This window comes from Xiphophorus maculatus, chromosome 16 (genome assembly GCF_002775205.1).
Source record: "Xiphophorus maculatus strain JP 163 A chromosome 16, X_maculatus-5.0-male, whole genome shotgun sequence".
NCBI lineage: Eukaryota > Metazoa > Chordata > Actinopteri > Cyprinodontiformes > Poeciliidae > Xiphophorus > Xiphophorus maculatus.
In genome coordinates, this window is record NC_036458.1 from 4,718,385 (window position 1) to 4,790,473 (window position 72,089).

The following is a 72,089-nucleotide window of genomic DNA, read 5'->3' on the forward strand; positions in this document are numbered from 1 at the left end:
AAGGACAATGTGAGGCCACTGTGAAGGCTTACAGGGTCTGGGTTTAAATGGAGGAGGGGATGGATGGCCATATGCCCTGCAAAGCAGAACAGAAATCTTAACAAAGTGGGTGGGATTTTTTTTCCCTTCTTCTTCTTCTTTTTGGGGGTGATAGGGGGTGGAGGAGTTTTGCTCTCCTTCAAGAAGACAGATGGATGTGACGCCCAATAGGCATTCAGAAATATTCTGCAGCTACCAACCAGATCCGCTTGAATTAGAAATAAAGTGCCACACGAGTTAGTCGCACAGGTTGTCATTCTGCAGAGAAGGAAACCACGAAATGTGAGGCGATCGCATCACTCATGAGATAATTCACACGGGATTAGACAGCGGATTTCACTCGGATTATATTTCTGTTTAAAGCAGAAACTCCTGCAGTTTGTGCGTCCAGCGACTCGGAGGGACTGATTGAAAAACGGAGCTACGACGGGAACTTTGCAGTCAGTAAAAGTGTGTTTTCATAAGCGGAGTGGGTGCGTGCGGGGCGGGAGGAGGGCAGGGTGGGCATGTCGGGTCGGAGCGGAGGAGCGCCCCGGGGATGCAGCAACCCCAGCCTGCAGCCCCTCCGAGCCACCGTCCCGTTCCAGCTCCAGAGAGGCTCCGCTCCCCTGTGCAGAGAGCCCAAAGCGGGTAAATACACGCAGCAGGCGGCGGTCACTTCCACGCACCGCAGAGACACTACAGCTAGTTTTCAGTTGCTTTATAAATGTTACATGTTTGCTTCGAAATTGCAAAATGAACCTTCATATGTTGCGTGATTAGGAAATATGTTTACGTTTCACGTAACTAAAGCAATAAATGACAACAAGCAGAGTTGAGTTAGTAGTTAAACAAAAGACAAGAATCGATGTAGTCGAAGAAACACCGATCATTTGTGATGTCATCAAGCACGTGTGCATAGAAGGAAGATATTATCTTAAATAAACAATGACTTTAAAACATTAAAGCAATTAGGAAAGGTGACCCTGATATGTTCTATATTAGACAAGTGGGGCTGAAACGATTAATTGATTATTGAAATAATTGTCAACTAACTTAGTAAAGACATGGAAATTAAAATGAAAACTTCCCGTCAAGAAAAATATGAAAATGCATATTAGAGAAAACTAATTTTCCACGACAAAATAAGTTGATAAATATCAGTGTTTACAAATTAGTTTTTTGTTTTAAATCCAAATAATTTATGAATCATCAGCGTAAACAAGCAAATAATCAATTACTGAAATAATTGGTAGTTGCAAGCTTTATCTACACTGCAAAAACACAAAATCTCACCACGAAACTTTGGTATAGTTAAGTGCAAATGTCTTAGTACACTTGAAATAAGACAAAACTAACTTATGAGTAACTTTACAGGAAGATGTAGCAACTTGTTTTAAGTAAATAATTCCTTAATATTGATGAAAAAGTACGAGCTCCATTGGCGAATTAAGACTTTTTTTTAATCAATATTAACAAATTATTGACTAAAAACAAGCTTTGCTGAAGAGTTTTTCTAAGTTAGTTTTGTCTTATTTCTAGTGTACAAAGATATTTGCATTAAAACGTGGTCCAGAATTACTTGGTAAAACTTTGTATTTTTGCAGTGATTGAATGACAGAAAGGCTTGTAGCTCTAAAGGGAAAAAATGTCCCATTCTTGTCATAATCCTAACAGAAGGAGCTTCAGTTTCAATTGGCTTGTTGGCCTAAAATTAGACTTTTAGGACATTCTGAGAAATCTATGTCAACAAAGGAGGTTACTGACCCTGAAACATAACTTTCCTCTCATGATGTTATTTGGACACTCGGATGCCCCTTTGCTCTGTGACCTGCTGGAGTTTTCAACGCTAACACAGCAGCAGCAGCAGCAGCAGCACTTTTAAAGGCCTCTTTGTTTCCCTCACAGTGCTTGTTACTTTAACTAGGTCCATGAAACTCACATCTGCATGTTATTTATACTTTCTGTCTCCCCAGTAAAAGACAGCATAATGTGGATTTGCTTACAGGTTGGTGGGAAATAAACCATCAGCTTGTGGTGAGAGTCATAAAACTACCAGAATAAAGTCGTAGTAAACACATCAGTGTCATATTATCAGTAGCAGGTCTGTTACTGATAATAATCTGATACTGATATTAGCAGTTAAGTACTTCCTTATTTGTGAAACTGATACCAAAGTATAACTTCATAAAATGCTCAACATTCCTCGGTTTGTCGCAGCTGTAAAACTGCTTTTTCATGTCGGAGCTCTGGTAATATCACAACTTTATTCTCATATTATTGCAACCTTAACCTTGCAATATTGTAGTTTTATTCTTGTAGTATTATGAGTTTATTCTTTCAATATAATATATTTTCACTTTTTCATCACCAAAGAACACTCAATCATTTTTATTGAACCAAATTCTGCAGCACATCTACATGTTAAGATTGTCAAAGTCAAGCTAATGTACAGTTGTGTTCGAAATAATAGCAGTGCCTTCAGAAAAATGAGTAAATGTCAAAATTCGTCAAAGAAATTGTACTTTAATGAACACAGATACATTGGGGACACAGTACATTCTATTCCAAAGCAAAACAATTGCGCAAAGTCATCAAAACTTAAATGATAATAATAATATTTCAAATAAAGTAAGAAATGGCATGTTCAAAAGAATAGCAGTGTTGCCATCTTTCCTTGGAAACTCAAAAATGTACTGTACAAACAAAGAAATTCTTGATAAGTGAACCTAGCTGAGTATCCTAAACTAATATTTTGTTGCAAAACCACGGTTTCCGATGACTGCTACACATCTGTGGTGCATGGAGTCAACCAACTTCTGGCATCGTTCCACAGGTATTGCAGCCCAGGATAATTGCACCGTATTCCACAATTCCTCAGCGTTTCTTGGTTTTGCCTCATGCACTGCACTTTTTATGTCAGCCCACAAGTTTTCGATGGGATTAAGGTCCGGGGATTGTGCTGGCCACTCCATCAGTTGAATCTTGTTCATCTGGAACCATGCTTTTGCTCGCTTGCTGGTGTGTTTGGGGTCATTATCCTGTTGAAAGGTCCACCTCAAAGGCATTTCCTCCTCAGCATATGGCAGCATGACCTCTTCCAGGATCCTGATGTACTGGAACTGATCCATGATCCCTTGTATGCGGTGAATCGGACCAACACCATAGTATGAAAAACATCCCCATATCATGATGCTTGCACCACCATGCTTAATGGTCTTCAGTGAGTACTGTGGCTTGAATTCTGTGTTTGCAGGGCGTCTGACATACTGCCTGTGACCCTTAGACCCAAAAAGAACAATCTTGCTTTCATCTGTCCACAAGATATTATGCCATTTCTTTTCAGGCCAGTCAATGTGCTCTTTGGCAAATTGTAAACGCTTCTGCACATGTCTTTTTCTCAGCAGTGGGACTTTGCGGGGGCTTCTTGCTGGAAGGTTAACCTCAGTAAGACGTCTTCTGATTGTCACAGTACTCACTGTCAACTGAAGGTCTTGCTTGATCCTCTTGGATCCCATCATTGGCTGAGTCTTCGCCAGTTTGGCTATTCTTCTGTCCATTCGAGGGGTTGTCTTTCTTTTTCTTCCTCGTTTTTCAGTTTTTTGCTCCCATTTCAGGGCATTTGAGATCATTTTAGCTGAACAGCCAATGATTTTCTGCACCTCTTTGTATGTTTTCCCTTCTTTAATCAATTTTTTTATTAGGAAACGCTCATCTTCAGAACAGTGTCTGGAACGACCCATTTTCATTGTTTTTTCAGGAGAAATGCACAGCCAGCATGCCAGTTGTCTTGATCCTTAAATACGGATCACCTGTTAACACCCTTTTTTCCCAGAATACCCTCCCTAATTGATGCCCTCTCTAATTGGACTCACCACTGCTGTTTTTTTGAACACACCCTTTTCAGTTAATCATTCAATTTCACAGAATCCACAGTATGCATGGCTGTCCTGTTGGGTTTGTTGGTTTTCTATACCTTTATTTTACCCCCCAGAAACTTATCTGGGGTATAGAGTTTGAAATGTTAATAAAACCAGTGATTTTCTTGCTGCTGTTGAGGCACTGCTATTATTTCGAACACAACTGTACCTGACCTACTTTCCTCTCCCTGGCAATTTTTAAAAAATTTAAACCTTTTCTTGACCTTGCCATCTAGTTGTTGCAGAGTTGATAATTAGTCGCAAATCACTCCGTCCCTTTTTCTTTTATATATCACTCATTCATTTAAGATTTAGCGAGCTATGTCAACAATTGACAGTAAAACCAGTGGTAGCAACTTTTTGGATTTTTGTTTTACCGCTGTATGTGCTGTACAATGGCTGCTGGAAAAGACAAGTATTTTGTTGTTGACTTACCACTTGCTACATTCTTGTTGGTTGTGTAGGAGGCACCACTTCTGCTTTTCAAAGATGTACGGCTGCACATCTTTGAAACATGCTTACATTACGTTTCTGTTTGTAGTCATTTTCATGTGCAAGTGTAAATATTGAGTTTGGGGGCGTGGCCAGCAGCAGATAATTTGGATTTAAAGTGACAAGACACCCTAAAACAGCTAACTTTCAAAATAGATAGAAATGAATGAACTAAAATTTCATCATTTAAGAAGGATTTACAAAAAATGTAATGAATATATTTTGCATAGACCATAAACTTATCCTAACTTGTTAAAAGAAGCCTTTAAAATACAATTAAACATGGACGCTTCTAACAAATAACAATAACAGGTATTTTTATTTTTTCATTTCAAAGTAAAACGGACTGAATACAGATGAAAATCTTCTTTTCACAATCATGCACCATTTCGTGTTCATCTGTCACCAACTTATACTTCATTACTCATTTATTGTTTATGTTTTTTTCTGTTTCTAAAGTTGATAAAACCGCCGCTCGCCCGCCGAGGCCCACGATCCGCCGAACTCTTTCTCTGGATACGATCGTCGGCCCGTATCTGCAGGGCCAGTGGCCCAGAGAGGCAGAGGCCGCCTGCGTCAACGACAAAGCCACTCAGGTAAACGTCATTTTATCCTGAAGCCCTCAGATTAGCAACTAAGTTTTAGCATAAGTGCTTAGGGATTAGGGCAAATTGAAATTTAGGGTATTTTAAGATTTAATCTTTGGAGAAACTGACATTTCTTTTCGCTAATGCTCCTCTGGGTTTCCATAGTTCAGAGTGTTGGCGGCCATCTTGTTTGACAAGCATGTTTTACGGTTTCTGTTTATTTGGACTTCAGGTCAACTCCTCAATGCAATATTAGGACCAAGCTAGGATTTTTTTTTATTTGATTGAAGTAATAATATTGAAGGAATAAAGTTGTAATATTACCAATAAGTTTATGAGAACTCCTTGTGACCAATTAGTGTCAAATTATTATCAGTAGCTGGATTTTAAAGTGATTGTGCAAACAACAGAGCCTGTTTTGAAGAAAGAATCACATGAACTGATCTTGATAACTCTAAAAGCTTTTTCTCAGAATTTTAATACTTTTTTGGTAAAATTGTGTCTTTTTTTCTTTAATATTATGACTATTTTATCATAATTAAACAAAATTTCTCATAAAATTTCTCAAACGTTGTAGTGAGACGTACAGAAAAGATGATTGAAATAAATGCCACTTTTTGAAAATATTTTCTGTAATTCTGTTTTTAGAATAGAAAGACACAGTAATAGGACCATAAAAATAATAAATTTAAAACTAAAATTATGAGAATAAAGTCATATAAATACAAGAATAATGTCATAATATTACTAGAATAAAGTCAGTAATATTGCAAAAATAAAGTCTCAACATACTGTATTCTCATAACATTCAGACTTTATTCTCATAATTTTATTTTTTTAAATTTCTTATAGTGGCCCTAATACTTTGCCGTAGATGAGAAAGCAACCAAAAACAAAGTAAATAAATCAATTAAAATCTGATTTGGTGAGAAAAAGGTAATTTTTTGTCCATATTGCTGGTTTACTGCCCAGGGCTGAACATGTTTGATCAGATGAAACCTGCTGCAGATGGGCTCATCCCCCAGAATGCCTCAGCTCCAGGCTGTGTTGGTAAAACCCAGAGATCTGCAGGTGTCTGGGCTTCCAGTTTGATGCAGCAGTTGAAAAGCAGCCAACTGGAAATATTCGTTTTTGTTCTTCCTCAAACTGCTGCTTCCCCTCCGCCGCCCCTCCACTGTATCTGGTGCACAAAGACTTAGCATCATCTTCATCCTGGCTGCTGACACAGTTTAAGGCCCGCATGAACCCGCTTTGCCTGCATTGTGAGGGAACGACCCCTCCTGACCTCGCCCCATCCCCCCTGAAGCTCCGCTGCTTTACGTCAGATGGCATTACAGCCCTGTGATTACACTAAACTAACCAGAAATATCACTAAAATGCTCTGATATGTGTTGAAACATTAAAAAAGAGTTGGAATTTCTGATTATTTCTGCAAATATTTGGCTAATTATTAGTGAAATTGTGAAAATGCAAAATAAACACATTTTTTTAAACCTATTTAGAGATACTTTATTTATGAATGTTGAAAGCCCTGCAGTCTATTTAGGTCATTGTAACCTTAGACGGACTATGCAAAACTCTTTACATGTGTTTCCCATTCGTTCATTCACACACACACACGCACGCACGCACGCACGCACGCACGCACGCACGCACGCACGCACGCACGCACGCACGCACGCACGCACGCACACACACACACACACACACACATACACCCACGCTGAAGGCAGAGTAAACTAGTTCAGATTTTGACATGTGGATGGAATTTCAACCGAAAAGTTAGTCATCAAAACTATAATCTTAACTAAATATTGCATCTTACTGCTTTGATTTTATAAAATAGCTATTTGTTATTGCAAATATCAAGATTTTTATCTGGTTTAATTTCATTCTGATTGTGCAAATATCTTAGTAGACTTAAAATAAGATCAAACTAAATTAGAAGTAACTTTTCAGCAAGAAATAGAACCTTGTTTTAAGTAGATAATTACTTAGTATTGATGGAAATGTTCTAGTTTCATAGGCAGATTATTTCCTTTATATTATGGAAAAAATTAATTGTTATAAATGAAATAATCTACCAATAGAACTAGAACTTTTTCATCAAGATTAAGGAATTATTGGCTCATATATCTTGCTGAAAAGTTACTTCTAAGTTAGTTTTGTTTTATTTCAAGTGTACTAAGATGTTTAAATGAGAAAAAGAAAATACTTGGTAAGATCTTGTGTTTTTGCTGCTCACATTGTTTTCTTGTCACCTTCACTGCAAAAACACAAAAACTTTTTTTGGTCTAATTTAGTTCAAATATCTGATTAAACTTGAAATAAGACAAAACTAACTAACAAGTAACTCCCCAGAAAGAAATATGAGCTTGTTTTAAGCCAATACTTTCTTAATATTGATGTAAAAGTTTGGCAGTTTTTCATCAAATTGATCCACAACACTGTAAAAACACAAAATCTTACTAAATATTTTTGGGCCAATCTGTCCGTCAAACCTTTCTCACGGGAGAGTAAAAGAGGACACATTACACATTTGCCAAGCTAGGTAAAATCGGTGGATAAGATTGGCTTCATATGTAAAAATTGGCCGATCTCCCAAAATTAAGGAAATCGGCACACAATCAAAATAAATCGGTACACTCCTAATTACTTGCCTTATAACAAGACATTTTTCCCATCTTATTAGTGAAATAATCTGACAATACTACTAGAACTTTTCCCAAAAATATTAAGGAACAAGCTCCGATATTTTGCTAAAAAGTTACTCATAAGTTAGTTTTGTCTTATTTCAGGTGTACTAATATATTTGCACAAAATTGGACCAAAAATCCTTGGTAACGTTTTTTGGAAGTGCTCTATCAAACCTGAAGTTGGAAAGCTGGTTATTTGCTGCCTATTTTAAGGCCTAGTAGTCATCAATTCCTCTTTATTTAGATTTAAATAATTTGAGAACCTAATAAAAATAATTTTGATCACAGAACTACAGATGTAAGTTGCTGCTCTGCTCCGTTTAGATGGAAACATTAGCCATGCAGGCCACATTCTCGTCTACGTTTTAGGTCTTTTTATAGGTTGGTGTCCCATGATGCCCAGCTCATGTTATGGGAAGGGTGGGATGTTAGGTCTGGATGATTACATGGAGGACGGGGGGCGGTTTGGAAGCTGTAACTTTATTCCAGTGTCACTGAATGACTCACGCATGCTGTATTCTGACCCATTTAGCCTGCTGGACATGAGATGCGTTTTTTCCTGCAGGAGGAAACTTTTCTGTAGCGTTTTGAAGCTGATACTTTGAGATGAGGTTGTATTTCTGAGGCAAAGGAAGTTAGCTGATGAATATAATGGAGCCCACAGAATGGGCCGGGCTGTTTGGGAAGCCAAAGCTTTAGCGTAGCCGGTCCAACCCAGAATCCGGTCGGGATGAACGTCCAGAACCAGCAGCTCAGAGGGATCGACCAGGCTGCAGCTGGCAGGCGATCAAAAGTGAATGTGAAGAAATCGGTATGGAGGGTGACAAAAAAAGAAGTGAAACTTTAATGTTTTTTTGTTTTTGGGGGGGAATAAGGTTAGCGTGTGAGTTTGAGTCCAACGAGGCGACGAGTTTGTGTTTGATTGTGAGGTTTGGATGAGGGAGTTTCACATCTGTGTGTCTTTGGTCTAGTTTCTGCTCAAAATATCTCAGTGCACTTGTCTTGAGTAAATTATTATATAATATTGATTTAAAAAATTACTAGTTCTAGCAGATTTTTCCCATATTATGAGTGAAATAATCTGCCAGTGGAACTTCTTCTATTTGAAGTGTACAAAAATGTTTGTAGATTATTTCACTGATAACATGGGGAAAATGGTGTAGTTATAAGTGAAGAAATTTGACAATGGAACTGGTAAATTTTTATCATATTAGGTAACTATTGACTTAAATTTATGTCATATTTCTTGCTGAAAAATTAGTAGTAAGTTAGTTTTGTCTTATTTCAAGTGTACTCAGATGTTTGCACTAGAAACTCAACAAAAATGCTTGATTTTGTGTTTTTGCAGCTCACAGTGGCTTTTTGTCAATTTCATTGGAAAAACGCAAAATCTTACCAAGCATTTTCTTAGTTTGTAGTGCAAATATCTCAGTACACTTGAATTAAGACAAAACTACATTAAAAGTAACTTTTCAAGAAGATTAAGATGCTTATTTTAAGTCAGTAAGTCCTTAATATTGTTTTTAAAAAGTAGTAGTTCCATTGGTAGATTATTTCACTATATAACAAAGAAATTTTTCCCTTGATATAAGTGAAATGTTCTGCCCTGGGTTGCTAGGTAACGGGCTGGGCTTGGCTCTGGTTGCTAGGTAACAACGCCAGTGGAACTTAATATTTTTCTTCAATATTAAGGACTTCTTGACTTAAAACAAGCTCTTGCAGCTTCCTATAAAGTTACTTGTAAGTTGGTTTTGTCTTACCAAAAACACTCGATAAGGTTTTGTGTTTTTTCAGTGCGTGTTTGCGAAAGCGGGGCTGGTTTTGCAGCTCACAGTGGTTTCTTGTCACCTTCCTCTGTACAGCTGTTGTGGGACAGGTGTGTGAGACAGGTGTGGGCCTCGGCGTCTCTCAAAGCCGTAGAGCTGGTGGCCGTTTGCTGGCTCAGCAGAAAACGTAGAGTTCCTCTCAAAGGTCAAACCTGCTGACCTCTGCTTTGATCCGCGTTATCCCCCCCTCAAGAGTGTGAGACACGAGACACTGGACTCCTTGTTCATCTGACTGTGTGTGTTTTTAAAGACTCCGTGTTGCTGGACAGAGGAGACCCGGGGAAGGAGGAGCGCGGGTGGGCACAAGCGCTCAGCGTCTTGGGGAAGTGCAGAGCACCTGAAGGAGGCAAGTACTTCACTAAAAAAGTTTAAAACAGCGCTTTTTCACGTCTTTAGCTTGAAATATTAACAGGACCCGGGGGAAAGTTCGTAACCCTTCCATTTCAGAGTCAGTCAAACTGGAACCTAAATCAGTTTTATCTCCTTTCCGCCCTCAGGTGGCCAAAGTGAGGCACCATCTGCAAAAACGCTCCAGGAACGCTCCTCCCTCTGCAGGGTATGAGCTCCCCCACGGCACGCTGCTGGCAGGACAGGCGGCAGGCGTCACTCAGGTACTTTATTATTACGAAATGTATGTTTGTTTATGTTTATGCACAAATTTATTCAGAATGAGCTGTTTTAGAGCCTTCTATCACTGTAAATCCAAATAACCTGCAGCTGGCCACGCCTCCAACTCATCATTTATGATTTGTAGTTATTTGAATGTGAAAATGACTTCAAACAGATGCCCAATTATAGAACAATACATCTTTGTAAAGCAAAAGTGGAGCCTCCTGCACAACCAACAAGAATGCAGTAAGTGGTTTCTGGATATTAAGCCAACAACAAACAAAATACAGCGGTAAAACCAGCTGAACAGACATGCTGGAGCTCCACTTGGGTTGCTAGGTAACAGACTGGGCTTCTGAATTGCGATGTTACATTCCAGAGGTTTTTCAGACTGGTAACATTCCACACACAAAAAACATGAACTTATTGCCAAAAAACTTTGACTTTACACAAAAACTGATTTAAAAAAATAATTTATCAATGAAGCTCTCGATTTACCGGTCGATCTACGTTCCCACCCTCATCTATGGTCATGAGCTTTGGGTCATGACCGAAAGATCGAGATCGCGGATACAAGCGGCCGAAATGGGTTTTCTCCGTAGGTTGTCTGGGCTCTCCCACAGAGATAGGGTGAGAAGCTCAGTCATCCAGGAGGGACTCAGAGTAGAGCCGCTGCTCCTTCACATCGAGAGGAGCCAGTTGAGGCTCGGGCATCTGGTCAGGATGCCTCCTGGACGCCTCCCTGGTGAGGCGTTCCGGGCACGTCCCACCGGGAGGAGGCCCCGGGGAAGACCCAGGACACGCTGGAGGGACTATGTCTCTCGGCTGGCCTGGGAACGCCTCGGGATTCCCCCGGAAGAGCTGGAAGAAGTGGCCGGGGAGAGGGAAGTCTGGTCCTCCCTTCTGAAGCTGCTACCCCCGCGACCCGAGCCCGGATAAAATGGATGATGAATGGATGGATGGAATTTATCAATGTTTTATTATATTGTTAGAGATCCAGGTGTCATTATCTATCAGAAACAAACTTCTTGGCTGAATGAAAATGATCTTAGATCTTAATCTACTTGATTACAAATAATTTTGGTCTTAACTATAAATAAATATAGTTCTGGTTAGAAGCTTACAGTCAGTCAGCATTGGCATGAATGTTGTCTATGTTAGTTTTGGAATTTATTTGCTGCAATTCGTTACACAAAATTCCCATTTTTCCCTTTTTCATACTTCTCTTTGGATGTCAACTGCTTCTAAAAACAATCCAAATGCTTAAAATAAAAAGCCAGCTAATTTGTGGCAATAAGTGAATGGTATTTTGGTGTCTGGAAATGAACCATTTCAAAAGCCTTCTGATTGGTAAGTCACATTATCACTGCGTTGTAACCTAGCAACCCTGGCGGAGTTCCACCCGTTACCTAGCAGCACAAATGGAACTCCAGCATGTTTGGTGAGCTAGTTTTACCGCTGTATTCGCTGTGCAATGGCTGCTGGAAGTGACAAGTGTTTGCAGCCATTCTCACTGTGAGTGTAAACGTGGAGCTGGGATGCGTGGTCAGCAGCAGTTTATTTAGATTTAAAGTAAGAAGACGCCCTACAGCAGGCCAAAGAAGTTATATAACAGGCCACATTTAACCGTTTTTCTGCAGACAGTTCCCATGATTCCTCTGAACAGGCTCGCACCGCGGCTGAGACGGAGCGTTGAGGGTCTCAGCTTGGAGCTGGAGGAAGTGTTTGTGTCTGAGAAACCAGACGATGAGCATGAGGTCGGCCCACTGAGTTGTGCTTTTGAGTTTTAAATATTAAATATATGAAATAGTTTTATAAAATGCTGCCAAACTGGTGCCGTGAATATTGTTTTTTACATTCAAGCAGTTACAAAGAGAAATTGTAAACTGCTGCTGGGCAAGTTACTCAACAGGTTGTTACTAGGTAACCAAAGGGCGAGTGAATGAGTTGCTAGGTAACCAAAGGGCAAGTGAGTGAGTTACTAGGTAACCAAAGGGCGAGTGAATGAGTTGCTAGGTAACCAAAGGGCGAGTGAATGAGTTGCTAGGTAACCAAAGGGCGAGTGAATGAGTTGCTAGGTAACCAAAGGGCGAGTGAGTGAGTTGATTCCACCAACATTTCTTAGCTAGCAGTGAGAACTGAGCAGTTAATATCTTTCCTCTGCCTAAATCTCCCAGCTTGCTGTGCGGTATATTGAATATTATGTCAGACATATTTTCTTTTTGATATTTATCGCGTGTCTATCGCGATATATATTACTGATTTATTGTCCAGGCCTAGTCTCAAAGCAACAATATTATTGTTCATAGGAGTAACTTCTTTGTCAGTTTATTGTCCAGTAAGATTTGTTACAGTGACAGCTTTACTCTTATGAATATGACTTATAATAATGTGAAACGGTTATTATAGTTAATTCAAAGTTAACTATAATAACCGAATATAGTAACTGAAGTTAATTCAGCTGAATATTCCAGATCTTGGATATCCCAGACGGCCACAGAGCTCCTGTCCCGGCTCAGAGATGCAGCAGCGGCTCTCAGAGCGAACCGTCCCCATCCCTCCCGTCTCCCTCCCTGTCTCCTTGTCCGCTTGACTCGTCACTCCCATCCGGTTCCCCATGCCACCTGGACGCATCACGATTGTCCCCCTCCCCGCCGCCGTACCCCATGTTGGACCCAGGTTGGACTCTGGACTGTTTTCAGAGCGTAACGCTGAATTATCAGCTTTCAGTTCCTGTGTTTAGTGGTGTGTGTGGGTCTGTGCAGAGCCTGCGGAGTGTGAAGGATTGTGCTCCTCTTCATCAGCGTCGCTTCCTTCGTTCGCACTGGAAGCTCCTCTTCAGCAGCCCTGCTCATCTTCGCCCCGTCCAAACAAAACCTACGCCTTCCAGCGCATCCCGCCAGAAGGCTGCGAGCGAATTCGAGTTTGTGAGGAAGCAATGTAAGTTTTAGTTGGTCTAGTAACTAATATATAAATATTGAAGGTTCACAAAAGCCTGTTGCAAACAGAGTTGAGTTGTAACTAGTTACTTTTACTCAGTTCAACTTGAAAAAACTTACTTTTTATAGTATTTTTACTATGCTTTACTTTTTACTTTTATTTGAGTAATTTTATTATGAAGTATCTCTGCTCTTACTTGATTAAAATTTCTTGGTTTTTCTATCCACTGAATGAAAAACAAACACGTTTTAACCTAATATTCACCAAAGACACACACCTGCAGTTTTTATTAAAGTTTCATAAGATTTTATTGAAAAAAACTGATTTGGAAAAATTTCCTTTTGTCTAATTTTGTTATTTTTTTGTTATATGAATTATTGTCATTTTTATCCTTTAAATATCACAATTTCTTCTTAACTTTACATTCTCTTCTAAATTGCGGAAAGATCGATCTCCTCCACCTGTTGCCTGAGTTATGGGTGACTGAAAAGATGCACTGCTCCCAAACAAAATCAACCAGTCAGAGCCAGGAGGAGGGTCTTGGCGCTGTCAGTTAACCTCATGTACTCGCTGCTAAATGTGCTTATGGCAGAGAAACAACTTAATGTTTATGTACCATCTTCGGTGTTAGCTAGATTTATCATTCACAACATGCTATGCTAGCAGAAGCACACCAGAGAGCAAGGAAGGTGATTGACAGCGCTAAGACCCGCCTCCTGGCTCTGATTGGTTGTTTCTAGTTAGCACGGTTTCTTCACAGATTATCAGATTATCATACCATACTGCCACATGTAGTGATAATTTCAACAAATGTGTCAAAATAAATTTTTTTTAATCAAAGTGACACACTGCAGCTGTAACCAAAGACGTTCATAACTTAATTTGAAGTGTTTAAAATTATTTTTGATGTACTTTAGCACTGATTCTATGTCCTCTTTGAATCTTTTTATTTCCAGGTCTGCCTGTCCAGATGAGCAGCTCCTCCAGCCCTCCTGCCCGGACCCTAATAAAGTCAACTTTTCCCCCCATGGAGGCTCGGCATTCTGCCCGGTCAGCCTCCTGAAGCCCCTGCTGCCCTCCATGGACCTCCTGTTTCGCAGCCTGTCCGTGTCGCCCGTCACTGGCTGCTCGGGTCAAGACTCCCCCACCAGGCACCTGGGCATGCAGTAGGTGGAAACCTAAACGCCGCCTCTCAGGACTACACAACAATGCACTGCGAGAACCTGGAACACTTGCTAATGTTTTGATGCAGACTGACAATTACTGTGGGCATCTTTACCATTACACTCTGTGCGACTGTAAGCATTCGTTGCTGCCACTCTTCAGGATAATGTGACCTAAAGTTCAGTCTGTTTGTTTGCTATTTCTACCTGAAGGATCTTTTTTTGTTTGTTTGTTTTTCAACTTGACAGAGATGATTTAAGTTAGGAATACATGTTTTTATATTGTCATTTACAGGTTTTTGTTTCATGTCTTTAATTTCCCAGGATTTTTTTCTTTTTCATGTCAAGTAAGTGGATTTACTTTCAGAAAGCCAGGCACTTACACCACATGTAAACAGCTGTTATAGGCATTAACTTGAAAACAGGAATGTGGTGAATTTATATGCTAAATGTGTTCATTAAAAATATATTTTAATACTTATCCCCTTCTTTTCTACAGATGCTAGGATAGACTATATTTATTTTCTTACTTTTTAAAGGATTGACTGTTATATATTTATGTCTGCGATTTTACTAGTAGGACTGGACGTTTTGATTTACTTGCCAAAAATTTACATAATTATAATACAGCTGATTTGTAGTGGATTTTTACATTCTCAATTACTCAAAAATAAGGTGTTGGTGGCTTAAGCCTTATTAACAAAAACAATTGATGTGATAGGAGAACCAAAACTGGAAACCATAACTACTGCTCATCCTTTAAAACAAGGTCAATATTGTTTTTTTGTTGTTGTTGTTGTTCATCTTTTACAAAGTGTAGCAGTAAATAGTGTGGAAAACACAGGTTTTTGTTTTCTTTTTGTCCACATCTATTAAAACTGAAATCAAATTTTATTCCATCTTTTCTAGACTATGTAAATTGGTATGGATTATTAAATGCAGTGTTGAATAAAAAGCAAAAATACTGTGCTGTGTGTATTATTTTTAGAATTTTTTTTTAAGTTGGTAAATATCAGTATAGTGTTTGTGTGTGGAATGTGTTAAATATTAAATGAACAACTACGGTACTTATTGAATGTTTTTTTTTAACTAGTTTTTTTTCGAACAAAGAACATGTTCAAAATGTCGTGATACTTGAAAAAAATTCTTGCGCATACAACACAATAAATAACATTAAACAACAAAATAATGAATAACATAAAATAAAACCACAAAAAATCAACTGTATTTGTGATACTCAAAGAGTCTCGCAATGTAGAAAGTATAGATGCCTTTAAAATAAATAAATAATATAATTATCTTTTTTAAATTTAGATAACTATCATTATTATTGTACTACTGTTTTCGAAACGTGGATTTGCGGTTTGTATTGTGATTGGCTCACAGTGGAGCTTTAATACTTACATGTACCAATGAAATCAATCCACATCACCACACGACAAAAAGGTACGCTACCAGTTCAAGAAGCCCTCCTTTTCAATCTTAGCTGTCCTCATTTGTTGCCTGTATGGAAATCCTAATCGCCGCTTACTGTTATCATTAATAATAATCCTTGAAATTGTTTTCACGCTTAGGTAGCCAATTTTGTCATACTTGAATAAATCTACAAGGTCTGACTACAATAAATATTTATTTCTTGAAAATGTAAGAACTCGGGCTAAAGTTGTAATGCTCCGGGGTCCTTTTGGATTTTTTTAATCATCTAAATAGAAGCTATTACTCAATGAAAACACTAACTGCGACTGCATTGATGGTTTAATATTGTAAATGGGAAAATATTCGGATTAATTAATGTGTAAACAAAAAAAATGTCGTGATATTTAGCCGATCTGCTGCACTTGACAGTCTGTGAAAACAGACTGATGCTTTGGTAATTATCAGCCACTGTGCGGCAGAAATCCCAGTAAAACTTTTATCCTCGGGATAAAACAGAAATTCAACACCGGCAGTTCCGGGGGGTTCTTCCCAGCGGGTATAGTGGAGCGGGACACCGGCGCGAAGGGAGCGGGGAGCGGAGCGGTGTCGGTGAACCTGCCGGGGCTAGTGGAGGACAGCATGGCTGCGGGAAAGGGAGCAGGGAAGCCCGTCCCGCTGTGGGACAATTTGCGGATACGCTTCATCGTTTGCTTCTTCGGAGTCTTCGTGTGTTATTTTTATTACGGAATACTGCAGGAGACAATGTAAGTAACTAACAGTTCATCTGAAATAATTGTTTAACCAACTGTGCCTAATGTTGTAAATTTAGCTAAAGAATGGGACAGTTATTCATGAGCTTTTTGTGATTTAAACTGAATTCAGGACGTTTCAAACCAAGAAAAACATTTTCTTTTACTGGTTGAATTTTATTTTTGCATAACTTTTCCTGCTTTGACTTAAATAGCATACATATTTGTTGGATTGTGTAATTAGGGATGTATCTAAAAGCTTATTTTACGCAATTTAAACATAATGTAGCACAATTTGTGAAATTTATGTATTTTGTGCCACTAATCAACTTCCGGAATATTTATCTTTATCAAATTCCTTGATTTTTAAACCATTTCATGTGAAATTTATGAAAGTGTTCCTTGAGTATGAAATATTTTTAACTGAATGCCTTTTTTTTTTGGCTCTACCAGGTTATGTGTCCTGACCAAATTCAATGTTTGATTCAACCTTTGAGTTGGAAAATTGGTATTAATTAAATCACATTACAGGCAGAAATTATTATAAGTTCAGACAGATTTTAGACCACAGATGTAATTTTTGCTTTCTAGTAGTGTATGCAAAATGGGAGTTTAAACTTTTAAGTATTTAGACAAGGATTAATCAACAAAAGCACCAGGGATTAAAGTAACGGATTAATTTTTCTAGTCATTTTCTCCAAGAACTGACCTCAGATCATATCTGGTTTCACATAATAATCAATGTTTGTAATAAATGTTAATATTATATATAGCTAATGTCACTATTTTTTAATTACCATGATTACAATCTCAAACCTGCAGCTGGGGAAATGTGTTTTTAATGAAAAATGGAGGAATAATCTGCGGTCTGTATGACTCTTGCAGCACTCGAGGTAATTATGGCGGGGAGAGATTTACTTTTGCACGGACACTGGTCTTTATCCAGTGCATCATCAACAGTGCTTTTGCAAAGATCTGTAAGTACCTGCATGAACTGCAACGTTTCACACAAGAAATCAGTAATTTAATCTTATTTTTCTCTCTCTCAAACAGTGATCCAGTGTTTTGAAAGCTCCAAAGTGGATCACACCAAGAGCTGGCTCTATGGCCTATGTTCCCTCTCCTATCTGGGAGCAATGGTTTCCAGTAACTCCGCCCTCCAATATGTCAACTATCCCACACAGGTGAGTCTCCATTAAAATTGACTGGAGTCAGGAACTGATTTGAGTATGAAATATGTTTTTATTGTGTCCTAAAGTGGGATTTTTTATTGTTTTAGGTGTTGGGGAAATCCTGCAAACCCATACCAGGTAGTTTGAAATGCATTAAATGCGTAATAAATGTCAGATAATTTGTGCTTTTCAACTTTCTGCTTTAAGATTAACACCTAGTTGCATTTAGGGAAGTGATTTCTGTTTGCAATAACACATTCTTGAACATTTGTGGTCAGAAAATAAAAAAAAAAACTGTGGTTGCAAACACTTCAGTACTTATGCATCGTGCTGCTGTGTACATGTTGGTCACTGCAGAGGAAGTGCATCATCTGGCATTTAGTGATTATGTAAAACTCAATTTTTAAAATACTTTGAGGTTTATTAAGCAGCATGTAAACCTCTAAATGTGATGTTTTAAAACTTAAATAAACCTCATCAGGATTGGTACCATATTTTTAAGATGTCCATCCATCCATCCATCCATCTTCTTCCGCTTATCCGAGGTCGGGTCGCGGGGGTAGCAGCTTCAGAAGGGAGGCCCAGACTTCCCTCTCCCCGGCCACTTCTTCTAGCTCCTCCGGGGGAATCCCGAGGCGTTCCCAGGCCAGCCGAGAGACATAGTCCCTCCAGCGTGTCCTGGGTCTTCCCCGGGGCCTCCTCCCGGTGGGACGTGCCCGGAACACCTCACCAGGGAGGCGTCCAGGAGGCATCCTGACCAGATGCCCGAGCCACCTCAACTGGCTCCTCTCGATGTGAAGGAGCAGCGGCTCTACTCTGAGTCCCTCCCGGATGACTGAGCTTCTCACCCTATCTCTAAGGGAGAGCCCAGCCACCCTACGGAGAAAACCCATTTCGGCCGCTTGTATCCGCGATCTCGTTCTTTCGGTCATGACCCAAAGCTCATGACCATAGATGAGGGTGGGAACGTAGATCGACCGGTAAATCGAGAGCTTCGCTTTTTGGCTCAGCTCTCTCTTCACCACGACGGACCGGTACAGCGCCCGCTTGACAGCAGACGCTGCGCCAATCCGCCTGTCGATCTCCCGCTCCCTTCTTCCCCCATTCGTGAACAAGATCCCGAGATACTTAAACTCCTCCACTTGGGGCAGGACACCCCCCCTGACCCGGACCCGGTTAAGATGTTTAAATGTTTAATAAATCCTTACATGATGGACTTCCATCCTTAAAAAGTTTTACATTTTGTGTTTAAAATTAAGGCCTTAAAATGTCTAAAATTTGTTTGAAAAAAATTGTAGGTTGACCTTAAATACATAGTCATTTTACATTTTGTCATGGCAGGATGATGAAATGTATTTATTTTTATTTTTTTCTTGTGAGACGTTTCTGTATAGATGGATGGAAGAGGTTTAGGTTTAGAGGCTGGAGAAAAGTAGAAAGAATTTACTTTTTTTTACCTAAGAAATTTGACTTTTTTTAATACAGAATTTTGACTTGTATTTTTTCCTCATAAATCCGATTCTTTGTTCATAAATCTGACTTTAATCTCAGAACTCTGAAGAATTCCCAATTATCTTATTTTTATTTTTCCAGTCGCCCTAATCTTCTTCAATAAACATAATTTCAATCCAGTGTTGTATAATTATTCCAACGTGGAGAAAGATCATTTAAAAAAAATTATTCGAAAGCATTTGTATATTTCTAGCAGCACTGACATTGTAGCTTCATCTTTTGACACTCGTCACATTGGTCCGTTTGTTTTGCTCTCATGAATGACACGTTTACGGTGAAAATGAAATTCTTTGTGTTTGTTGCAGTTATGATCCTCGGCGTAACGATACTGAGGAAGAAATATCCCCTAGCGAAGTATCTGTGTGTGCTGCTGATCGTCGGTGGCGTTGCTTTGTTTCTTTACAAACCCAACAAAGCCGCCGCGGCAGACGACCACATCTTCGGCTTCGGGGAGATCCTGCTGGTGCGTAAACGCAGCGATCCCGTCGTCTGAATTTGATTTCTCATGTCTGTTCTGCTCATCACGCCTGCTTCGGTCCCAGCTGGTGTCTCTGACGTTGGATGGACTCACCGGCGTCGCCCAGGATCACATGAGGGCCCGCTTCCAGACCGGCGCCAACCACATGATGCTGAACATCAACATGTGGTCCACGCTCGTTCTGGGTCTGGGTGAGTCGGTGGCGCTCTCTGTCTCATCGAGACAAATATTCAGCCAGGAGCTTTTCACAGATTTATTATCTTTCCTGCTGTCGGGGAGAAACACACGTATGAGCAGAATCACCTGGTTCAACAAAAAGCAGCGACTCATTTAATGTGTAAAGGTGTGACTCCGTCTGTCACTTTAGAACATTTCACCATCAATATTCATTCCTTCTTTTCCTTTTCTTTGTTGCTGCTAAAAATGAAAATGTATACAAACAAAAAAACACAAACTGGCTTCATTTCATGCATAAAATATGGAATAATGTTTTGTTGTTGAGTGTTGCACTGCAAAAACACAAAAATGTACCTAATATTTTTGCTCAGTTTTTAGTGCAAGTATCTTAGTACACTTAAAATAAGACAAAACTAACTTAGAAATGAGTTTTCAGCAAGATGTAAGAGCTTTTTTTAGTCAATAATTCCTTAATATTGTTAACAAAGAGATTATTTCACTTGTAAGATGACATTTTTCCTTTTTATAAGTGAAATAATCTGCCATAATATTAAAGAAAAGTATGAAAGGAATGAAATGAAAAATATTTTTCATAAAAAATGAAATATATGTTGTATCCCTTCTTACTAGCAGCCTATTAAAACCTGTTCAGTCTATTTCTAGTCAGTTATTAAAAATCTTGAAGATAATTCAGTTCAACCATAAAGACAACAAACTGATTACCAAAGAGCTACTACAGGGGTGTCCAAAGCGCGGTCCGAGGGCCATTCGCAGCCGTCTGAAGGATTTTCTGCGGCCCAAATGGATTTGATCTGGCCTGCAAGTGTTGGTGTTTGGTGCAGATGAAGACATTTTCAACTTTTTTTACAGATAAAGTAAAATAGATTCCCATTTATTAACAAAGTTTTGCCATTCATCTTAGTTTTGGAGCAACTAGAACCACAATCTTTGAAAAACAAGTCGTATTTCTCATAAGAAAAAAATCAACCCCAAAGATTCAGGAACTGTGCGACCTTTCTGTATTTACATTAACATACACATCTGTTTTCTAAACTGTTTAATTTATTATTGAGCATCTAAAGGTAAAAAAATATTGCACCAAAAGTTTGTTTAAAAAGAATTTTTTAGAAGTGCTTTCAACTTAAAGTTTGGACACTGCTGAGCTGCTGTAGATGATCAAATGAAAAATTGTGCTTGTAGATTAGAAATGAGGGCATAAAATGAGTGGGAAACACTGTTTATTACAAAATATACTTTTATTTATTCTGGTTCAGCTGTAAAAATGCAACATTTCATCCACTTGTCCAAACTCATCACACTTCTCCTTGTTGCTGTGTTGTGAAGCCACCAGGGGGCGCTGTTCACTCAGTTTAAGATGCCAGAAAGTTTAACCTGAGAACATTTTTAGATGAAAATGTGAAAAATTCCTAAAATTGGTCAAAAATAAACATTCTTTTTGATTAACAACATTGATTAGTTTTTTTTATGTGTCACACCATTTTGTTTTTATTTGTTTATATTATTTTTAACACATGAAATTCAACCTGGGAAATCTCATACTCTGTATTAATATTGTGTTTGTTATGTAATGTTCTGTTTGTTTGCTGATGTCCATCTCTTCCCTCAGCCGTTTTGTGGACCGGAGAAGTTTGGCGCTTCCTGAGTTTTGCAGAACAATATCCCAGCATTTTCTACAACATTCTTCTGTTTGGACTGACGAGCGCTTTGGGCCAGGTGGGTTTAACGCTTTAACACGCTGAGCTTCAACATGGGGGCCTTGGAGGAAAGATGGAGGGAAACATGTTTAAAACAATTTAAAGTCGTAAATTTTATTCAGTATTTTTTAATCTGTTGTTCAGCCATTAACAGAAAATATGTTGAATTAATTTATTGAAGATCGAAATAGGCATATATGGGTAGAGGACCCAAAAGTATTACTGAAGTGTAAGTAGCTCTACTTCACCATATTTTTACTCACCTAAAAGTAAAAAGCCCAAGAAATTACTCAAGAGTAGAAAAGTATTTGGTAAAAAGTAACTGAAGTACTGAGTAACTGATCAAATTACCAATCATTTACTATTTAAAAATTATGTTATCAGATGGACCAAAATATAAAGTCAAGTGGAAATTTTGGTATTTTAACAACCAAAATGACAACAATTCATACAAGTAACAAAATTAAATAAATAAAATCAAATCAGGCAAAATAAAAAAAATTCCAAATTAGTTTCTATCAATAAAAACACTTATTAAACTTTAATAAAACCTGCAGGTTTGTGTCATTGGTGAATTTTGGTTAAACGTGTTTGTTTTTTCATTCGGAAATCCAGAAATTTTACTCAAGTAAAAGTAGAAATACTTAATAAAATTACCAAAGTAAATAGTAGTAAAAATACTCCTAAAAGTACATTTCTAAAAAAAAGTTACTCAAGTGTGAATAATTACTACCCAACTCTGGAAATTCAGGAAAAAAATTATTTTCTATTTTCATCTTTCAGTCAAATTTATGAAGTTGCTTTGGTCCTCAAACTAAAAATGTTCTACCACAGAAATCATCGCCTGTTAAAATCAGAAGGCATGAGGTTAGCACTTTTGCTAAATAAGTATAATTACTGAATAGTTCATTAAAGTGAGGAAAAAATTTAAATTAAATGCTTCTTTACACATTTCCTGTGGGTTTGTAAAGAGGTTCCCCGGCCATTTGGGGGTGATGTCTTGGGAAAGTTTGGAAACCCCTGATTTGATAATACTATCATTTTCTGCAGACTTTTATCTTCATGACGGTTGTTTACTTCGGGCCGCTGACCTGCTCCATCGTCACCACAACCAGGAAGTTCTTCACCATCCTCGGTTCCGTTATTTTGTTTGGAAACGTCATGACTGACATGCAGTGGATCGGCACCATCCTGGTATTCCTTGGTAAAAGTCCAACTTAATTAAATGCTTTAGTTGTTTTATTTGTGGGGGGGGGAAATCACAATTTAAGGCTTTAATCTTTGCTTTTCTTGCTTTAGGTCTTGGATTGGATGCTAAATTTGGAAAATCCCCCAAGAAACACTGAAGAACCAGAAGAGCAGCGAAGAAAATGGAAACGGACTGTAACCAGAAGATAACTTGTACAGAACTCATTACATGTGCCTATGTTTGAAATATAGGATTACAGTTTGCAGCTCTTCATAAACTGAAGACACATATCTTATGATGTATGAAGCCCAGACTGAATTATGAGCTACAATTTTAAATTAAAAACCAAAACCAGCTACTAAACATATGCTGAACTAAACTACGCCTCTAGCATTCAATTTTCTTTTCTTTTTACAGATGGAGGCTTGAATATGTGTGTAGTTCTTTGAAAAGTATTAAGAAAAAAAAATGTAACGGTTGTCTGTAGCTTGATGTTGTCCAATGTTACTATTCAAGTGATTTTATTTTATACAATATGAAATAACTTGCCATAAAAAGGGAATTAAATTGCATTGATCTTGTCTTTCTTTCTTTCTGTCTGTGAAATTTCTACGACATAAACATTAATTTTGTTTTTGCTGTCTCATAAAGCTGAGCTGTATTTATTATTCAGTTGAAAAGCGAATTGTCGCTGTAAAAAAAGAAAGACATAATCAACTAATTTGTTTTAATGGAGTGTTAATGAATGCCCTGAAATGTGCAGGTTTTCTTCAGCCTATTTAAACACTGCAAAAACACAAAATCTTACTGGGATTTTTGGTCTAGTTTTTGTGAAAAAGTACAAAACTAACTATTGGTAGGAGTGGCGGTGTGATGGTTTGGCCTGGGTACTGAAACACAGCTGCAAATTTCCTTTTTTTTGTAATCTGGCTTTACTCGAATGATGAAAAAAATTTAAATTATCAAAACTTTATAAGGACAGTGGAAGTTTATTTCAGGTTAATCCAATTCATTATACCCGGAGTTGCCAACATTCATAGGTTGAGAACAAATATTGAATTATGTGGATTTTTATGTCAATTATTATGAAATTTGTTATAACATACAGAAAGTTGATTAAATTAACCAAAGCTAGTTATTTAAAGTATAAGGTCGGATTAAGGTTATTTCTATTCTATTCTGTATTCTATACAGTCATATTCAGTAAATCAAAATACACGTTATGATTAAGCTTGTTTGCTTTTTGAAAATAAAAACTTTCACGCAGGCATGAGGCTCAAATTTGTGTATTAAAGATGTTTTTATTACTCTGATGTAATGTTTTAACGTTAAATGTCGTGTTTTTAGTTGATGTTGATGTAATTAACAGAAAAAAGCCTTCAAAACATCAGTCTGTTACAGCAATGTTTTGCTCATTGAATAGCATTGTAGGGGTCTTGTGTCTCTTCGTTTTGGGTTAAAAACGGCCGGTTGGCCACAATTTTGCCTGCTTAAAAATCTGCTTAAACGCTCTGGATCGCGTTAATTTAAAAATGTAAAATAATTTAGGATTCACTCTATGAAAGTATGATGAACATTAGAAGCGATACGCAGAGTATTTATTAGTATTTTTAAGGTCAGGATTTGTCAGGAAATATGCGAAGCATCGTTCTGATTCCTCATCGACCTTCTTCCGCCTGACGAGCGATTAAAGTGAGGACAGTTGTAGCATTTCTTCACATAAGCGGTTGTTTTGTCGAGAAAAAGCGGACTTTTCAGACGTCAAAATGCTTCTTACAATCCGCAAGCAACTCAGAAACCACCCCGCTGTATGTACCGAAAGCTTATCTGTAGTATTGAATGATTTTGGGGGGATTTGTGATAAAACGGGATCTTTTCCGAATTTTTGTGGCTAATTTAGCTTAGCAGGCTTGATGTCGGGCAACGCTGGCTTTGTATCTCATTTTAAGTTCGAAATATAAATGTTTAAAGCAAACTGATGTCAAGAAGTTAAGCTTTTGGTCTTTAAGATACAAAAAAGATAAACGACACAAAGAAAGGGTAGTTAATGGTTAACCAAAACGAAAACTAGATGTGACGATGTACTTTCTTGACGGCTACTTTTGTTAGCTTGAATTCTTAACCTATTTCGTCATCTTGTCAAAGAGGCCATATTGTATTATTATTTTAATCTCTGTTTAAAATATCGAAGGATGTTTGAAAATATTCCAGTTGGCTTGAGCATTTTCTCCAGTATTTTCTTATTTATGTCATTTTTTTTAGTTTAATTAAAGCCAGTTAATTCTGAACTGGAAAAGTTGACTTTGAAATTTCTGTAAATGACCAAAGTTACAGTTTGACAGAGACACCCAATAGAAATAATTTAAGTACCTCAGTTTGCCAGGACATAGAGTCCCTTTCAGGACACATTGATTTTAATTTATTTCCTGTTTTGTCTGTTTTACTTGTCTTATTAGAATCTGAATTTCTGTATTGTTATTATACAAGAAGGCACAAACACATTTAAATAAATATAGTTGAAATAAGCAGGATGTTAGTTTTTTTTAAGCTGTATTTGTTTAATTTATCCAGAAGAAACGTTGTGTTTGGTAGGGAATTGTAATTGAGAATATTTTTGGTTTATGCAGATCATTGTTAATAATAGACAGAGTTTAATCTCTGAGTTTCTGGGCTGTGTTGTCAAAACAGTGACGACCTGCCTGTTTGTGCAGGTTACTGTTATGGCATCTAAGGAAAGCGATGCTTCATGTTTAACTTTCAGTCTGTTTTTCTTACAGCTGATTCCCCTTTTCTTCTTCATTGGTGGTGGGGCAGCCATGTCCTTGATGTACCTGGCTCGCCTGGGCCTGAGAAACCCTGACGTTTCGTAAGCACTGCTGATGAAAAATGCATGTCTGTGACCTACTGTGGCCTTTTCTGTAAACCTATTCCTGTTCTGTCCCTCAGCTGGGATCGCAAGAACAACCCAGAGCCTTGGAACAAACTGAGTCCAAACTACCAGTACAAGGTGTGTATCTGTCATGTAAATAAAAATACACTCCTCCAAGGGTTTTTCCACCACATGATACCGCTGACACTTTGGAAAAACTGTGTTAGTGGGTTTTATCAGGGCTTAGTGTGTTGATCTGTGGGTAAGTCTTTCAGAAAGCACATAATCTAGTTAATGCTGACCAAATCTGATGAACTTAACCTCAAGTTTGATCTAAAAATAGAAGTATTTCAAATTAACATAACAAGTAATGTGCTTGAGCTAAAATGTGTCTCTATTCCCAGTTCTTTACAGTAAACATGGACTACAGCAAACTGAAGAAGGATCGCCCAGACTTCTAAAGTTTCCGTCTGCTGGAGTAAAAAAGCACAACCGTCGACGAAGCCGCACAGTTTGGTCTCATCTTGAACTTCCTGCATCCAGGAATCTGAACAATGCAGAAGCTAAATCCGCACAGCTCAAATTTCAGTTTCTTCATTGCATTCATGGCTGCTTCAAATTAATTTCTCATTTTCAATAAAGTAAAGGAGCACTTCCTCCTTCATACAGAGTACTTCATCTTGTTTTTTGTTTTTTTTTTGTGCACGTTGTTTCACGCGTTTGCATTGCTGCATCACTTCTACACCACCCTACATGGTCTGTTTACATTTGCTTTCACTATATTCACTCTGCTTTCACTGCAATTCACCTTTGACCCCGCTACTGCTCACAGCATTCTTTGCTGCCATCCAGGATCCCTGGGCATGTCTGACCTTGTTTCAACAGATGGCGCCCTCTGGTGGCAAAAACAGACCATTTTAAGACTTTTTCTACTCTTCTCCTGCTGTTAAGTTGTCAGAAAATTCAGCAGATATATATATATTTTAAGTAAAAACAGAAACTGTTCTTCCTTTTGCAAATCTGAGTGAATTTGACGCGCGCTGCCGGAGATCTCAGGACTTTTTGGAGACGTTTCTGATAATAGAACGTTATCGCCTTGAGGCAGATGAGTTTGTAAATGTCACCGGGTCGCGCTGTTCCATCTGCAGCGTGGAGATGCGACAAGGATGAGCAGCCAGTGCTGTGCAGAAAATGTCAAGGAGAACTTCATATTTGAATAGAGGTCTGCGTCTGAATCTTAACCACCCTCTTTGTACCTGGAGTCTTACACACCCGAGCATTTTAACTTTGGGAAAAGTAAGGGAGTCATTTCTTCCTCAGTGTTTATTTTTTAACTTTGTTGATTGAAATTGCACTCCAGGTACTGCTATGAGCTCAGTTTCTTGAGAAGGGAAGAAATATGCTTAAAATATCCTAATTTATTTAAGGAAACACAGCAAAGAGAAGGTAAATGTGGCTCATTCATGCAAGTTTAATATTGAGATGAGTTTTGAGAGCAAAAGCTGTATGAGTGTTTACATTTTTGTACCTAAACCTTTTTTTAAAACTTGCTAATAAATTCATAACGCTGAATATTTCTGGTCGTGTTTGTAGGTAATTCTTGCTTGTGAACATATGTAGCGCCTTAATCACCTCCTTTTTATGCATCAGTGAGTTAACTTTTATTTTTAACCCACCAACTGCTCAGGTTGACAGAAATATGGGAAGTATTTACAGTTCATGTGATTTGCAGCCAAAAAAATAGAAAATACATCTTTAAACATCTGAGTATTGCAAATGCAATGGCTTACACACTTAAAGCGATGTTTTTGTAAAGATATTAGAAATATTGTTTCTGTTCTATTCTCAACCATTTTGTAATTTTACTCTGTTCAAACAAATATACACTACCTACAGAATATTTGTAATTGTGATTTGCATTAATATTATCATTTCAGCCCTTAAATACTACAATTTGGGCATAACTTTATTTTTTTCTTATATTAAAAACATAACCAACCTTTATATCAGATCATTTCTTTAAAGGAATTTATTGGATTTATTTTTTTTTACAAAATCACAAATATGCCTGTGCAGTTAAAATTTGTGCATTTATTTTTTGCTGATTGGACAGCAGTTGAGTACTTTTAACATTGAAAATTTAATTTTTCACTCTTAACGTGACAACGCAGCATATGGAGGTCCAGTGGTTTTTATGGAGACTTTATGACTCCTAGATGTGTGGAACAACATTTAAGTCCTCATCAAGCCTACTGGTTATTTGTTATGTGTTATGTTGTATTTATACCCCAGGGAAACAAGGAGTTATTAATTAATAATAAAGTTTATAGTTCCTGTTGGAATTATTAGGACTGATAATCAAACCCCCACACCACCAGGGGGCCCCCAAGAGCACCAATCACCATTATAAATTTTATATATTTACATTTTATATATTTATACGTTTTATATATGTTTAAAATAACATTGAATCATGCAAACTAAATGCTATTACACGTGGGAAAAGTATTCTATATCCGTTTATAGTTACAAAAGTAATTTATTCTGGCTTTTGCCTGTTTTGACAACTTGTTTACTGTAAATTTAGTGCTGATGTTGCTTTCAGATAATTAAAATAATATGGCACATTAAATACCACTGCATCTCAAAATCCAAATATGTATATATTCTTAGTTTATGAGGTTAAAATCAATAGCTATAATAACACTAGCATGATGTAAGCTAATTATAAATGACGCTAGTGGTAGTAGATGCATTAGACACATGGAGTAACTTAGGAACTATGAAGCGTCATGTGTTGTCATGTTGGTATTTGGGACCCCAAATGAAAATCGGTTTAGGGCCACAAAAAGACTGGGGCCGGCCCTGCGGACAATAAACCTGAAAACTGTGATTTAATTGAAAATAATTGTGTTTTTTAACTTCGCATTTTACCTCACTAAGTTAATTAGCAACCATAATAAGTTATGTTTTTAATAAATTATAAGAGAAAAAGCTACTGCAGTAAATTCTTTATTCATTTTAAACATTTCTAAACATTCTATAAATATTAAAAATCTGTGTCAGTTTACCAGAAACTATTTTAAATTCCTAAATCTACTTGGCTTCTGCAGATTTTTTTTTTAATCCATTTGAAATAATTGCTTTGCTAGCACCATGACCCATTATTACTGTCTGAGGAGTTTCCCAAATCATCAGCTTTTGACCGACAGCTCTGGGGTTGAGAGTTCAAACCGCTTTGTCGCAGGGAAATCTCAGAGGAATCCACCTGATCGCAACGGTGGAGCCAAATTGGCCTGCAACTTTAACCCACTGACCCCTGACTCGTTTGGAGCCCCTCTGCAAAAAGAAACGGGGAAAAACGAAAGAAATGTGAGAAAAAATAAAGTGAAGAAACACAAAATGCTCAGATTCTGGTCTTTCAGGAAATATCTAACCTGGAATTCTGTCAGAAATAATTACAAAACTTTAATTTTTATGATTTTCTAACATAAATGTATAGAGCAAATACCTCAGATACATCGACTTCGACTAAAATAGAACCTAATTTTGCATCGCCACATCCCATGAAGTGATATCATTCTTGCTTGCACTTTGTCAAAAATCTTTTTTGGATATTAAAACTGATTTTGGAAAAGCTAGCGAGTTAGTTTATAGTTAAAATCACTGCTGTCTAAATAATTTACCAAATGTCACAAAAATAGACATATTTTGAGCTTATTCTGTCTACTTACCTTAAAAATTCAGAAAGACCTTTAAGAATTATCGACATACGATAAATTGTGGATTAATGGTTTATAAGATTCAAATTAGTTGCAATCAATTAACTTTTAATGTCTGCTTAGGGAAACTTTTTATTTGTAAACAGGGTAATTTCCTTTACAATAATAAGTAGAACCATGTATATCTAGAGATTTGTGCACAAAAGTTGACTTTACCTAAATCAACTTTTATCTAATTTATTAAAACTTGGTCAAATATAACAAACATTTTGAATGAAATTGACTCAAGTCCTGTTTATTTGTCCAATTATTATTAATAATAAATTCTTGTTGCTTTTAACTAGCCAACTTAGACTTTTAGTGTTGTAGTTTGGCCGCCATCCAGCAGAGGGCGCCGGTGGTCATCCTTAAACGGAGCCGTTGACACAGAAAACTAAAATGGCGGAGATATCGACGAACGGGAAAGAGAAACGGTCCAGAGTCTGGGGTGGGATGTAAACTTCACCCCGCACAATGTTTATGATGAAGGAATAACATTATAATATGATATAAAGCTTAGAAACGTTGATTCTACGTCATATTTACCATTTAAAAGTAAGGCATTTGATGAAATGGGTACAAAATAGGTGGGATTACTGCTAATGCTAACCCAAAACTCTAGCTTAGAGGAATCTAAATTTCCTTTGCTAATAACTTTTAAAAAATGCATCATCTACGCTTTGCTAAGTAAGAGAGTTACATCCTTTTTGGGTATATAATGTCTGTGTATATTTGCTGTAACCGATTAAGGATCCGTGCTTGAAGAACCCATGGATCATCAGTTGGGCTTTCCACAATGGCTGGATGTGGTTCTGTCAATGTTCTCCGCGTTCTTCTGCTACTTGTTCTACTCTTGGTTGCGGAGAACCTCGCCGCGCGGAGTAGCGGCATCGTGTGCTCGCGTGAACGGCTGATTGCGCTGTGTGGGCCTCTGCTGCTGCCCGGAGACGGCCTGTGGTCCCGGAGGAGTTACGGAGGAGACGACGGGGCTGCGGGTCTGGAGTTAAACGGAGGTAGAAGAGGAGACGGGGCAGGCCAGCGGTAACGGCGATTATTGTGGGGAACGTGAGGTCTTTGGGAAATAGGACAGACGAACTCACGGCGCTGGTTAGGACCCAGAAGCAGTACTGGGAGTGCAGTATCTTCTGCTTCACGGAAACCTGGCTGCACTCGCTTATTCCGGAATACAGCGTGGAGGTTCCTGGATCTTCCTTGGTGCGCGGGGACAGGGACTTTTCCAAGAGTCGGAAGAAGAGGGGCGGCGGGATTGCACTTTATGTGAGTGAGAGGTGGTGTAATCCCAGTCATGTTAACGTGAAGGAACAGATTTGTAGCCCGGACATTGAACTTCTGGCTGTGGGAATGCAGCCGTATTATTTACCGAGGGAGTTTACGTCCACCATTTTGATCGCTGTTTACATTCCCCGATCAGCTGATGCAGCAGTGGCCTGTGACGTCATCAGCTCTGCCACAGCCAAACTCCAGACTCAACACCCGGACGTTGTTATTGTGTCTTGTCTCTTGTCTTGTCTCTATGCTGTAACTGCGAAGTAATTTCCCTGCTGGGATGAATAAAGTACTTGTATTCTATTCTATTCTATTCTATTCTATTCTATTCTATTCTATTCTATTCTATTCTATTCTATTCTATTCTGTTCTATAAGTGTTTTAATTTCATCCTTCCTTGTTTCTTTCTCTATCAAGAGTTTTCCATATCCAAAGAGGGGTCTAATGCAGAAGTTTTGTAGCAACCAGATCTTATTGATCTTTGAGTTGAGGATGACAAAGTGGATTGGCAACAGACGCATAAAAAGGTCAGGGTTGTCGATGTATTTTTGCATGAGGGATTGAGCATGGATGCTGCAATTTAAGAGCCATTTCAACAGGAATACCACAAGAATTAATCATCTGTGACGTCTCAGGGACGGAGAGGCGGCATGAACGTGGTTTATGTTGCGTTCCGGAGCATGCATCACTCACTTTGGGACCAAGGCGGCTCTGGACTGACTAGCTGGATGGTTGGAGACTCATTGTCTCATAAATACAAGGTTTCAGGGTTTGATCCCTGAAACAGACAATGCGTCTCGTCCTTGAGTAAGACGGAGAAGCCCAGAGGACAGACTGTCAGCAGACGTCTGTAGAAAGAGAAGATGTGCAAGTTAAAGTGTGATTAATGTGATTCTAGCATGGTAGAACAATCACATTAACCCCTCTATGGAGGACCAAAACTGCTGTAATTTAAAATAGAAGCAGAAATATATATATATTTGTTTGTTCTTTTCCTAACACACGTTTTCATTAAGAAATGCATATATTTTCTTTTTGCGTTTTCTTTAATCATGCATTTTCGTCAAAAAATTTATATATTTTGTTTTTCCTTTTCCTTAAACATGCGTTTTTGTCAAGAAATTTATATATTAATTTCTTGACAAAAAAAATTGTGTTTCCTTTTCCTTAAACATGCAGAAAACGCAAAATTAAATACATTTCTTGACAAAAATGCATGTATAAGGACAAGGAAACACTAAATATATACATTCCTTGACAAAAACGCATGGAAAAGGGAAAAACAAAATATATACGTTTTTTGACAAAAACTCGTAACAAAAAGGAAAATAAAAAAAATATGCATTTGTTGATGAAAACACGTGTATATAAAAACAAAAACAACAAAATATATATTTCTGCTTTTATTTTTACTTATGTCAGTTTTGGTCCTCCATATCCATCATCCCTGTCATCTTGATGAAAACTGGTGTTTCTTTTTTTGTTTCTTTCTTTATTTCTGTCTTTCTGCATCCATGGTTGGAAAGCAGGTCAAAATTTAAATAGCTGAAAATAGAACATCTGGCAGGGCCTTGTCAGTCAGCAGTGTGTAATGAAATATGGAAATTGGGGCGCTCTTCAAAGAGACGCGGGGCTCTCAGTGCCGTCCTGGGTCTCCAGCAGGCCCTCGACGTCCCCGGCGGAGCTCCGCCCCTTTGAAACGTGTGCTACATTTCCAGGTGCAGCCGCTGCGGCCCCCGTCCGCCGCCAGTGCCAGCTCATTAGCGCTCAAAGCCTGTTGGAGCTGGCAGCTGGCATCATTAAACTTCAAACCGGCTTTCGACCCAGGGTGTCGCCACAGGGAGAGACCGCCGGCTCGTCCGCCTGCCAACAGCTGATTAGAGCCATGCTGACACTAGAAACCACAATCTAATAGCATTTACACACCACCAACTAAACCCAAACACCAGCTTCTGCAGAGATGCGCCGTCCCAAACCGGCCTAACAGCCGCCAGAGGCGGGAAAACATGGCGGCCATGATAGAAGCACGTCAGAGTTCGGTAGTAACTAGTTATATTTACGCAATTACAGTAACGTTGCTGAAAAAAACAAACAAAAAAAACGTACTTTTAGGATGCTTTACGTTTGCTTTTTCACTTGAGTAATTTTAATATGAAGTATTGCTGCTCTTGAGTAAAATTCCTGGTTTCTCTACCCACTTAATGTCAAAGTCAAAATTTATATATAGCATTTTTAAAAACAAGTTAAAACTGCACCAAACTGCTGTACAAAAATGATAACATAATAGAATAAACTAATGAAAATAAAAATAAGTAATGAAGACAGCATATTCCAACCAAAAACTTCACCAGAAGTTTTTCTTCTGCCACCACCTTGCTTTATAGTTACTACAATATGAAAGATTCACATCAGCTCGATGGAGGCCAACGATTTGACGCGTCTTAAATAGAAAAACATCTTTTCCCGAACCACAGGATACGTCTCTACAAGGAACACGTTATGCTGCATTCACATTTTGTAAACTTTTATACTTCTATTTGGTTCCTTACTGCTTCTAAAAACAGCACAAGCGTTTAAAAACACCCACTCGTCGTTTTTTGATGGTAAATTGACATTTTTTGGTGTCTGGGTTGGAATACCAGTCATTTCAAAAACCTCCCGAATGTTGAGTCGCATTCGAAGGGACCTGCGCCGTTACCTAGCAACACCAGCCGGGGCCCAGCCCTGTTACCTAGCAACCCAAGCGGAACTCCAACGCTTTTGGTTAGCTGGTTTTACCCCTGTATGCGCTGTACAATGGAAAAGGAAATGGAAAAGACAAGTGTTTTGTTGTTAACTTACCAATTTATATATTATAATTATAAATTATAATATAAATGATAAATTATATTATAATTTATATAATATTCAAATACAGTTGTGTAGCTGTTGAGTTTGGGGGCGTGGCCAGCGGCAGCTTATTTGGATGTAAAGTGACAAGATGCCCTAAAACAGCGTAATAGTTCACCCTTATGAAATAAGAAATTAGACTGACTGTATCGGTTGGGGTTAAATATTTGTTTCCAGCTGAAAGATGCTCACTGATGTAATAATTATCTAAAAAGGAGGCTCAAATTGCTCCTTAACTGTGACATTTATACCCTTGATGAGTCAGCTTTCACCAGCACATCTCTGATTTTGGATCTAATTTTATTCACACACTGTCGATAAAGACTATTGGCAACAGTTTGCTTTTTGTTTTTGATGAAATCGGATTAAATTTGCCCTCGTTCCCGCTCAGGTTTATGGCGGAGAGTTGTTATCTTTATCAAAGTGAAGCGATGCAGTGGAACTGAAATCCCAAAAGGAAAACATTCCGGTTTGAGCTCGGCTGTTATCCGTTTGTATCCCTACGTGTTCGTCCCTTTTCTCTCCTTCAAGCAGGGATCTGGTAATTCCCATAGCGCTTGAGTCATGAATGTTAATGACTTGCATATTTGGCAAAAAAAAAAAGAAAAAGAAAATGGGTCCCTTTGGATTCATTTCATGTTCTGCAGTAATTGAGAAGCTTCTTTCGTTGCTATTACCAAACCTTTTTTTTAAACAACTTTCACACATCCCACAGTCTTTATATTTTCACAGTGGGCCAGTGGAAAACTAATTTCACTTTTCACATGGTGTGGAAAATCTCCTGATATCACCCATTAAATCAAAGTATTAGCCTGATACAGAGCTTAACAGAAACCTGAACGTCAGTTCCCGTGATTCGCCTCGCTGTAGATTTTAGGACAGTTGTGATCATCCGCACGCAAGTGGTTTAAAATAAAATAAAATAAAGCTTGAGTTAGAAAATCTAAACTTTGCTAAATGTTTTCGGTCTTGATTCTACCGCAGATTTGAAAACAGACAAAACTGACTTACAAGTAACTTTTCAGCAAGATATACGAGCATGTCTTAAGTAATTATTAAATATTGATGGCAAAAGTTCAAGTTTAAGAGATTATTTCTTTTATTACATGGATAGTTGAACTTGTTCTTTTTTCCACTGCAAAAACACAAAATCTTACCAAGTATTTTTGTTCTAGTTTCTAGTGCAAATATCTCAGTTTATATAAAATAAGACCAAACTAACTTCCATGTAACTTTTCAGCAAGATATAGGAGCTTGTTTTAAGTGAATAATGCCTTAGTAATGTCTAAAAAGTACTAGTTATAAGTTAAATTATTTGCCATTGGAACTAATACTTTTTTATTAGTATTAAGGAGTTATTGACCTAAAATAAGCTCCTGTTTCTTGCTAAAAAAAGTTACCTGTTAATTTTGTCTTATTTCAAGTGTTTGAGTTGAGAGAGTAAACAAAGTTATATAGAAAAGAAAAGAAATTTAAAACAGAAGCAAGCAAAAGAAGAACATCAATGAAGTATGATATTAGAAAGATACTAGAAAGCAGACCAAAAATACTTGGTAAGATTTTGTGTTTTTGCAGTGAAATCCAGTCATTTAGAGCTGAAATAAATCCATTTCCATCACTTTAACAGCGCAGAATCTATTGACGCACTCCAAATGTGTTTTTGGGACTAAAATCAGACATTCAGAGAATAAAACTCGAAGGCATGAGTTTTATTTTTGCTCTGCTGCTGACAAACCTCCCAAAAAATATCAAAACTCATTGTGGTTAAAGTCGGAAGGAGCATAATGTATTCATCTGAATAACAAAAAACTATGTGGGTAGAGTCTTCTTTTTTCATCTGGATGATTTCCTCTGAACTCAAACCGTGTGTGCGTGTGCGTGTGTGGGTGTGGGCGTGTGTGGGTGTGTGTGTGTCTAACAATCAAAGATGCAGGAGGTTAATGAGAAGTCCAGAGTGGAACAAGTCGTTTGGACGACTTGCTCCTTCAAAGAATCCCTAATGAGCTCTCCGTGTGCCTTCTGGAGCCTCACCCGCTGATTTATCACCAAACTAGAGACATAAAAGGTCACCAGCCGACTGCATGATGGAGTTCGGTGCTCTGTTGTTTTGACATGACCTTTTGACCCCTGCACCTCGTATTACGATGCTGTCCTGCTCACTCTGTCGCACGTGATCGTTGGAGAACACACAGCGTTGTGTCAGCGTGTACCACATAGATTTGGCATTGAAACACAAAATGTTACCAAATATTTTTGGTTTAGTTTCTAGTAAAAATATCTTAGTTCACTTGAAATTAGGGAAAACTAACTTACAAGGAACCTTTCAGCAAATATGAGTCAATAATTCCATACAGTACACAATTTCTATAAAAAATATTTATTTACATATTTATTGAAACTGTTGTGATAGTTTAATATGAGACAGATAATCTGTGAAAATAAATCTCTGCCTTCTCCCAGTGCTAACTGGAAACAACCAGTGAGAGTAAAGAGGTGGGTCTTATCGCTGTCAATCACCCTATTGCTTTCTGTTGTCTTTTTGGCAGCAGAGCATGTCATAAATGCTAAGGCTAGTTAGCATAGCAACAGATGATGGCGGATAGACGGTTTTCCTGTAAAGGTAAATTGTTTCTCTGCCATTAGTACATTTAGCAGCAAGTACATGAGGATGATTTACAGCGCTAAAACCCTCCTCTTGCCTCTGATTGGTTGTTTTTAATCTGAATGATTCTAAGTTACATTCTGCAGCTTTAATATTGATAAAAAGAAGTGTAACTTCACTGAGATCTTTTCACTATATCAAGACATTTTTCACCAAGCTTAGAAAATTTAAAATAATTTTCTAGAAAATTCCTGAAGGAAATCTAAAAATTTCAGAGTTTCTTTCTCCAAAATCTGTCAATTTTTAATAACAACAATTTTCCACATTTTTAAGAACAGAAATTTTCAACTTTTTGAGCTCAATCTTAAATTTTCTTTAGTTTTTTTGCAGAAATTTACACCTTTTTGCTATCTGCTAAACTGTAAGTTAATTGTGCCTCATTTTAAGTGTACAAACGTATTGCCTTTTTTACACTGAATTTTTAGATGCTGAATTTCAGTCACTTTCAACCAGTTGATTCTGAAGAGACTGAAAATACTTTGAAAAGTTGAATTTTGTATAATCTAGATTTTTTTTTATCACTGACAAACTGAAAAACAGCTATCGAAAATGTGATTGCTTCAAAATAAGGATATAAATTCTTTAACTTGAAGTGAAAATAACAAGTAAAATTTTCAACCGGGTGAAAAAATTTAAACATTAAATTTTAAATTCTAGGTTACAAATGTATTCTGCATATATTTGAACACCAAAAGAAGTATAAATAACACAACATTAAAATTTCAGTGGCATTTTATATTCAAATCCTGGTGACACATATTTACTTCCATAGTATTTGCTGTAAAAAATACTTGGTAAAACTTTGTATTCTTGCATTGCTTCCTCTTTATGGAGAACCAAAACTGACACAACTAAAAATTAAAGTAAAAATATCTATTTTGTCTTTCCTTTTTCTTAAACATGCATTTTCATCAAGAAATGTATATTTTTTGTTTTTTCTTTTCTTTATACATGAATTTTCATCAAGAAATGTATTTTTCTTTGCATTGTCCGCATGTTAAAGGAGAAAGAAAAACTAAATATATACATTCCTTGATGTGTAAGGAAAAACAAGATATCTATATTTCTGCTTTTATTTTTAATTATGTCAGGTTTGGTCCTCCATACATCCTGTTTTCCTCTGTGAAAAAATATTCACGAGGTTTCCAGAAATGCCTTCAGATTGAAACCAAGCATTCAGTTGCATGTTTAGGCCACATGGAGGCAGCAGAGCATTTGCTGGATGTTATGGCGACGAGGCGACCCCCTGTCTGTAAGCAGTTGACCCCAGCAGTGATGAAGGGGCCGAGGCCAGGCCTGGTCTGCGTGTTCCCCTGGCATGGCGCCTTCAGACCCGGCTGGGAGAGGAAACCTGCAACCTGAAGAGGAAACCTGGAGGACCGCAGCCAAGCCTTCGGACTCCATCTGTCGCTTTCGCCGCAGCAGAGGCGAGGGAGACGGGGTGGGGTTGGGGGAGTCGGAGACAGGTGGGTCCACCCCCCTCCAGCTGCTGCTGCAACCAGCATCTGGCTGCAGCCGAGGCAACTTCCCCGACTCCTCGTCATCCCAGCGGGCTCGGCCGACTCAAAGCTTCACATTTCTCTGCGCTTCAACTTTAGAAGTGATCTAACGGAGCCGCTCAGTCTGAAAGGGAAAAAGAAGTTTTAAACGTTTTCTGTACTTTAGCTGTGATGAAAGATTTTACACTGACATCTGCTGCTCAGATCAATACCAAATTAATAACGGTGTTAACAAAGCAGGAAGAAAAATGACTGTAGTGAAAATACAATCTGGTTTGTTTCTAAAATCCTTTTAAAGTAGATTTAATTTACTATCCCCTCTCATTAAAAACATGCTGATTTTAATCTTTTCTGTAGATTAATTTAATTATTACACCCATTCTATTGTAATATATTTGACTATCAGGGCCGGTCCCAGCCATTTTGGGGCCCTAAGCAGATTTTCATTTGGGGGCCCCCATGCTAACTATCTTTAGCATCATTTGTAATTAGCTTACATCATGCTGGTGTTGTTACAGCTATTGATTTTAACATTACAGGAGTAGCAAACAGAAAAAAAAGAACATTGGATTTTGAAATGAAGAGCACTATTTAAATGTCATATTATTTTAACAATTTGACAGTAACATCAGCTGAATTTACTAAATTTAAACAAGTTAACAAATTTTGATATGTAAACTAACAACCTGTTATTTGTGTACCAACTCTTAAAAAATGTAGGACTTGTTTTTCCATGTTTAACGTTTTGTTTGTATCATTCAATATTATTTTAATATTTTTTTTATAAGAGTCCACTGCACTGGACCCCGCTGAAAACCTCCTGGTTTTTCCTCCAAATATTGATCTCTGAACTTGTCCTGAGTTAAAGCATTAGTGTTGTTGTTTCTAAATTAATATGAACTTTTTTTTCAAGTTGCACTCCATCTTTTTCGTTACTTTACCCACTTCTCATTTTCTGCAAATAAATACAAAATTTTGGCTTGGAATTTCAGAGACATGTTGTCAGTAGTATATGTATATACAGTACATATATGAATATAATTTTTTTTACTATGCTAACTTGGTGCTTTTTGGAGCCCCCCGGTGGAGTGAAGGCACTAAAGAGCCGCTTACATCACATAACCCTTGGGCCGGCTCTGTGTACTATTAATATATATAAATCTTCATTTTGCGACATTTACATCTCTAGAAATTTCTACATTGAACAATCTTCAATGTTTTTCAGTGTGATTTTATGTAATAGACCAACACAAAGGAGGGTGTTATTGTTAAATGGAACAATTATTCTAAGTTTTATTTTAATTTTATTTTTTTTAGGATTTTTTATATGAAAGTGGTGTGTGGTCACTCTGTGAAACCACCAAGTAGATTTGAGTGTGTCTACTTGCATTACACAAGTAAAGTAATGCAAGTTGAGACTTGCATTACTTTACTTCATTAGAGTGCAAGCAGAAACAAGGGGACAAAAAATCTTTGTCTCCTTGTTTTATTTGGTCTTCTGAAAAGTGTCTCCACAGCATGATGCTGCCGCTACCTTATCTTATTGTTAGGACAGTGTATTCAAGGTGGTGTTCAGGTTCAACAAGTGTAATTTCGGTTTCACCTGAATGTTGATTTAATAAAATCCCAATAAAATGTCATTACTTTTGTGGCTCCAGTGTGAGAAAATATAAAACTATTCAGGGAATAGTTTTTCAGGGAATAGTTTTTGCATTAATTTGTGTACTAAATTTTACAACTAATCAATATATAAATGCTCAAATCAAAGTGTTTTTCATCCTTTTTCCGTATAAAAAAATGAGATCTGAGGTTGTAAAATCTACAAGGGTGAAATAAAGCGCCATTATGGCAGCGCCGACTTCCTAATTCTTCTGCGTTTCTGGTGAACCAGGCAATTTAGCTGAAAATTGATACAAGGACGGGGATACAATGTTGAACAAGACAATCCAACAAGTCTGATTAGGCACTGTGCAGACAATTAGGCCTACTGGCTCCCAGCTGAAGCCTAGTGAACGGCAACGACAAGCACATTAGCCTACTGAGAAGCTTTTTTGTGTATCCCATAACATGATTATGCCCCTGCTGTTCCATTTAATCTGATTTGTGGGAGATTTAACTTTCTTTTAAAGTGCAGACATGTAGTAAAGGGCATCATGCAGCATATGGATCTACGTTTCAGTCACAGACATAACAGCTGGCCTGGCTTTATGGCTCACAATAGATAAAAACTATTTAACTGCAAATAGGTTGACACAAATAAACTGGCAGTAAGGATCTATGCGCAGAAATCAGCTAAATTAAGTTTGTCTTGCTTATCTGGGAGGTTTCTCAAGTAAAAGTAAATGTAAGACCTATTTTATGTGCTAAAAAAGAAGAAGCAGCAATAACTATAGCTTTATAGTGCTGGGCATATTAGGGCAATACTAAGAAGAAATAACAAATAAATAACATTATGAGAATGAAGTATTACAAGAGTAAAGTCATAATATTATGACTGTTCTCGTTTATTTTGACTATTCTAATCTTTTTTAATTTTACTTGTAATTTTACTGGGGGGTTTTTATTAGCATGGCCTTAATACTTTGTATTAGCTGTGCAATAAATCAATAACAATATATAACGCCGTAGATACGTGATCAATATCAGTAGGTATTGTCTAAAAAACCGCACAGCATTCTGGGGGATGTACCGGTAAGCAGAGGAAAGACTTTAGCCGTTTAACGGAGAAGCTAACCTCTCACGGCTAGCTAATTTTCTTTTTGATTTTAAGGTTTTGTTGGCTCTAATGAGAGAAGGGGAAGACATGCGGCAAATGTCGCCAGGCCGGGAATCGACCTGCGAGGACTAAGGCCTCAATCCCTGGGTCGTGCTTTTCCCCTGCGCTACCACAGCACTGCTAGCTAAAAAAGGTGGGTAGCAAAAAGTAACTCACTTGCTCTTTGGTTACCTAGCAACTCATTCGTTCTTTGGTTACCTAGCTACCACCCGTTGAGTTACTTGCGCAGTTTCAGTAGTTGTTCAATTTTTGCTTCCTAACTGCTTAGAAATATATATATATATAAAAACACGTCATGGAGTGAAAACTGTGAGTAAAACAGACTGTATTTGGCAGAGTTTCATATATTTAAAAGAAAAGAAAACATGAGTAATATTGAAATCGACTGATATGAAACGCTTTTCAGTCATAACATCCAGCACTGGCTTCATGTTTTGTAAGTTACCATGGTAAATAATCGAATCAATACACCTTTTTAGTCACGTAAAAAGCCTAATTTCTTCTGCCTTGCCAGGTTTTTTGTCACCCGAGTCTGAGTTAATTGTACTTGTTGTCCATAAAGGACTGAATTCATAATTTACAAACACCACCGCCCACGCAGTAATGCTAGTCCCTCTGATTTGTTTGTGCCTTGATATTAGCTCCATTGCCGCAAATTGTTTGTGTCTGTTTCCTGCTGGGGTTAATCTCAGCTCTTTGGGGACTGTGGTGTCCATCTATTCACACTGATTAGCCTTAATAGATGTGCAGTTGGATCCCGCTTGAAGACCCCAGTTGTTTTTGACAAAGCCTTAATATCTTCTTTTATGAAACACATTTATCTGGAATAATGTTTTCTTTTCTTCCCTGATGACTGCAAGCCCACTCACAAAGACCAGAAAGTGTTTATCAGTATTCAGTCCTCACAGAAAGTGTTTTACGTTTGGCTTCTCATTGCAGGTTAGAGTGCACATTTACAGCTATGTGATGTAAATTCAGATTTTTCAGAAAGGACAATTGGGTATCTCTGCATGTGATGAGTAATACTATGCAACAAATAGGATCTGTAACAGCTCCAAAACACCATATTCCTGTTTTTTTTTTAAAAGAAAATATTCTGGATAATGACCCACACAACAATAAATAATACATGACTGACTTCCACATTGTGAAGTCTGAGGAAGTTAAATGAGGTGGAAATTTGTATTTCAAGGTGTGATAACACACCTCTGTGAGCACATAGTACTATCACAGATGGTCTGGAGGATCGGATTTCTTCTTACAAGAAGAACAAATTACATCAGGTGAAAATGGGTATTAGAGTATCAGGGAAGAAAGTTTCCAAAACCCAAGTGTGTTTCAGAAATTCTGATGTTTCAGCAGACTTTAAATATACAAATATCTGAAGCTCGTACAGACTTTGACTTAAATCCTAAAGAAAGATGGAAGTAGAAATTATGCAAGTCATCAGAGATACAGACAGGAAAAGATTGTAGGATCCTACGATAGGCGGCCATTTGTGTAGTTAAAAATTAACAGCAATATTTAGGTTTAGTTAGAACAAAATGGAGGAGTTAATTTTTCAAAGTTATATTTTCACCATGTTATTGGTCCATTTATAAATGTCAGAGTTCCAACAACTAAATATTTAATTTGAAAGCTAAATATTTAGTTTGAAAACTAAATATTTAGTTTTCAAATTTAACATTTGAAACCTAATTTAAATATTAGCTTTCAATATATTTACTTTACAAAGTAAATATTTATTTTACAAACTAAATATTTAGCTGTCAAATTGAACTTTTGAAAGTTTGCTCAAATATTAGCTTTCAAAATATTTAGTTGGCAAACAAAATATTTAGCTTCCTAACCAAATATTTAGTTTATAGTCTAAATATTTAACTTTCAAATTAAACATTTGAAGACTAATTCAAATATTAGCTTTCAAAATATTTAGTTGGCAAACAAAATATTTAGCTTCCTAACCAAATATTTAGTTTATAGTCTAAATATTTAACTTTCAAATTAAACATTTGAAGACTAATTCAAATGTTAGCTTTCATAATATTTAGTTGGCAAACTAAATATTTAGCTTCCAAACCAAATATTTAGTTTGCAACTAAATATTTAGCTTTCATTTTGAATATTTTACTTGGAAGCTAAATATTAAGTTCGCCAACTAAATATTTTGTTCCAAACTAAATATTGAGCTAATTTCATCAAATAAAATGACCAAAACTAAAACCATAAATAAAATGGAATTTTATGATTATAAACAAGTTTTCCCTTCAAAAAATGTTAAAAATCGAAATGGAAATTATTGAGCTCATTTAATGAGTTTAACTAATTAATTGCTTATTGCTTAGACATAAGTAAGTATATATTTATAAAAATTGAGTGACAATGATAGAAAAGAGAAAAAAAGGTTTATTGTGACAGATTGATGGCAGGAACAGTTGCATTTGTTAAACACTTTCAGGTCAGCAAACTATTAAAAGTTTAACTTTAACAGATGTGAAGTGTCTTTAATTAAAAATAATAAAAAATATAGTGTACTCAAATTTTCCTGCTCCTACATTTTTGGACTTGAGTGATAGAAATTAGTCTCACGTGTTCTGTCGTTGCTCTTCTCTGTTCTGCCTCATTTTCTCTGTAGTAGAGGAGACAGATGTCCCGAATCTCCCCCCTTTCACATTTTTATAAGAGATCTAATCCCATTGCTAGTTATTGCCTTCATTTGTCTCCTGTATTACCATTACTGGAGGAGATTGGCAGTCCTTGGAGAAACCTTTTTTTTCTTTTTGGCGCGCCTTCTCCTTTTGCTTGAAATGTGTGAGCCAGGCGTGATGGAGGCGCCTCCTGGCACTGCGTGGTACCTATCTTCTGATCATCTGTTATCTCTGACTGAACATATTGGATTATTGATTCAGAGAGGGAATGTGTTTTCTTGGCCTATCAAGGTTTCCACTATGTGAGCTGAACATGCATGCTTGAAGCTGTAACTTTGGGCTTAAAAGTGGGACAACCGGGTTTGCTTCTCAATGAATGATTCTGCAGTTTGTTACAAATTGGTGCTGTCCGCGGTGCTGAAATAGATTTATTTCTCTAATTTTTCAATGCAGCAACAAAGTGGAAATGCACTTTATTTTAACACTTGAAAGACATTAATTTACCAACAGGAAAAGAAAAATATCAGAACGATGCTGCGAAAAAAAAGTCATTTTCTGGTTTATTTGAGAAAAAAATGCATATTCATGTTTAAATGCACTTCTTAAAGAAACATTCCATCCTTCGGTTTTCTAACATCCTTTTCCCCAGTGGGGTCGGGAGGTTCTGGTGCCTATCTCCAGCTAACGTTCCGGGCAAGAGGCGGGGTCACCCTGGACAGGTACACCCTGGACTGGCAGGGCAACACAGAGACAGACAGGACAAACAACCATGCACACACACCGTCACACCTAGGGAAATTTTAGAGAGACCAATTAACCTGACAGTCATGTTTTTGGACTGTGGGAGGAAGCCGGAGAACCCGGAGAGAACCCACGCATGCACAGGGAGAACTTAGACTTAGACTTAGACTTGTACTTTATTGATCCCTTGGGAAGACTCCCTCAGGAAATTGAAGTTACCAGCAGCTCCCAGGCAAAAAACAAAGATAACACACAGTAAGCAAAAATGCAAAAGAATACAAAAATACAAATTAAATACTAAGGTACACACTAAATGTGAGTAACCAAAACCTTAAATTATGCAAGAAAAACCTTAAATTATGCAAGCTTGCAAACTCCATGCAGAAAGACCCCGGGCCGGGAATCGAATCCAAGATTTGTAGACCAACTGTGCCACTGTGCAGCCCTTAAAGAGAAATTGGTTCCTTAATTTTTATATTTGACTTCAAAACAAGAGGTCAAAATCTCATTAGTTGCAGTTCTACTGAACATTAATAATATAGCAATGTGGAAATGTTTTAAAATATACCCAATTTATGCTTTTATTTCAGAGCCAAACCTTCTTGTAACCTGTTAAAATTGCCTCGTTCTAAAGTCCTCCAGGCTATTAGAGGAGTTTTTAAAGTTTATTTGGCTGATTGTTAACTAGTTTTGACCTACAAACCTGCCACCTCAACAAAGATTGGATAGTTTGCAATGTGAGCTTAGAAAATGTGAAAAGTTGACAAAAAATACTAAAACAATTACAATTCTGTGAAAAATAATCTGCACATTTACAGATTTCTTATGTTTTTATATATTTTCTCACAAATAAAACCTGGGTAAATTATGAAAGACCAAAACTGCCATAATTAAAAATAAAAGTAGAAATATATATTTTGTTTTTCCTTTTTGTTACACAAGTTTTCGTCAAGAAATGTATATATTTTCATTTTCTTTTTCCTTGCACATGCATTGTTGTGAAGGGAATGTATTAATTTTGTCTTTTATTTTCTTTGCACATGACTTTTTGGCAAGAAATGTATTTTATTTTACATTTTCCGCATGCTTAAGGAAAAGAAAAAATAAAACATACACGTTTCTTGATGGAAACGTGTAAGAAAAAGGAAAAACTAAATATGTAAATATTTCTGCTTTTATTTTTAATTATGACAGTTTTGGTCCTCCATAGTAAATGTGTTTTGGTTAATCTAATTCGAATTTAAGTTCATATTTTAAACAAATTGATGGCTAAACTTGCTAATTCAGAGGCAGAATTTATGATTGATCTCCGAGTCGTCCAGATCAACCATTTGTTTACTTGCATTTTTTATATATTGCTAAGTAATTAAATGAAAAATCTGCAAAATGTGCCAATTTCTTTATCCGATGAAACATCAGAATAGTCGAATACAAAATATTCTGCAAAAGATAAAAACATAAACCAACACAACCAACAGTTTCCTCTGAAATTAAACCTCCAAAATGCCAAATTTAAATGAGCGTGTTTGCGATCAAGACGGCACAATGAACCAGGAAAGCTGCAGGAAGACGTGATATTAAAGGTAGCACTTTGATGGTTTCTCAGGAGGATCTACGAATTAGGACAGCCTGAAGATCAGCAGGAGGAGAGAGGAGGAATCTGTCAACAGGAGGAGAGCAGGAGGGAATAAGTGGCAACAAGGCAATGAATTTTATTGATATTTCTCCTGCTTTTTCTCTGTGTGTGTGTGTGTGTGGGGTGGGTGTGTGTGTGTGTGTAGCTGCATGTAAGTGTGTGTTTGTGTTGGTAAAAGAGGCAAAGAGTGAGAATTGGAGAGATTGACCAGAGACACCAGTCTGCTTTGCTGCCAAGTCGCATTAATTGTGTATTAGTTCCTGCCTTTCATTCCTCCAGTCTGAGGCTTCAACTGATGTTTATTTCACAAACCACAAAGAGGAAGGCGCTCAGTGTTTGGTCTAAATATGGGTTCAGACCAGCATGTTTACCAGCTCTAACTGGGTTTATTTAAACATACATAGCTCCAATTAATATATAAACATACAACAACACGGCAAGTTGTCGACTTCTTGCTTCAAGCTCGCTTTTTATTAGTCGGATTGTCTTTAATTATATTTGAGTCAGCCTACAGTAGATTTCAAATGTATACATTTCTGAACGCAAATGTTTTTCTCCCCTAAGCAGACTCTAGATGATTGCAGGAGTGAATGTATATTCATGAACTGGGAATTGGTTGATTCGCTCTTATGTGATATCATCTGTGTCGCTGATTGATTTAATCAGGCAGAGTTTGCTATTCATAACCAGCGATGGAGACGAGAAGTGTGAGGCTTTATTTCTGTCTCAAAGTTGTGACAGAAATCTTTTTTTTGTCTATAAGAGCAGCTTTTATAAGATCGGAGTTTGAACTTCCATCGTTCTTCTTTCAGTGTTGCCAACAGAGCTTTTTAAAAAGTATTCACACTCCTAAAACTTTATCTCATTTTCCCATTATTAAATGTTAAAATATTCAGAAACATTTTCAGGAAATACTTTTTTAATTTAAATAATATTGAACATCTTTTCACATTGATCAGTCCCTCAGGGATTTTGCAATTGTTTTTGAGTTTTTAACATAAAAGTCACAAATTTTGTGTTGCTGTTTTAGATTTTGTTTTACAAGAAATGTTTAATATTTGTCCTTATGTATGACAGTAATTGTGACTTTTTGTTATTCGCCTCATCGATCACGGACTACAACTTGACATCAAATAAAGCTGAGGCAGCGAAGGAGTAAAAGTAAGAAATACTGCCACCTGCAGGTGGGAGTTAGCATCACTTAAATGCAACAACCTATGAGGGCGACTGTCGATACAAAAAACTAGCAAATTTCTGCCAAGAAGCTAAAAAATTTTGGGATTAATGTCAGAAAAATTAAGGACATTTTCTGAGGTCCAAATCTTGAAAATTTCCAAAAACAAAAAAGGAAAAAACCTAAATAAATTTTGAGATTAATCACAGAAATGTTCTTGAAAAATCAAGAAAACTTTTCAGCTCCAAAATTTGAAGATTTATGAGAAAAAAAAATCAGAAATGTTTAGATTAATCCGAAACATTTTCTAGAAAAATGTTAAGTCAAAAGTTTTAGTATTTTGGAAATTTAATGTTTCAAAAAGTTGCAAATTTTTTACTTTTGAGCTCACTAGAAAATTTCTGAAATCAATCTCAAAATTTTAGATTTTTTAAAGATGTGTTTTGCAGTTTACATCACACCAGTGTTATTACAAAAAAGGAGAAGCAAACAATTAGCATTTTCAAAACCAGAGTGGTATTTAAGTGAGTTGCGTAAATTTAACTATTTGAAAGCTACATCTGCAGACCAACATTTAATTTACAGTAAAAAAGTAAACAAGTTTAAAATCCTTTAAGTGTACGGAGTGTAAAATTTGTAATCTATTGCCACAAAATGCTCTCGGGGGCCCTCTGGTGGTGGTAGTTTGCATGTGCTTTGGTTTTCTAACGATCTTTAACATATTTCTAAGAGCTGGACTTATTTTGAGAATAAATTACCCACAGGTGGGCAGTGTCAGGTGACTTTTTAAGGCACAATTGTAATTGTGACAAAATGTGAAAGAGTTTAGATGGTATGACAGGAACAAGCAGCTTCTTCTTTACCTGATTTATTACCTGGCGCTGTGTTTCTCTTCCAGGCACACGCTCTCCTTCCTGTGTTACATGAGCTGGTGGCGTGCTGTCTGGAAGCTGCTAAAGCACCGGGGACCTGCTCCGACTGTCCCCAGCTGTCTATATGAATTAGTAACACGGAGTCGCAGTAATGCTCGTAGATCACAATCTCAGACGCCGTGGCATCTGTGCACATCTGAGCACATCAGCATGAGTCTGAGAGTCCTTGAACTTAGCGGGGAAGTCGCTCTGAGGACACTCGCAACTGTCAGGCAATCTGTCGGAGGTTTAACCTACAGGAGAGAGCAACATGTTCTTCTACTCACCTGCAAGTTTTAGAAAAGATCCTCGCCATATTTTCATTTTTTCCAGCGTTAAAGTCCGTGTGTTTGTTTATTTCCCCTTTCTCCACACCCCACAGCCTCTTTTCAGCCTGCAGTCAAACAGAGGCATTGCCAGGAACAGCTTTGTTGGCCTGCTCAGCATTTACATATGTAAATGAGAGCCCATGTTGCCCGTAGATCTGCAATTAGGCAAACAGCTGAAGCTTGCAATCAATGTCGATCTCTATTACTTTACCAATAATGGGCTTTCTGGAGCTCTGATTTATGTTTCTAACCCTATTACTGCGCTTTTTCCTGCCTTTTGCCAATTGGTTGAAGATAAAATTCAAAGATTCAGTTATCAGCGAAATGTGTGGGGCTTCTCGGAAGCAAAACCGAAGAACTGTTAACAGTTTTAATCCTGTAAGAGCTTATCTGCACTGTAAATGAATTTTTATTAACTCTGAAAACCCAGGAATGTTAAAACTCATTGAAAGCAAAAGATTTTGTAGATTAAATCCACTGAAATATGTAACTCTGGATGTAAAAGTTTTGAAAAAGGCTTCAGGTTTCTGCTTATGCGAGCAAATTTTATCAAGGATTTTGCTTTAACATCCAACTCGACAAGAAATAAGTAGATAATTTTCTGCTATTTTGAGTTAAAATACGCAAGAAATAAAAAAAATAAGATAAAGCTTAAGGCAAAACTCCCTCAAAGCTTCATTATGTAATTTTAATAAAAACTGTGCTTTTTATATATTTGCTAAAACCGCCTTTAGCTATTATTGCCATCTGAACAAAAACAGTCAAAAACAACCAATTAGGGCCAGGAGGAGGGTCTTAGCGCTGTCAGTCATCCTCATGTACACGCTGCTAAATGTTCTAAGAGTGGAGAAACAACTTGCTGTTACAGGAAAGCCTTTTATCCACCGTCATCAGCTAACTAGCCTAGCATTCAACATGCTATTGTAGCCCTTCTCTGTTCATCTCAGGTACAATAGATCGACTTCACAACAGACACATTCAGGTTCATTACATTTATTCTAACAAAAGAGGAAGTCAAGGTGGTGGTTACCATAGTAACCACCAACTGACAAGAGTAACATAACAGAACGTAAAACACCAATAAAATGTCTGAAGAAACAACTTGCTGAGTAAACAAAATAAAAAAAAAACAACAAAAAAGCAAACTTCACATCTATTATATTGTTAAAATAAAATTACACTGTGCTAGCTGCAGCATAGCATAGCATAGGGAGGATTGTGATTGGGTGCTAAGCCCCTCCTCCTGGCTCTGATTGGTTGTTTCTAGTTGGGACCGGGAAAAAGCAGAGGAAATCGATACAAAAATGGCCACAACGTGGTGACAGTTTCAACAAATATGTAAAAAAAATATTTCTTATAAAAGTTACAGGCTGCAGCTTTAATCCTGAACTAACATTACATAGTGTCAAAAAGTGAGTTTTAAATCTCGTTTTTAATCTGTTAATTCCTATTTATGCAAGTGAGACTTTCTATTTGTACTGATGGACTTAGTGGTTTCTTTAAAGCTCCCCTGTTATTTAAATTAGAGACGGGACTTTCAGAAGAAAGTGCTGCTTGTTGCAGTCCAAATAATTAACAATGAGGATCTACATGCATGAAGTGTTATAATACCAGTACACATTGTTTTGTTTTTAACATCTTCGTTTTGTCTCTGTTATTGTTTCATACAGTTTTAACCCACAGATTAAATGTTAAATATTTGTTTATTTAAATTCTTCCTCTACTCTTCCTGCGGTCCACAACACAAACATTACAATAAAATCATACTTTTGCAAACTTTACAAAAACAAAAAAAGAAATTAAGACATGAACAAAATTAAAAGAAATTTTAAATCAACTGCCTGAACAATTTTTATATTTTGTTCAGGCACACAAACAAATTTAAAACAGAAGGTTTCATGAATGTCAATTTAGATAGATTGGAAACAATAACAATCTTAATTTAGAAATTCACTCATTCAAACAATTAAATATTTAATCATTTATTACAGATTTTACATCTTCATGGTCAGAAATTAATGTAATTACCTACTCTTAAATGTAAATTTAAATATAAAAACAATTCTTGATTGCTTTTAGTTGTTTGAACACTCATAAATAAATGTAAATCAAGTTTTGACTTTAGAAATATTCAGTTATTTCATACGTGAATGCAGGTTATGTTCTCTGATCGAAACAGGGTCATAAAAGTTGACTTCATTTTACTTCCTAACATTTTCTGGAAGTTGTAACATCCTCATCAACTGGAAATAAACAGGTCAGGTTCAGTCGGTGCTGTCCAGGACTTACTGATTTTGGGTCACTGTGACCCGCCCCATGTGTCAGACGAGTGAACGTTCTCCAGCTCCCCTCCGGATGATTACTTTTAACAGGAAATCAAAAGGTTGGACTCAAAGTTTGACCAAAAAGTTTGAACTGAAGCAAATCCGGGTCAGTTCATAAACTTATTTTAGCTTCTGTCTCAAATTTCTTATGTACAAACACTGATATTGTCCACCTGCTTGACAAAACAACAACCAAAGCGATTATCATGATTAATTTGTTGAATATTTATACATATAAAAATGTTAAAAGAAATTAGACACGTTGCGCTGCCCTCAAGTTTCCAGTCTCTAGCATCTGGGATGAAAACCCTCATCTGGATTTATGTCTAAACTCTTAATCCCGTCTTAGTTAAATTAAACTCCATCTGCAGGGAATTTTCATGCAGATTTCTCAGTAAACATAGTTTTAAAAAGGAACTGGAGGATCATATTCTCAGGTCACTTTCCTAATTAAAACATTTTAAATACAGTCTCATCTATGTACAAAAACAAAATACAATACCAGTATTTATAGATGAGATTCTTGCTATAGTGAGAGATTTTTATGTTTTAAATCCAAAGTGGCACCTCTAAACATTTTCATTCGTTTTCATAATTTTATTGTTGTTTATTTATATTCTTTAGGTTTTGCCAAATTCTGCTCATGCCTCTGTGTTCATTATTGTTCTTTGAATCTTTGTTCAGCTTCCTTAGTGTTAATCATTCTGATCTCCTTCTGTGTTTTCTTTAAAAAAAAAGTTATGGGCTACACAAAACATGTCCATTACATTTTTTGTAAAAAATAATCTTTAGATAATGAGATTTCAGTCTGCTCAGTTCCACCTATTTTGAGCTCCTTTCAGAGCCTCTTGTCACTGTAAATCCTAATAATTTGCTGATGTACTTGCTGGAACTCTGCTTGGGTTGCTAGGTAACGAGGCTGGGCGTGGCTGAGGTTGCTAGGTAACGGCGCAGTGCCAGTTGAATGTGAAGTTACATTCTGAAGGTTTTTCAGACACCAAAAAAGCTTTAACATATTGCCAAAAAATGGTTAGGTGTTTTGTTTTAAGCACTTGTATTGTTTTTAGAGGCAGTAACGACCAAGTGGAAGTATAAAAACGTCTAAAAAGTGGATTTAGCATTATACTTTTTCCAGCACTATACACAAAGCACCCAAATAGAAAAGCCATGTTTGTTTTTTGCTATTCTGTTGTTTTAAAGTGAAAACTGAGTTCTGAGATAAAAAAAAAATTCAATGACTTTCCTGTTGCTTCTTTAAGCAATAAAATTTTGATTTTTAAAATTAGAGACCTGCACACCTTCTCCTAAAACAGCACACTGAATGCCAGGTAAAGACAGGAAGTTTCTTGTTTACTCCTAAATTGTTTTAAGATTTAATGTAAAACATTTTTTCTCCTGCTTTTCGCTGCAAAATCTTATTGAGTATTTTTGTCCAGTTTCTAGTGCAAATATCTTAATGCACTTGAAATAAGACAAAAAGTAATTTCAGTAAGATATAAGAGTTAATTTTAAGTAAATAATTAAAAAGGCATGTTATTTTGCCACTCAGTACGGCAAATTTTCCCATGTTGTAAGTAAAATAATTTGCCAGTAGAGCAAGTTTTTTTTTAATCAATATGAAGATATTAACTTGCTTATATTTCTTGCTAAAACATTACTTGTAAGTTAGCTTTGTCTTACTTTAAATGTACTGTAATTTAAAATAAACAAATCTGATGTTCTGATGAGATATGAAGCCTATCATTGGCACATAATGAATAATTTCTTCATTATGTGTTTTCACTTTTTGTTTGCTGTACTTGTTTTCATTCATTGAAACTTAGCAAATTTCCCTTTTCCAGTATCTGCAGGAAATTTGGAACAACGATTTCATTGATAAATAAGCCTTTTGTGTCTGCAAAGTTAATTACAGCAGAATAACAGAAACAAAACCCAGCCTGTAACTCCAGGAGGAACAGCACTTATCGCTGCAAAAATATTCTTAGAACTTGTGTTAAAGTCATTGTAAACTAGTTTAATATGCATAGCCTTCTTTGGTGTTAATGTTGTGTGAAAGAAAAATGAAAGATCCTGGAGCTGGATTATGGCACATGATGTGGAGTTAGATGAGTTTCTGCAGAGATCTTTACTGTTCCAGCCTCGGAGTTCCTCTAATGGCACAAAATGAAAACAAATCTGTTAAAGCCTCAAAGAACACAGAAACGGGATGGGATTGGCTTTATGCCTTCGTTGATTACCACCTTCTCATTGATAGGCCCTCTATGAGACTTAATTAAAAAGTCGATGGCGTCTGTAATGGCCACCGCGCAGGCTGTTTTTCTCTGTTTTTAAAATGCTGCTCCTCTAATGACCAGAGGCAGCCTCATTTGGGGGAATGGAGGGACAGAGAAATGTTTTGACCTGTGGCTTGAGGTCATTATGCCCCAGCTACATCAGGACACTTAAACCTGATTTTTTATATATATTTCCACTGAGCTTTGGCTGCAGGCCACAATGCAGAAAAATGCAGGTTCACAGGAACTCCACCTAAATAGGAGAGGAAGTGGTTAAATAAGAAGAGAAATTAAGTTTCTGTTTCTTTGTTCTTCATGCTCGACATTTTTTTTATGCCCTTGTTTATTATGAAACAGTAATGGCGCAGCATATCTGAAAGGAAGCCAAGTGAATCAAAGCCTTGAAAGGCAACCTGCGTCCTTTTCTGTCTCTGAAATGACTTCGGCTGAAGAGAACTTATTGCAGAAAACTTATTATATTTAAGGTTGTCACAACTTTTTTTGTCTTCTTTGAAGGTTTTGTCATTGTTATCCTGTTTGCTCAGTCAGATGTTGAATTTCTTCTTGGCTGCTTAATTAAGTCAAATGATTTTACATGTTTTATACACAAATATTTATTTAGAACACAGATTATTATGTAGGTTGTTAAAAAGCATTTATCTAATAACGTCTAAGCAACTGAAAGAAGCAGTTATAATCGTTTCCTCATTTATAATCGATTAATAGAACTGTGATATTGTTTCCCTATCGGTATTTTCGGACATTATATCGTATCATCAATAGTGTGAGTGTTGACCCTTTCGCACGTGACGTCACTCTCTTCGAAACTCCGCCCACTCCGCCATGACGGACGTCCAAACAAACAATGCGCTCCTGTAAAGCTAGTCAAAAAAAGCACATCTGGTAGAATAATATCGCTTTTATTAAGTTGATTTCACTTTAAAGATGACCATAGGAGGCTGCGCGGTCGGCTGCACAAACAGATAAGGATAGAAACCAAACTTGCCATTTCATGTTATAACTTAATTAGGAAAGTTGCGGTGGCGATGGATAGCAGCTGTTAATCACAATGACTGTCAGCCCTTGGTGTAACCGCAGAGTTGCAACGAACACTTTTTACCAGGTAAGAAGATTAACTTTCATATTCTTTATAAGCAAGCATTATTAGAAAAATATAAAATATTGCATTATGGCGAAGGTACGCCTCTAACCATCAGTAACCGCACCGTCATGTAGCCTAGCATGTATGAAAAAAGCAGGTTAGCATCTCGTCTTCTGTACGTTTTTAATGCCGCTGCGGTTGAAGGGGAAACGCTGTTTATGACATAGTGACATAAATCATGTGGTGTGAATTCAGGCAAAGTCGGTAATTTGATCATCACGTCAGGAAGGAGGCGGTACGGGTCGGTTTATAAATTAGCTCGACTCGAACAAGTAAAAGCCAAGAATAAACTGGCAAAAACAACTTTGGAAAACAATTTCAGTTGATCTGTTCAATGCTCCCATCCCTCACCTCCGACGTCCATCATGGCGCCTCGAATGATTAAGTGACGTAGTTGCAAATGGTGAATAGGACTCACCCTAGTTAGTCAAAATAGATTATAAATGCTTGAGAAATTATATAAAACAGAAGGTTGGAAGAAAACTTAAAAACTGTCAAACATAATGTCCCACTACTTCCTGTTGTCTTCTTCTTCGTGGGTTACACCAGTAGGAACATCCGGTTGTTGATCATGTGACTCTTGTGACGTGGAAAAAATGTTTCCATTGCAGTTTTGTTTAAAAAAACCCCAACGTAACATTTTCGACAAACGACAAAGAAGAAATCTACACAAAGAACTAGTAGATGTTTATTAGACCATTATATTGTTTAAAAAGTTTTAAAATGGGGGTATTTGTTCTCTGAGGCTTTGATATTCTATTCCAGATTATACAGGTCATTAAAGCTTCACTTTAGGTAACAAATCCATTTTTAAATCCAATTAAAATACTGTCCATAAAAAGCTCCTTGTTTCCATAATTTCAAATTAAAATCAGTTATACCCACAAAATACTTGCCTCCCAATTTGCACTTTTTCAGCTGTGATGTTTTACACATTTTTGCCCAGAAAGCCTTTCAGCTTCTATAAAAACACTTTACTATGCAAATATCTCCACACAAGTCAACACTGGAGGGGAAATTAAGTTTGGGAGTCAGTCAAATTGGGCTGCATAACTCAGCCTCTGACTGAATGAGAAAAACAAGCATATTTCATTCTGCAATGTGTATCAAACATTTCACATTAGCCTGCTTAATTAAGACCTCAATAACGAGGCTAATATAGGCAATCTATTCTAGCAAACAGGATATGTTACTTCAGTCATGACTAGCCCAAGTTATATTTGAAACTTTTTGCAAAGATGTCGTCTGTTAAGTTAATTTCAACCAACTAAGATTCAATTCTCAGTTTTCTTCTTCTTGTATGATTCACCTTGATGGTTTAATGTAATTCCAGTGTTGCTGACCATCATATTAGCCAGAGAACAGGCATCAACAGCTCCTTTTTATTCTCCTTCTTTGGATTTAAAGAGCCTCATTTTGAGCTGTTTGGAGACTCAGTCCTCCAATGGATGCCTCTAATTGGATGAGAAAAGGCTTTTTTCTAACAGCGCTGGAGGTTATGCATGAAGCCCATTTTCCTGCATAAGAAGTCATTAGACATGCCATTAAATCCACCGTCTTTGATGTTACTAGAAAAAACTCAACATCACATTTGGTCTTTGAATCTTATAGTGGAATTTAACTTTAAAGGTGAACTACTATGCTTCCTTGAACAGGTTAGGATAGATCTGTGGTCTATACAAAACATGTTCATTTTATTATTTTGCACAAAATCATTCTTAGATAATGAGACTTTAGTCAGAATGAGCTGGTTTAGGGCCTCATTTCACTTTAAATCCAAATAAACCGCTTCTGGCCATTTCCCCAAAACCAGTATTTACACTCGCATGTAAAAATGGCTGCAAACACAGGCGCAATTACAGAACTGCACTTCTTTGAATAGCAGAAGTAGAGCCTTCTGCACAACCAACAAGAATGCAGTAAATGGTTTCTGGATAGTAAGTCAACAACAGAACGCTTGTCTTTTCCAGCAGCCATTGTACAGCCAAGTTCTGACTTTAATCTCAGAATTCTGACATCAATCCTCAAAATTTTAACTTTAATCTCAGAATTTTGAGATTAAAGTTAAAATTCTGGCTGAAAATTCAGATTTTGTTTCTCAGAATTGTTATTTTAATCTTTACTTGACTTGAAAGTCAGACCTCAAAGTCGGAATTCTGACTTTAATCCTCAGTATTCTGACTTTCTCCATCTGACTCCACATGTATTCACTGAGATTAAGGATTGGACTTTAGGCAAACCGTTTCATCCAAACCCTGGAGGATGGAGTTAAGTCACTGTGGACTGAACTCTATCTTTGCTGTCAGGGTTTGAGCTTATTAACTAACACGGAATTAGACATGGGATTAGCACAGGTTACAAAATGCTGTCTCAAAATAATCTGTATTTTATGGCTTCCACTGATTACAAGCCTTATTTTTTGTGCCACATTTATCACATACTGCCTGCATAATTCTAATAAAACCAAAACTTAGGACTCTTAAAATGTTGGTGCCATAGAAACCGTAAAAACGCCTTTAATCGCGTAGTTTGTCAGCTGCAGTAGGAGAGTGACACTCCGCCGCCAGCAGGCCAGGCCGCTGATGTTCTCCTCTTTGACGTTCACCTCGTTGTTTCTGTTGATCCTTTTTTCTTTTTTACCTTTTCTCTTCTCCACTCGGAGGTCTGATTTGGCTTGCGGCTGGCGGGTCCCGGCGGAGATGTCGGCCTAAACAGCCGGGTCTGAAGTGATTATGTGAGTGCAGTGTGAGAGATTCCTTTAGGGCCTGTGGGAAGGCTGCGCATTCTTTGTTGACAGTAAAATGAGAGTTAGCTCAAGGGAGAGAAAGGTAGAAGAGAGGGATATGATCTAAGCAGACAGAAAAAGGGCTGATGTCATAGAGATTAAAAGCATTCGGAGATATAAAATCCCTTTTTTTATTTTGCTTTTATGGCTCATCCACAAATCCAATTAGCATCAACTTAGTGGTCGTGTAAGCACAAGAATGTCAAATTAAATTCAGGCATCCTCCTTATTTTATAATGGTGCCATCATGTGTTTGCACAGCTTCCTTGTGTAGCTCATTTCACAGGGAAACAGATTTCAAAGTATGAGCAACGATAATAAAACTTGTTTTTTTTCTAGCTTAGAAATTTGCAACCAATTAAATTCTTTTTTGAGAATCTGTGACAATTAATCATTTACTTTCTACATCGCCTCGCATTGTCTTCACAGAAACCGTCCCCTTCTTTGGCCTGTTTACTCTGAAAGCTCGTCCTTCAAGCACCGTCTTCTAAGAAACGGGACGCTAAGCCGTGAAGAAGAAAAAAAAAGCAGCTGTCGTTTATCGCTGCCTTGCAGACAAATCCACTCTAAATGGCCGGTGATTTTCACTCATTGGCTCAATAATCCGTTTGAGAATTTTGATGTGGATTAAGACGTTTTGTTAAATATTTTCTTCCCTTTTGAACAAATATCTCTTGTTTACCTCCTTCATCTTAAAGGAGACAGCTTCAGACAGTAGGAAAAAAATTAAACGCTCTGAAGTTTTGGAAGGTATAATAACGGGAATGTCTCCATGCCTAACTACAGATTTAAAAGCAATTTAGTTGTTTTTTCTTGTTTTATTAACTTAATATTTATTGTTCTTTATAAATTATAGTCAAAATTTGCCAATATTTCTGATAGGAACATGCTTTAAAACAATCAACATCACAAGTAGATAAATAGTAAAACAAAAAAATTTAATTAAGTTTGGTAAAAATAATATAATTTTAATATTATTATAAAACTGGCAGAAAATACAAAAAAAAAAAATCATATGAATAAAAACCAAGACATACTTAGTGATCCACTTTTTTCACTTCCGATACCGACATTCGAAGTTTTGTATGCGATACTGAAAAATACCACTGAATTGTTTGTAAATTAGATATAAATCGACTAAATTACTAATTTATTTGAGAACTTTGCACAATTTCAGCACCAATAGCTTCAGAGTACAACTTATTTTTTTCCCCTCTCAGTGCAGTTAGAAGTTTTACTGTCAAGGAAAACTTGCTAAGCCTGGTTTATGAGTTAAAAAAATGTATGAAGTTGACAGGAAATTTGAAAATATCACTTGATAATTATGTCTTATTGAAAGATTGGAAGATTAATTCCTGAACACCGACTATAAAGTTTTAAAAAATGAAAACATTTTAAAAAGACCTAAAAAATAAGTAATGCTTAGCCTGTTGGGGGCACAAGTAAAGCCTGGTACCCCGCCAGGCTTATAATACACTGGGGGAAACCCTGTTATGTTGCTTGGATTTAAAGTCGATCCAAATGCAGTAGGCAGATGTGTTGAGTAGAGTTTGTGGATTTTAAAGAAAGAATGAAGAACGAAAAATTACAACAAGAATAACTGATGGCACAGGGAACACAGGGAGCCAGAGCAGAACAAAAAATCACAGGAACAACAGGGGAGACATCTAACTCTAAAGAATAACCAGACCTAAGAAACATGATAAACTGGAGTAACACTAAAAGAACTGATCTAAAGCAAAACAGAAACAAGGCGGATCCTTTAAATCTAGACTAAAAACCCACCTGTGCCATAATAATGGAAAATATTGAGGATTTACACATAGAAATTACAGATAAAAATAAAATTGTACTTCATTGGCTGCAATAACGCTAGAGGAGTGTGCGCCAGTTAATGTTTCCCCATTAACTGGCGCAATGTGGCATGTGGATCAAAAGATAAGTTCCTCCTTACATTTGAGTGTTTTTAACCAAATAAGTGGACATTAACCATGTACATTTATTGTAAGTTATTATTTATTTATAACTTAATGTTTCTTATCAAATACTAACATGTATTTATTTCCATTTTTGACTGAACAATAAAATAGTAAATAAAATTATCCTGCTTAGCATCTTTCAAATGGTTCAGAAAGTGCAATTAGGAAATCGAGATATAATTTAAAAAAATAAATCAAATACCATAGAATTCGACAGATCAGATCTGCTTTAAGGAGTGATTATTTTAATAACTCTTGCTAGTTTATAAATTGTGGAGCAACCCAGAAAAAGAATCAAATATTTAGACCAATCTTGAACAAACTTAATATTATCTACTTAGCAATCCAGAACAACTGCAACATTTTAAAGTGTAGTTTTTCTTTTATGATGCTTGTGTTGTTTCTGTTTTTCTTCTAATTCATGTAAAGCACTTCGAACTGCCTTGTTGCTGAAAAAGTGCTATATAAATAAAGCTTCTTCTTCTTCTAAATATCGGACCGATACAGATATCAATATCGGATCGATGAATCTATCCTCCCAAAGTGTGCTGTGGTAATTGAGAGAGCGCTCTGGTCCCAGAGTCCTTGTGTAATCCACACTGTATAAGCACTCTAATTGAAGTGCAAATTCAATACTCCCTCATCAGCCTTTTTTACTCGCCGTGCCGCCGCCTGCACCCCTCAGGTAATTACAAAGAGACTGGCAGTTCAATCATTTCAGCTGAAAATAGCGTAACAAAAATGTAGCGGCGCACAGCGAGTCGTTTTACGGCACCTGCATGGAGTGCGATAGCCGAGTTAGTGGAGAAAAATAAAAAACCCCAAAACAAAACAGCCGCCTTTCCTGTTGTCAGCAAGGTTACACACCTGTGTGATGAAGGAATTTGGGCACTCTTATCTGAGCACCACAGGGGATTATTCTAAGCTTGCATTTACTGCAGTCACTCGCAAACACATGCACAAAGACGCCTTTGTGTGGCGGACACAGACACACTCATGCATGCAGAAATGCATAATGGCGAGCAAAGTGTGCAGGTTGAGCTGTGTGGAGGAATTTGGTTTCCAGCTTTAATTAAACCTCCTCTGTTTTCCTTCGGTTCGCCCCCACCGGGCCCGCCGTCTTGCACCCGGCCACATGCTTATTTATTTATTATTGCGTTAAACTCTGCAGCTGAGCCGCGGCCAAACACGGCGCCAGACCTGTGGAGTGAGCGGGGATAATGCAATTTCCTGGACCGAAATGTCCCACCGGCTGCGAGAATTATGAATCATGTTAGCGACGTGCAACAACAAGCTGGAAATAAAGCTGGTGTTATTATCCCCAACGTTGGAGTACCAATACAAGGATGTCAACACAAATGTACATAATTCAGAACGGTGAAAACACACGGCTGCTCCTCGCGACAACAAAAAAGCGAATTTAATTCGTAAAACGATCTTAAGAAAATCAGCCTGCAGCATTGTATTGCTCCAGAGATCAAACAATCCAGGTGTCGGAAAAAACTTTCTCCCTCTTCTTTATTCAACTGCCAGATTTCTCCTCTGTTTTCTCCTCCTCTTCCTCCCTCTGTATTTCTGATTTGCTCTGGTTTTTGGACTAAATATCCCACCAAACAACCTTCTTGGATGAGCTTCATAGCAAATTCCGAGTGCGTTTGTTGAACTTTGATGGATGTGATTTTAATCTTCCAAAAACAAAAGAAAATCATATTAGGATTATTTCTATGAAACATTGCAAACATGCCAGGATGCTGAAAGCTACCCGCAAATGACAGCTTAATATCGGCAGCACAGCCTCCGTACACTGCAAAAACACAAAGTCTGTTGAGAGCATTTTTCTGTAGTTTCTAATGCAAATATTTTACTATACATGAAATAAGACAAAACTAACTTATAAGTAACTCTTCAGTTTGTTTTAAGTAAATATTTCCTTAATATTGATAAAAATAAATCTAATTATTCCACTGGCAGATTATTTCACTTATAACATGACAAAAAAATGTCTTGTCATAAGTGAAATTATCTGCCAACTTTTTAGAATCAATATTAACAAATTATTGACTTAAAGCAAGTTTATGTTTATTGCTGAAAAGTTACATGTAAGTTAAGTGTATTAATGTATTTACAAAATAGACTAGAATCAAAATACTTTTGCGTTTTTGCAGTGTAAGTGATGCTCTATGTTCACTGCAAAAACAAAATCTTACCAAGTATTTTGTTCCACTGCAAATAGGTTAGTACAAACCCAACTTACAAGTACTTCTTAGCAAGATATTTAAGTCAATAATTACTTAATATTGATAAAAAAGTAAAAGTTCCACAGGCACCGTTACCTAGCAACACCAGCCAAACCCAGCCCATTACCTAGCAACCCAGTTCAAGTTCCATTGGCTTGTTTTTAGTAAATAATTATTTAATATTGATAGAAAAAGTACGTATTCCATTGGCAGATTATTTCACTTATAACTTTAGAAAAATATCTTGTTATAAGTGAAATATTCTGTCAGTGGAAGAAGTACTTTTTAAAGGGTTTTACTGGGTAAAGTCAACTTTTCTGAGCTGCACTTCATGTTAAAATGTTATTTCCTCATCACAAACATACCTGAAATGATGTCTTGATTCTTCGTCCAAAGAGTGGCCCCGGGGCCCATTTGTGGCCCTCTGAATGATTTTGTTTGGCCCTGGGTCCACAAGTCAAGAATATAGCAAATTCACAATACTTAGCAACCCAGTTCTAGTTCCACTGGCAGATTATTTCACTTCTGAGAAAAATGTCTTGTTTTAGGTGGAACATTTTTTACTTTTTTTTTACCCCTCCAGGGGGTCTTTTTGTGGGCTCTAGTGTCCCTTATATGAAAGTAGGCTGACAGGAAAGGGGGAAGACATGCGGCAAATGGCGCCGGCCGCGTCGAGGAATCAAGGCCTTCAAACTATTCTCTATGCCACCACGGCACGCCCAAAATGTTTACTTATTTAACAACATTAGGAAGATATAAAGGATAAAATAAACAGTTGTTTGTTTACCCCCAGCAGTTGTGGTCAATGGTGGTTAAATAATTTTCACTTTAAGTTGAAAAGGTGGATATTGTTAGCATAGCAATGCTAAATATAGAGTTGTATACAGCTAAGCTAATGTTTTGACTATAAAAATTAGTATGTATCAAACATCTATTGCACAGTTTCTGCATGCTAAACAGGCTAAATAAATAGTTTGGTTATTAAAGTTTTGGCCCATTGTTTGATGTAATCCTAGACTGAAGTGCATTTAAATGAGATTACAATTTTAGTGTGCCACCTTTCTGTAGCTCGTGTCCCCCATAATAAAATTAAAGTGTTTGAAAAACAGCAGAGAGAAAACCAGCCCAAGTCGATGACATAAGATGACTTCCCTTAAAGTTTTTTGTTAACTTAATTGAATATTTTAACTCAAATCGTTTTTTAATGAATCTGAATTGGTATTCAAAGCAAAACGTGAAACCCATTACCAGACCAGCTAGGCACTTTGTATGCAAAAAGTCTATTTAAGCATTTTGCAGATCAGATTTACATAGATTCCACCCTCGCCCTGTGGTGATGATAAAAGCCATTGAAGTATAAAGCGCTGTTCTGTTCAACGCAATGTGTGGCAGTGGAAATTGGCTCTACCTCCAACAGATACAATATAGTGTTTCTCGGCTCTCAGTGAAGAATTAATTCAACATTCATGGACAGACTTGAAATGTAATGAAACTCTGACAGCTGGCGATGTTTTGCATAAAGGGTTCCATCATGTTTTCTGCTTGAAATTATGTATTTACATGTGTCTTGTTTAGTTTGCGTATAAAACCATAATGTTTTTGGGCAGTTTGAGGACTTTGAGCCTGACATTATGATTGATTCTGACAGTGCAGGTTAAAGCCCTCTTATTGAAGTTTTAATTTACGTCACTTGCAAAATCACAAAATCTTAACAAATATTTTGGTTTAGTTTTTAGCGCAAATATTTTAGTACACTTGAAATAAGACAAAACTAATTTAAAAGTAACTTTTCAGCAAGATATAGGAGCTTGTTTTAGTCAATAATCTGTTAATATTGATGAAAAAGTACATGTTCCTCTGGCACTGTTACCTAGCAACCTCAGCCAAGCCCAGCCTGTTACCTAGCAACTCAGTTCTAGTTCTATTGGCTTGTTTTTAGCAAATAATTCCTTAATATTGGTTTTAAAAAAGTACTTATTCAGTTAGCAGATTATTTCACTTATAACATGAGAAATATATCTTGTTATAATATTCTGCCAATGGAACTACAATTTGTTTATGTAAATCACAGAATTACTTACTAAAAACAGGTTTCTGTTTCTTTTTGAGAAGTTGCTTATAGGTTAGTTTTGTCTTACTTTACATTTGCTAAGATATTTGGATTAGAAACTAGACCAAAATACTTGGTAAAATGTGTTGTTTTTGCAGTGTAATAGGAAAACAAATTTCAACAAAGTCAGCAAAGCAACATATACTGTTTCATGAAAGTTGCTGTGAAATTACATTAAAATTCTTTGTTCAATTAATATATATATCGTTGGTGGTCAGCTTGTTTGAGACAGATTGAAATGAATCATGAAGTGATGTTTTCTCATTTATTCTTGTTAAATAATATATTCAAGAAGTTAACAAGCTCATAAAATTAAAGTTACAATTTGCATTTACTGCACTCACTGCAAAAACACCAAATTTTACCAAGTGTTTCTGGTCAGGTAAATAGGGCTAATATCTTAGTCTATCTGAAATAAGACAAAACTAACTTTCAACCATAAATTATGAGCTTATTTAGTAATCGCTTAATATTGATTCCACTTGCAAATGATTTTACTTAAAACATGGGAAAAATATCTTGCTATAAGTGAAATAATCTGACAGTAGAACAAGAACTTTTAAAATTAATATTAAGCTGTTATTGACTTAAAGCAAGCTCCTATATCTTGCTGAAAAGGTGCCTGTAAGTTTTTTGTTTTATTTAGATATTTACACTAGAATCTTGGCCAAAAATACTTCGTAAGATTTCTTGTTTTTGCAGTGAATTCACACAAATTTGACAGTATGTCTGTCCCTTAGTTTACACTGAAAAAACAAAGCTGACATTTTAAACTAAAAAGCAGAAAATCAGACCGATAATGAATAATCATTGTGCAGAATAAACAGGTTCAATGTTAAAGTTTTCTGAAAGTTTGAATCTCTGAGAATGATTCAGAAGAACTTTGCACATATGCAAGAAGCTAAGAGTTGGTTTAGTGTTACAAGTTGGATTTAATCTTTACTTTTGTATTTTTTTCCTAAATGATGTCTTCTGAGTAATTTTTGTATTTGCATAAAAAATTTATTAATTTCAAAAGCGTTTCTGTGGTCGACTTGAGGCTATTTAAAAAAACTAATTTATCTACAGTGCGCCGTGCGTTTTTAATAACTTGTTTCCACAATTTATTATTCCAAGTTTTCTTTCGTTTTATGATTAATCTGCTCAAACAATTACAGTAATTTAATGGTTTTATAATAAAAAGATCCTATAACTTGTCATGGTGATTAAAATGTGTCGCAATAAGCCCAGATTGAGGGAATTGATGGACAGAGATTTCAGATTTTGTACATTTCTTTTTGAAAATGAGGCTTAAATCATGGAAATACATTTTAATTTAACTAGATGACTATGGAGGGGACAGACCAGATGCTCTTTTTTCCCCCCAAACTTTGAGCTGTGTGCATCAAAAGCAGTTATTAGACAGGTGGCCTTTGCGTATATTTCCACCTGGCAGCTGGCAGGCGGACTCACTTTTTCTCTGTTTACTGAGGTGTGTGTGTGGAGTGGAAGTGGAGAGCCCACTTGTCTTGATTTAAAAATGCTCTTCTCGCCTGGCTGCTTGTACGTTCTTAAGCACTACTCAAATTTAAACTCTGACAACAATGTGTGTCAATATTTCCCTCTAGTCGACTGCGTCCTTTCAGCCGGACGCAGAATATTGAACTCCTCCTCCGTTCTTCACACAGAAGCACCGCGCTGCCCAGAGGCCCCTGCTTCATAAAGTAAAAGATGCAGCCATTTGGTTTATTTACTGGAGTCGCTTCTGTAAATGCTGGGGACAGCCGGAAAGCGAATTTAAACACAAGGCGGAGGCCGAACTAATAGAATCTGACAGAAATGGAGTCATGGGGGCCACTCCGCCGTCGTAAAGCTGTCGTCATTTAAGCCTCGGAAATTTGTCGTTATTACCTGCTTGCTTTTCCGTTTGCCGGCGTGGAAAGAGTAAGAGCTGAATCGAGGGGTTGGCGGGGACTCTCGATCATTCTCGCTCCAGCAGCAAATGGGGATTGGAAAAATGGCTCCAACGTTAGCCGATGTACTTTAGGAAAATACGGTTTGGTGGCATTAAACATGCAGAAAAACATTTTTTGGTTTCGTTCCTGTGTTGCACTTGCAAATAGCGTTGTAAACTGTGTGCGGCAGCCATGTTTGCTGCAGACGATGAGGAAGACCCAGCGTTATGATGTGTGATGATGGAAGTAGGAAAATGGAGGAAGAAAATGCAAATATTTGCTCATCTACATAGACGTACTCCCTGTTTATTAGCAAAAACATCTTTACTTTCCATTCTCCCAGACTTTCTTTCTCTGCACTGCAAAACCACCAAATCTTACCAAGCGTTATTGGTCTAGTTTCTTGTGTAATTATCGTAGTGCACTTAAAATAAGACAACACTAGCTTACAAGTAACTTTTCAGAAAGATATAAGAGCTTGTTTTAAGTCAATAATTTGTTAATATTGATGAAAAAGTAAAAGTTCCACAGGCACCGTTACCTAGCAACCTCAGACAAGCCCAGCCCGTTACCTAGCAACCCAGTTCAAGTTCCATTGGCTTGTTTTTAGCAAATAATTCCTTAATATTGATAGAAAAAGTACATATTCCATTGGCAGATTATTTCACTTATAACTTTAGAAAAATATCTTGTTATAAGTGAAATATTCTGTCAGTGGAAGAAGTACTTTTTAAAGGGTTTTACTGGGTAAAGTCAACTTTTCTGAGCTGCACTTCATGTTAAAATGTTATTTCCTCAACACAAACATACCTGAAATGATGTCTTGATTCTTTGTCCAAAGAGTGGCCCCGGGGCCCATTTGTGGCCCTCTGAATGATTTTGTTTGGCCCTGGGTCCACAATTCAAGAATGTAGCAAATTCACAATAAATTTGCAATTTTTGTAAAAAAAAAATCTTATGAAATATTTCTTTAGGTAAAATAACCCACACTTCTTTAATTAACTATGTTTTTAAAAAAGAAAAGAGGATAATAAAAAGCAAAACTGTTTTAAAAAAATAAAAGCAAGAACTGTGCAAGTCCATGTTTATATTTTGGATTGACAATGATTTATAGATTTTAAAGTCTGCAAAAATGTGACTACTTTTCTTCATTAAAATATTGTCTATTTAGTATATTATTGAAGATATAAAAACAACAAAAGTCTTAAGAACTAAATTTCTCTTAATTTAACATTTTTGGCCACAATAGCAAAATGTTTACACATCCTTCTCTTAGGATTTATTTCCCAAACGCTGGATGTGAATCCCTCCAGTTCTTCCAGCAGTGAACCTTTCTTGAAGGTCCTGTTAACAAAGGAAATGGCAGATTCCTCCCCCAGGCAGTGATCAGTCAGTGGAAGAACATGGAGTCTGGTGGTTTGTGTAAAGACGTGACAATCCGCCAAATCCGTCTCCCTGTGAGAGGGAGCGCAGAGGTGTGGAGCAGACGGGAATCCTTCATGTCTGAACAGCCGACTTCCTGGCCACTAGTGCAAAAATAATTGAAGCTACAGAAGGGGAGCTGAATTCAATTCTCAGTTCTGTTTTTACTCTTCCATTTATTTTTTTTTTCAATCACTCCCTAATTGGGTGAACATTTTTAATTGCAAGGTAAAGTAGGTTCAGAGATCATTTCTATTTCTTTCTTTCTTTCATTTTACTGCTGTATCGCTGAATTAGTACAAAAATGATTTGCAGATAGCGTTGGTGCTTCTGTTTCCGACTTTGTTAGTGACTCTCATCCAAACTAATTAATGTTATACAGAAACATAAGAACTGTCCATTCTATTGACTCAGTCAGTTATTGTTTATTGAGCTGGGGAACAGAAAAGGTCAGCAGCTCAGAGGAGGACAAATAGCTTTGTGAAGTACCTGTACGTTTGCAAATCCTCATAATTGAATCTGATTGTGTTCTGAACAACTAAATGTGCAGGAAAATAAATCTGCTTTAATGCAAAACAAAGCAAAAACTTTATACCCTTGGATGATTGGCCTCCAATAATGTAGAGGTCTGCAAAGATACAATTGATATAGACATATGCACTGCTTAGAAATGTCTCTGATTGGGCTTTCTATTGATGCAACACGAGAAGGGGCTCATTTCTCACATTCCTCGTCTCTTGCAAGGAAAGGCAACAAGTATTGAATTAGTTTGCATGAGAGGAGAGAAATTGAAATATGGATTGGGGTCGCAAATGCCTGCTAGTGCCATTGGCTGTTTTGGATATTGAGGATGAAATGTATTTTCTGTGCGTGCGTGTCGGTGTGTGACTGATGCAGACGGAGCAGGCGTCAAATGGTTTTCCACCACTCTTGTGCAGAACTGTTTTTCAATAAGAAGTAGGGAGCAAGAGAGACGCAGATGAAGTGAATGTTTTTAAGAGGAAAAGTAATTTTAAAGACAAGCAGAGCCGTTCCTCACTTTAATCCGCTGCTCCTCCTGCGTTTCTGCTTCAGTCTCTTGCCATTTGCCATTTAGATATGTTTAAATCATGCATGCTGACCTTGGACCTTTGATTTGAACTGGGCAAGTCTCAAGTCTCTGCCAAGCTGCTTGACCCCAGGAAGCCATTAGAATCTGAATTAATGATAGCACAGGTTTTTAAAAGTGTCACTGCCCTCAAATTGGATATAAAATGCGATGATATTCATTTTTAAACAAAGAGAATACCGGCCAATCGTAAAGTAATTTGGTTTCCAAACCCAGTTTTTGCACACCAGCCCTGTTTCGTTCACTTTATAACTCTAGTCTGCCTACAAACCAGAGAATGCTCCAAAATCAGGAAGTGGACTACAGTGCAGGGCATGCTGGGTAAATGCAACCAAAACAAACACACAAGTCTAGCACTAGCCAGAGAAATAGCTCGTTGTTTTTTTACCGAAGATAAAAGAGAAATCCTCCAACAACTAAAATCTGAGGTCACTCCATTTTTGTTTACATTTTTTAAGAAGGAAGTTGCTCTTATTGTAGATTAGAGTTTCAATTTTTCCCTGGATTCAGAGACAAAACTTTGTTTTGAGCCGTTTAATAGCTTAATATTTTGATTTCTGTGCATTGTTATTTTTATATGAATGAATGAGGACAGAAATAACAACATTAACACAACAGAGTCCCCGGTTGTGGAACGACACAGGCTGAGATACATCAACAACAAAACACTTGTCTTTTCCAGCAGCCATTGGACAGCACATACAGCGGTAAAACAAGCAGAGCAAACATGATGGAGCTCCGTTTGGGTTGCTAGGTGACGGGCTAGGCTCGGCTGGGGTTGCTAGGTAACAATGCAACGTAATTCAACAATCTGGAGGGTTTTGAAACCGCTCATTTTCAAAGTCACCAAAACACATTTTTTTGTTTCTAGAAGCAGTAGAGACACAAATGGAAGTATTAAAGCTGTGCAAAAAGTATTGTTTTTGCATGGTAAACATAAATGTTTACTTTTATATTAGATAGAAATTTTGTTCTTTTAAAATTTACATGATTTTGTCATATAGCAAACATGAACAACTGGTACTTTTTTCTGCTTTGTTCCAAATGCGTTGTTTCAAAGCTGAAAGGCATAAATCAACCATATATGCTGTTTACAATGAAGTAATTGAAGTGCACATGTTTTTTGCATTTTAATGGAAAACGTTTTTGGTTTTTTTATGTAGAATTATTTGCGTTTGTGTTGAGTAGGTAAATGCGAGTAAGTTTGTCATCTAGAGGTGCACAGTGGCGAAACAATGGAAAATCGGAAACCCACAGGAACCAAAAGCAGGAAATGACCACAAATGGACCCGGCTCTGGAAAGCCACAACAGCCCCAGGGAGAAAGACACAAGGCACCACCGCAGGGCAGCCACATGCCCCGCATAGGGGTGCTGCAGAGGAGCAGCAGTACCACCAGGCCAAAGGTGCACAAGAGAGCTAAGCGTACAGCTAAGTAGCTAACTCCACCTTGACACATATTTAACATATTCAACCACTTTTACTAGACTTCTTTTAGTGGTAGTGTATTTATTTATTATATTCTTGTATCTTTTATGGATGTCTCCAGATGTACGATTTTAATGTTGTGTGGATGTGAATTAATGTGTGAGCAACAGATAACCTTAATTTCCCTATGGGATTAATAAAGTTTAACCTAACCTAACATTTTGAAAAATTCCAGCAAAATGGTCGGAATTTGGGGCTGACCGGACGTTTGTAAGCGGGCTTTGATTTGGAAGAAATAGTCCTCTGTTAACTCTTTAAGAATAATTTCACCAGGGGCGTGCCGTGGTGGCGTAGCGGTTAGCGCGACCCGTATTTGGAGGCCTTGAGTCCTTGACGCGGCCGTCGCGGATTCGACTCCCGGACCCGACGACATTTGCCGCATGTCTTCCCCCCTCTCCTTCCCCGTTTCCTGTCAGCCTACTATCATATAAGGGACACTAGAGCCCACAAAAGAGCCCCTGGAGGGGTAAAAAAAAGAATAATTTCACCAGATGCGCAGTACGACCAGGTGTTTGCTAATTGCCCCTGGCTAGTCTGAAGGAGTTGAGTAGGGAAGTTTCAGAGGAGGGCTGATTTGTGAGGTGGAAGTTTGGAAACTGGAGCTCAGAGGAGGAGCTGAACTTCGAAGGCGGGGTTAGGTCCAACTAGGCTTTTTGCACAACTGAATGGTTGGCATACATGAAAGAATCAAGGCAACACTCCAGGTATGTTTTTCATGAGAGAAGAACATTATAACATGATGTAAAGGTCAAAAAGTCAATTTTACATAATACTGCTCCTTTTACCCAATTGCTAATGTTTGAAAGGTGTCAATTTGATGCTATAAAATTGTCTAGTCAGTAAAATACTGTCCTCCACATTAAAAAGAGAAGAACCAAGCCAAACAAGGTGACTTTTAATGTTACTGCTATATTTGGAACCATGGCCAACACGGACTGAACATTTTCTTTCACTTCCTCTGCTACCATTGATAAAGCTAAAACTGTTTTAAAATAGCACAGAAAATCAATGTCATTGTTCACAATTTCGCCTTCTCTTCGCTGATTGGCCTTGCACAAATTCTACTGGAGGGAATCCCAGTGAATGGGAGAAAGTGAATGGCAGCAGTGAAGAGAGATGAGAATCTAGTCTAATTGAGCAGGAAGGCAACGTCCAGGCTGCCTCTGTAGAGACTTTTTATTTTCTGTTCCATCTCCAGATTCTTCACAGTGTCAGATTGAGATGGTTTTACATCCGAATAATACAGAACTAAACTAATTTAGACAGAAATGTCAAAATTAGCACAGAATAAAAGATAGAACCTTAAATAACGTATTTAGACAGTTTATCAAGAAGAAAAGATGAGTTAGTTAACCTAGAAGAACTTTTGCATTTTCGTACTTTAAGGCTAAAATAATTTGACATTTTTTAGCATGTGATCCTGCCATAACAGGGACAATATTCAGATTTATGAAACTCTTCTTATCTATGGTCTGAAGTGCATGGTTTAGTTCAGACTTAACAGATATTTTAACCATGCTTTTAACTTAGTAATTAGTTGATCAGTGCACACAACCTGCCTTTCCCTACATTATAGCTTTTTTTGTGTGTGTCTGAAAGAACCAATAAGAAATTCTGTTAGTTTTATGCATTTCTTCCTTTTTGAAAATTGCTTCAAATGAAAGAGTTGTGAAAAAACTTCGACTCACTTCATAATTACTGCTAAAACTTATTAGATCTAACACTTTCTCAGGAAAAAAAGCTCTTGAATTCATCTGGTTTCATTTAAATATTAACATATCCAATCCAGCAAACACAGTGTTGAATAATTCTATGAAAAGATACCAAAATAATGTAAAAAAATTAGTCTCAAAGGAGTGTAGGTGAGACCTTTGAGAAAAGAAAAAAGAGTTAGCTTTCAATTATTAACAACAAATCCGAAAAGATTTCCTTTTACGTGACACTAACTACGTTTATGAATGCTTCACATCCTCGTTAACAGAATCATTTCATTTTTTCACATGGAGAGGCAGAAACTGAGTTAAATGTAAAAAATGTGGATTGAAAAAGAGAAAGAAGAGGACGGGCGGAGGGAGAGAAGGAGTAAGAGTACTGGCTGCAAAATCAATAGCTCATACAGTTCTGGAATTGAGGGGTTGTGTTTTTTTCCCCCAGAAATTGCGTAGAGAAGGTAGGAATATGAAATAGCTTTGGTAGAGCCCCCTCATGTAAGCAGCAGTATTGATTTCCAGAGACTTGGTCCAATTATGGTACCACAGATTTTGCTGGTGCCCTTTAAAGGACCGGTTTGAGTCGGGTGGGGGCAAGACTGTCTGGCTTAACGTTCCTCCTAAAAAAGTTTCAAAAGGACATGCAGGTAAATCTGTTCTCACACTTTCCAGAGTCTTTCTAATAGCACTGCTGCAGGATGGAAGATTTCCCCTGTTGCCAGTTCGTGTGAAGCGATTCAAAAGCTTTTTAGCATAAAGAGAAAATAATCCCCTCGTCTTTTTGTGGTGTCGAGTGACCGAGTCTGTTGGAGGAAAACCAGGCTTTATTTTGTTACCAAACAGAACATAGCTGTTGTTGTCTTTTTTCTTTATAAATGCACAACTGCAACTTGTGTTGAGGTGTAGTCACACATTTCCCCAACAGTTTAGCAGTTACTGTGAACAGCCAGACATTAGTGGAGAGATTGCTGCTGTTTTAAAGCTTTTCTTGCTGGAGGATTTGTGGGGAAAATGGTCTGTAATTCCCAGCCTGTGCTCCCGCTGCGCCGTCCCTGCTGCTGACGCTGCTTTCATACTGCCCTGTCTTGCTTTATAAATAAAGGCAATAAATGGGTATCAAACCCCTGAGAAACAAGGACATTTTATCTTTCTCTCTTAGGAATCAAAAATCTTTACTGGCAATAAAAGAAGGAAGAGATTGTCTCTTAATATGGCTGTCGCTACATTTCCCCTCTCTCCTTTAGCTCTCATTCTCTCTTCCAGTAATGGGAGTCTCATGCAATATGTTTTCTTTCCCCACTTGAGTGTTAATGAGGAAGATGAATATTCATGAAAACGAGGCTGACATTGCTCTGTGGTGATTGTGTGGAAGATGATTGTGTGCAGAGGGACTGTGGTGGCCACCGTTCTGAGGGATCTGTGGAGCCGTGTGCCGACATCAGGACGCTCTGTGTTCCACTGCTAATGATGTACTGAAGTACAACTACATTATATGTAAATTTTTCATGTATCTGTACTTTACTCAAGTCAAGTCAAATTTATTAGGACAGCATATTTTAGCAACAGGGCAGCTTAAAGTACAGCAGAAACATCCTACAGTTAATTATGAAGCAATCAATAAACGTTACATTTTGTCAAATATCGTCAAGAAAATACAAATCAAATATGTTGATCAATGATCCAATCACTGCTAATCAAAGGCAACTTGAAACAGGTGG

At 37.1% G+C, this 72,089-nt stretch overlaps 3 protein-coding genes across 5 annotated transcripts; all 3 read left to right on the top strand.

Moving 5' to 3' along the window:
- Window positions 1–264: 264 nt before the first annotated feature.
- Window positions 265–15,220, top strand: LOC102235119 (protein FAM117A-like). 3 transcript variants are annotated; one of them, XM_023349577.1, is made up of 9 exons: window positions 276–321; window positions 406–669; window positions 4,890–5,026; window positions 9,790–9,885; window positions 10,037–10,150; window positions 11,789–11,905; window positions 12,623–12,827; window positions 12,914–13,088; window positions 14,045–15,220. In XM_023349577.1, exons 2-9 carry the CDS (start codon window positions 546–548, stop codon window positions 14,256–14,258), a joined length of 1,182 nt encoding a protein of 393 aa, XP_023205345.1. In that variant the 5' UTR covers window positions 276–321; window positions 406–545; the 3' UTR covers window positions 14,259–15,220. The 3 variants fall into 3 exon arrangements, with proteins under 3 accessions (XP_014330912.1, XP_023205345.1, XP_023205346.1); XM_014475426.2 differs by having other exon boundaries at window positions 265–669; XM_023349578.1 differs by lacking the exons at window positions 276–321; window positions 406–669; window positions 4,890–5,026 and adding an exon at window positions 8,154–8,524.
- Window positions 15,221–15,945: 725 nt separating this feature from the next.
- slc35b1 (solute carrier family 35 member B1) lies at window positions 15,946–23,246 on the top strand. The gene is made up of 9 exons (XM_005796659.3): window positions 15,946–16,431; window positions 17,302–17,393; window positions 17,470–17,600; window positions 17,696–17,726; window positions 19,406–19,563; window positions 19,643–19,769; window positions 21,383–21,489; window positions 22,521–22,674; window positions 22,770–23,246. The coding sequence occupies exons 1-9, from the start codon at window positions 16,307–16,309 to the stop codon at window positions 22,814–22,816; spliced, it is 972 nt and encodes a 323-aa protein (XP_005796716.1). The 5' UTR covers window positions 15,946–16,306; the 3' UTR covers window positions 22,817–23,246.
- Window positions 23,247–24,310: 1,064 nt separating this feature from the next.
- LOC102237668 (cytochrome c oxidase subunit NDUFA4-like) lies at window positions 24,311–26,201 on the top strand. The gene is made up of 4 exons (XM_005796660.2): window positions 24,311–24,467; window positions 25,437–25,525; window positions 25,606–25,666; window positions 25,933–26,201. The coding sequence occupies exons 1-4, from the start codon at window positions 24,426–24,428 to the stop codon at window positions 25,987–25,989; spliced, it is 249 nt and encodes an 82-aa protein (XP_005796717.1). The 5' UTR covers window positions 24,311–24,425; the 3' UTR covers window positions 25,990–26,201.
- Window positions 26,202–72,089: the final 45,888 nt, after the last annotated feature.

Bases quoted from the DNA above. Each gene is read 5' to 3' on its own strand.
- LOC102235119 (XM_014475426.2), top strand. From the start codon at position 546: ATGTCGGGTCGGAGCGGAGGAGCGCCCCGGGGATGCAGCAACCCCAGC. The intron at 5,027-9,789 runs GTAAACGTCATT...GTGTTTTTAAAG, and splicing joins TCAACGACAAAGCCACTCAG to ACTCCGTGTTGCTGGACAGA. The intron at 10,151-11,788 runs GTACTTTATTAT...GTTTTTCTGCAG, and splicing joins AGGCGGCAGGCGTCACTCAG to ACAGTTCCCATGATTCCTCT.
- slc35b1 (XM_005796659.3), top strand. From the start codon at position 16,307: ATGGCTGCGGGAAAGGGAGCAGGGAAGCCCGTCCCGCTGTGGGACAAT. The intron at 19,564-19,642 runs GTGCGTAAACGC...CTTCGGTCCCAG, and splicing joins GCTTCGGGGAGATCCTGCTG to CTGGTGTCTCTGACGTTGGA. The intron at 19,770-21,382 runs GTGAGTCGGTGG...CTCTTCCCTCAG, and splicing joins CACGCTCGTTCTGGGTCTGG to CCGTTTTGTGGACCGGAGAA.
- LOC102237668 (XM_005796660.2), top strand. From the start codon at position 24,426: ATGCTTCTTACAATCCGCAAGCAACTCAGAAACCACCCCGCT. The intron at 24,468-25,436 runs GTATGTACCGAA...TTTTTCTTACAG, and splicing joins AACTCAGAAACCACCCCGCT to CTGATTCCCCTTTTCTTCTT. The intron at 25,667-25,932 runs GTGTGTATCTGT...CTCTATTCCCAG, and splicing joins GTCCAAACTACCAGTACAAG to TTCTTTACAGTAAACATGGA.